The 64,208-nt window shown below is 48.5% G+C and overlaps 1 long non-coding RNA gene across 1 annotated transcript; it reads left to right on the top strand.

The window, feature by feature from the left end:
• Positions 1-13,767: 13,767 nt before the first annotated feature.
• LOC147094555 (uncharacterized) lies at positions 13,768-35,381 on the top strand. The gene is made up of 3 exons (XR_015074622.1): positions 13,768-14,113; positions 14,191-14,355; positions 34,850-35,381. It is a non-coding gene; the product is annotated as an uncharacterized LOC147094555 (long non-coding RNA).
• The last annotated feature ends 28,827 nt before the right edge of the window (positions 35,382-64,208 follow it).

The following is a 64,208-nucleotide window of genomic DNA, read 5'->3' as shown; positions in this document are numbered from 1 at the left end:
GGGGTGGTAAGGTATGTGGAATTTCTGTTTGATTCCCATCAATTTGCAAATGGTTTTTACCACTGTTCCAGTAAAGTGCGTTCCTTGATCAGAATCTATTTGCAATGGTACTCCCCACCTTGGGATAACTTCTTCTGCCAAAAGACGCGCAACTGTTAATGCGGTACAATTTCGGGTAGGAAAAGCCTCTACCCACCTTGTAAACTGATCAATTATTACTAAACAATATATTTTTCCATGTGATGATGGCAGGGGGCCAGTAAAGTCAATTTGTAAGTGTTCCCAAGGTCCCCTAGGTTGAGGCTGATGTGCCATTCTAATTTTTACAGGCCTGCCTGGATTATATTGGTGTGGAGATGCCGGAGTTGGACTGGGGTGGACAAATGTAAGAAGTCACACAACACCAGGTTATAGTCCAACAGCTTTATTTGAAATCACAAGCTTTCAGAGCGCTGCCCCTTCACCTGAAGAAGGAGCAGCGCTCCGAAAGCTTGTGATTTCAAATAAAGCTGTTGGACTATAACCTGGTGTTGTGTGACTTCTTACATTGGATTATATTGTGCACACGTCACACACCGGTGTCAGTGTTTTGCTATATCTCTTCCCATTCCAGGCCACCACCAATCTCTTGAGAGAGCTTCCTGCATGGCATCTCGTCCTGAATGCGTCAGGCCATGATGCAGATCCAGTAACGTTAACCTTACACACTCTGGTGCTAATACTTTAGTATCCTTCCTCCAGTTTCCATCTGATCCTTGTACTGGCCCTTTCTGTTTCCATTCATCCTTTTCTACTGGCGGGGTATCTTTCTGCAATTTCTGTATTTCAATTTCTTCCATTTGTACGCTCCCTACGGGATAACTGTCTTCCTCTTCCTCTAATTCTAGAGCTGCCTTGGCCGCCAAATCGGCCGCCTGATTACCCTGTTGCTTTAGCCAGTCAGGGTTACCCTGTTCTGGGGCCTTCTGGTGTGCCTTTATTTTTATAACGGCTACCTTACTTGGTTTTGCCGCCGCATCTAATAAGGCTCTTATTCATTGTTGATGTTTAATAGGTTCCCCAGTAGTGGTTACAAATCCACGTCTTCCCCAGGCTGTCATATAGTCATGTACTACCCCAAAGGCGTACCGGCTATCTGTATAAATATTGACAGTTTTTCCTTCTGCTAATTCAAGGGCTTTGGTTAGGGCGACTATCTCCGCAACCTGTGCAGATAGTCCTCCTTCTAATCACCCGGATTTTACTGTTTTAAGAGGATTGTCCACTATTGCCCAGCCTGTTCTAGGTAAGCCGTTAATATGTTTGCGGGATCCATCTACATAGAAGACCTCTTCTGTCTGTTCCAAAGCTTCTTCCTTAATCCAACTTTCCTCAGCTTCCTCATCTATATCCCCACACTTATGTGGTTCTCCTTCGTTTAACATTCCTGCGGCTGGGTTAACTCCGGTGTCCCGAATTATTCGTACTGATTTATCCACTGGTACTAATACGGCTTCCCATCTTGCCCTCCTCATATTTGAAACTGACCTTAATCTTCCGGTATTTAACATTTCTACCAAGGTGTGTTTGGTATGGAGGATAATTTCTCCTGTCATTACGATGGGCTCACTAACCTTTACCGCCCATGCTGCACAATCCAGGGCAGCTACACACCGCGAAAGTCCGGCTGCTGCCGGACATCGTGGTGTGGAATAATAGGCTACCGGTCTATTATCACCCCCGTGGTCTTGAGTGACTACCGCAGCGTAGAAGCCTCCTTCATTTTCACAATAGATGTGAAATGGCTTACCTATATTGGGTAATCCTCATCCTGGAGCTAATGTTAAGGCAGTTTTTAGTTCGGTATACGCATTTTCTTGTTCCGATCCCCATTCTATCTGATCGAGGGCCGCTTTCCCTCCTTTTAATAATCTTTGTATTGGCTCCGCTATTTTAGCAAAGTTGGGGATGAAGTTCCTACTATAGTTAAAGAGTCCTAATACTTTCCTAACTCCTCTAACTGTACTGGGTCTGGGCATAGCCCGTATAGCCGCTTTTCTATCTTCTGGCATTGTTTTAGTTCCTTGCGAAATTTTATGGCCCAAATAGGTTACTTCTGATTTCCCAACTTGCGCTTTTTTGGGGTTCACTTTAAACCCTTTACTATTTAGTGCTCATAACAGCAAATCGAGTGCACAATTGTGGTCTTCCTCCTTCTCTGAAGCAATGAGGAGGTTGTAGTGTCCGTGTGTAGATAAAGACACTGAAGACAGGAGTTGGTTCATAGGTATTTACTAAGCAAGTCTGGGGGGGGTTCTAAAGGATATACACAATACACAGGCTTATATAGCCCAAGTGGCAATTACCGGCATTACGCACACCTGGGGCTCTTAAAGGCACATACATCACAATTGCTCTTAAAGGCACATACACCACAATTCCTCCCCTTCTAGCTAACTAGTACATCATATTTTAAGTAATTATTAATTACATGTTATATGCAAAATAATATACATTGCTGTATTAATTAATTATAAGTTAGTCTCTCAGGAGGCTTCCTGACTCGGTCCGGATAACGCCTCGGGGGTGTAGTAGTTTCTGGTGGTGTAGTAGGTTCTTCTGGGAAGGCTGATTCGGCTTGAAGGCCAGTGTCGGGTTCATCGGGTTCCAGTATCACCGGATCGGAGGTAGATATGGGTATCTCTACTTCATCGTTAGATGTATAGCGTGGTGGTGTAGGTTGTCCCTTTTCGGATGACTTGATGATTTGGTCAGCATGGCGCCTTATTATGCTTTCTCTGATGTCCACGGTATACATCAGTGGTCCTAGTCGTGTGCAGGTAGTTCCAGGCTGCCATTTCTCGGTACGGTAGTCCCGGGCCAAAACCGGTTGGCCTATCTGGAAGGCCCTAGTTGGCCTTTCATTCATGCCCTGAAACTGCCGGTTCTCCACGTCCCTTCGGATGTTGGGCTTGACCAAATCCAGCCGGCATCTTAGGTTTCTATTGTAGAACATCATGGCGGGAGTTTGGTTTGTAACCATATGTGTTGCATTCCTATATGCAAATAAGAAGTTATCCACCTTGTGCTGAAGTTTTATGTCTTCATTACCCATGGCCTTTATGGCCTTCTTGAAGGTCTGGACAAACCTTTCAGCCAATCCATTGGTGGCGGGATGGTATGGGGCGGACGTGTAGTGCTTTACCCCATTGTTCTTTAAGAACTTTCTGAATTCTTCGGACACAAATTGCGGTCCATTATCAGAACATATCTGTTCCGGCAGCCCATTCCTGGCAAATATGGTCCTTAATACTGTGATGGTTTTTTCCGTGGTGGTGGAGGACATCTTTATTACCTCCGGCCACTTGGAGTGTGCATCAACTGCGATTAAGAACATTGAGTCCATAAATGGACCAGCAAAGTCGATGTGCACCCTTTGCCAGGGAGATGAGGGCCACTCCCATGGATGTAGAGGGGCCTGTGGCGGAGCATTTTGGACCTTCTGGCATCCTAGGCAGCTCTTGGTCATGTCTTCGATGTCTCCATCGATACCTGGCCACCATACAAACGCCCTAGCTAGGTTCTTCATTTTCACTCCACCCAGATGCCCCTCGTGAAGCTCCTTTAGCACTTTATCCTGGAGTTTGGGTGGAATCACCACTCTGGATCCACACATCAAGGTTCCTCGGCACACTGACAGCTGTTCTCTTCTTTGTGAGAATGCTGGCAACAGTGGTTCGCCATGTGCTGGCCATCCCTTCACTGTTAAATCGTAGACCCGTGAGAGAGTAGGGTCATTTCTTGTCTCCCTTTCAATGGCAGAATTTGTCACCGGTAGACATTCCACTATGGTAGAGTGGAATATCTCTACTGGGTCTACTGTAGGTGCCTCTTCTATCGTTGGCAACGGCAGGCGTGATAAACCATCAGCATTCCCATGCTGTTTTGACCCTTTGTATTCAATGTTGTATTGGTGTGCCCCTAGAAAAAGGGACCACCTCTGTAGTCTTTGTGCCGTCATAATGGGGACACCTTCCTTAGGGTTGAATATGGAGATGAGGGGTTGATGGTCAGTCAGCAAGGTAAATTTTTGTCCGTGTAGGTAATGGTTGAATTTCTTCACTCCCCATACCAGGCTGAGTGATTCCCTGTCTATCTGGGAATAGTTACGCTCAGCTGAGTTCAATGAGCGTGACGCAAAAGCTATCGGCCGTTCCGAGCCATCAGGGAATCTATGGGACAATACCGCTCCTATGCCGTAAGGGGATGCATCGCACGCCAGTCTGATTGGTAGTGATGGGTTGTAATGAGCCAAAACTTTCTCGGATGTGATTAAGTCTTTACATTTATGGAAGGCACGTTTACAGTCTTCGTTCCATTTCCAAATCACTCCTGTGTGTAGAAGATCATTAAGAGGGTGTAGAATAGTTGATAAGTTCGGTAAAAATTTATGATAGTAATTTATTAATCCCAAGAATGACCTCAATTGTGAAACATTTTCAGGTGCTGGGGCTTTTATAACTGCTTCAATTTTTTCAGGTGACTTATGCAACCCTTCCTTATTAATTATGTGGCCACAATATGATATCTGATTTTGGAAAAATTCGCACTTGGGGCGATTTGCTCGTAGGCCCCGTTCTTTCAGTCTAGTGAGCACCTGCTCCAAATTGGCAAGGTGCTCGTTGTCGTTTTCGCCTGCTATAAGGATGTCGTCTAGGTAGCATTGAGTCCCTGGAATCCCTTGCAGGACTTGCTCCATAGCTCTTTGCCAGATAGCTGGAGCTGATGCTACTCCAAAAACCAGTCGATTGTACTGGTACAGGCCTTTGTGTGTGTTTATTGCGAGATACTTTTTAGAGGTCTCCTCAACCTCCATTTGTAGATATGCCTGTGCCAAGTCAATTTTTGTGAAACGTTTCCCTCCGGATAGTGAGGCGAAAATATCTTCTATCCTCGGAAGAGGATACTGTACCGTGTGAAGGACCGGGTTTACAGTCACCTTAAAGTCCCCACAGATGCGAATTTTTCTCTGTTCCTCAAAGTTATTTTTCAATGCTTTTTTCATGACTGGAACGATGGGTGTTGCCCATTCGCTCCAATCTATTTTGGATAATACGCCTGACTTTTCCAAATTCTCCAGCTCTGCTTCGACTGCCGGACGTATTGCGTATGGCACTGGCCTTGCCTTAAAAATTTTTGGAATTGCTGCATCTTCCAATTTTATTGAGGCGGTGATGCCTTTCAAGGTTCCTAGTTTCTCTTGAAACACTTCTTTGGCGTTGGCCAAGATGTCTTTTAATCGTTCAGGTATGATGTCATCATTGTTTTTTTCCTTATTGGTCACCGTCAGTGCCTGAATGGAGTGCCAGTCTAAACGTATCTTCCTTATCCATTCACGTCCCAACAACGGTGGACCACCATCTTGTAGAATGTATAAATACAACTTTTGTATTTCTTTGCCGTTTTATACCACAGGCACCTTTATTTTTCCTTTGGGGTATACTTTCTGCCCCGTATATGTTTTTAAGATAATGGATGTGTCTTTTAGAGGTATATGCGAAAATAGCCTCTCGTAATCTCGTCGATTTATTACGGTTAGAGCTGATCCTGTATCTAGCTCCATTTTAACTGGGGACCCTGCTATTATGAGGGTAACCCAAATGGTCTGGTAATCTTCATTGGCAATTACATTATGTAATTTGAGAGAGCTTAGTCTCTTGTTCCCGGAGTCGCTATCGCTCTTCTGGTCTTTGGAGCTACTGTCCGTCATCATTTGTACCTTTCTGTGCTTTTCCTTATTGATTCTTTTCCCGTTAGTGGATTTTTTATTTTCAGATCGGCATACACATGGAATGTGTCCCATCTTTCCGCATCGCCTGCATGCTTTTTCTTTGAACCAGCAATCCCTCTGGTCATGGTTGGATCTGCCGCAGCGATAACATCTCTCGAAACCGCGTGTCATTTCATGGGTGCCGAAGTCCTGTGGCCTTTGCTGTATCTTTGCCGCTCCTATTGTACTGAAAGCCTTGTCCAGTGTTAAATCTTTTCCAGAAGATACCTTTTTTTGTGTTTCTACACTTAGGGGATCGCAGATGAATTTGTCTTGCAGAGAATCTGCCAGTCCTGCCTCGAATTGGCAGTGTAGGGTATCAACAATCTCTTCAAAATTCTTGTCCATCGGTTCGGCTGGAGTGATTAAGTTGCGTAACAGCTTGTATGTTTCTGCGCCCATTAGATCCAGAAGCACTGAAGCTTTTTTTTCATCTTCTATTCCATTTGCGGTGCAAAACACCTCCACTCTTTCTACATATGTGGTCCAATCCTCTATCTTGTTATCAAAAACATCAATATTGCCAAAGTTAGGCTCTGTTTCCTTATCAAAAGCATCAATATTGCCAGACTTAGGCATTTCAAAAAAAAGATATGGCGCTTCCCGCGCTTTTTTTTTCTTCTCTGTAGCAACGATATGGCGCTTCCTGCGCTTTCCCGCCGCTGCTACCGATAACAACGATGTTTCACTGTGGTTTCCGTTTATTCACTGTTGGAGACTCGTTCCCGACGGAGGTCTAAACGCTGACCTGCTTGCCGCGCCGGCCGTCTCCCGAGTGCACCCTCCCAGTCCGTTATTGCTTGCCTCCGATTTCGCTGCCTGTCTCAGCTGTAGAGCCCGCCGCTGGAGCCCCAGCCTGACGCCCAGGAAGGATTAGCGCAGTACCTGCCACCAGCTTGGCCAGCTGGTGAAACCACAGTTTCTATTACTTCTTTGAGTCTTCTGGACGCTGGAGGAATCGATGTCCTTGAGGTGCTGCCGAATTGCAGGTAAGTCCGTTTCCACTTCGTCGCCACTGTAGTGTCCGTGTGTAGATAAAGACACTGAAGACAGGAGTTGGTTCATAGGTATTTACTAAGCAAGTCTGGGGGGGGTTCTAAAGTATATACACAATACACAGGCTTATATAGCCCAAGTGGCAATTACCGGCATTACGCACACCTGGGGCTCTTAAAGGCACATACACCACAATTGCTCTTAAAGGCACATACACCACAGAGGTCATCCACATATTGTAGAATAGTACTTCCCTTCGGGAGGTCAACTGTCTCCAGTAGAGACTGCATGACTCTATGGAATATAGCCGGACTGTTATGGAACCCTTGTGGCAAGCGGGTCCATGTGTATTGCGTATCTCCTATAGTGAACGCAAATTTCTCCTGGGATTCTGGGTCCAAAGGTAATGACCAGAATCCATTTGCAATATCTAATACTGTGAAAACTTTATGTTCTGCGCTTAACCCATTTAATATTGTCGCTGGACTTGCTACAATAGGTTGTAACTTTGGTGTTACTTTATTTAAAGCGGTATAGTCAATAGTTAATCTCCAAGTTCCATCGGGTTTTCCTACCGGCCAGGTAGGGGAATTGGTTGTGCTTTCCGTTTTACGCACTACTCCCTGTTCTTCCAATGTTTTAATTATTTCCGTAATTGCTTTCTTAGCTTCGGGTTTTATTGGGCATTGTCTATGCGGTTTATGCTCTGGTCCAGGGATTTTAATTGGTTCCATTCTTACTTTTCCGGTATCTAATTTATCCTCTGCCCATAGGCCTTTTACGGCATTACATATTGTTCCAAAATTACCAGTTTCTCATTTCCAATCCCGGGAAAGAGGTTTAGCAGTTGCTATTTTAGTGCAATTTGCAGCATATTGGTTTACTTCAGTTTTACTTCCATCCTGTCTAGGCCAGATCAATTTTCCTTTATGACAGTCAATCAGGATTTTATATTCCCTCATAAGGTCATTTCCCATTATAGTTCCTTCATTATTTTTACACACATAAAATCTCATCGGGATCAAATGGCCATCTAATTCGACCACTTGTACTGTACTTAAAAAGGCGGGGGTCTTTGTTCCCCCTAATCCGGTCAAATAAATGTTAGTTTATGTGATGGGTAAAGGTAAATCGGTTATAGACATCGATGCGCCAGTGTCCACTAGCATGTTACACTGTCGGCCCCCTACTAGTGCGGACACATAAATTCTACTATCTCCCTTATCTTTAATTACGGGGGCCGCTGCATGTCAGTGCCCTCCGTCCCGAGCATCCCTAAAGGCTTGGAGTTCTCGGTATTCATCACTGGTCATTTTTCCCGGTTCTGGATTTAATCTACTATAACATTTGTCCCATGTGTGACCTCTCTTTTTACAAAATGAGCATTCCTGTCGCGGGGCTCTACATTCTTTAGCAAAGTGTCCTTGTTTCCCACCATTCTCTTTGTGCTCCCAATGTCTGACTCGTATCCCATCCATCTCTCCGCATTTTTTTAATTAGGGTTCTCCTATCAGCCATATACTGATTACTAAGGGAGCCCGAAGGCCCCCATGTTTGACCCTTACCTGTGATCTTGTAAATCCTCTTCTTACCCTGTGTTGTCAGAGGTACGTCCTCCTCACGAAGAGAAGCAAGCGTACATGCAACCTATATATCGGTGGTTCCCCGGGACCTTCTGCCGGTCCAACCCCGAAGGTAGTAAGCGACATCTACGAGTTTTACCTTATGATCCTTATAAATGCTCTACGAGATACAAACAAACAAAGAATACCACAAACTTTCGGTTAACTGTGAATTCTCACCTCTCGTCAAACCCCTTTCTTGTTCTTTTGATCAGTCGGTGCTCCGGTGTCACCCGTCGAGCGTCGCTAATTGATGGATGGTCAAAAATTTGACTACTCGCCCGAGATCACCTCTGGGTGCTCCGGCGCCCTCCGAGCTGATCCTGCCGACTACGTCAATTTGTTAGGGTCTAATTGGAGCCTGAGCGGGCCAAGTGATATACCAGGTCGACGCGGTACCCAACTTAGACTTATGTGAATAAACTCACACAACCAAATAGTTTGAGAGAAGTAAAAATGCACAGTTTAATGTACAGAGCACTCTAGGAGAAGAACAGTAGACCCCGCGGTCTCAGCTGCCAGCTTCTCGGTTTTACAATAGTAGCCGAGCTTCTTTTATACAGTTTAAAAACAGGAAAGGTACCATATCAGCAGTTATTACATTAATTCCTTGGCCAATCTGGTACTTTAGCATCCTTCAACTTTGGCCAATCCGATACCTTAGCAACCCTTAATCACATTCTGTCAAAAACAAGTTAATTATATTATTATACCGTTAGCTAGCTTCTTTCACAAACAACTTAATTATATTACTGTTAGCTAGCTTCTTTCATGTGACATGTTGGTATTTCGCAACCCTATTCTCACAGTGATACCTGTGTCCTGCCAGTTGTGTAACCCCGCCCTTAAACACCCTTTACCTCCCTTGTTCTTCCTAAACATAATTTTTCGCTCTTACACTTTTACCCCAACAGTTGACTAGCCGTTCCTGTCTTACATCTGTACAAGTGATATCACAAGTTGGTGCAAGCAGATCAAGTCAGCTGTCTGTTATGCCAGTCTCTGCAAAATGTCAATAAATGTCAAGTATTTCAGCAGGCACTACGGTGCCATTTTAAATTTTCCTCCAACAGACACGATGGGCCGAATCACCTCCTTCTGTGCTGTTAGATTCTATGATCAGTGTGAAGTCGCTGGTGTGTCAGCAGGTTGGATGACTGAGTGAATCCCTTCCCGCACACGGAGCAGGTGAACGGTCTCTCCCCAGTGTGAACTCGCCGATGTAACAGCAGGCGGGATGACTGAGTGAATCCCTTCCCACACACGGAGCAGGTGAACGGTCTCTCCCCAGTGTGAAGTCGCTGATGTACCAGCACGTAGGATGACCGAGTGAATCCCTTCCCACACACGGAGCAGGTGAACGGCCTCTCCCCAGTGTGTAGGTGTTGGTGTCTCTTGAGCTCCCGGGAGCTTTTAAAACTATTCCCACACTCAGAACATTTAAAGGGTCTCTCGTTAGTGTGAACTCGCTGGTGCCCCTTCAGCTCCCCGGAGCTTTTAAAGCTCTTCCCACAGTCAGAACATTTAAAGGGCCTCTCGTCAGTGTGAACTCGCTGATGTGTCAGCAGGTTGGGTAACTGAGTGAATCCCTTCCCACACACAGAGCAGGTGAACTGTCTCTCCCCAGTGTGAACTCGTTGGTGTACCCTCAGGTCCCTGGAGCTTTTAAAGCTCTTCCCACAGTCAGAACATTTAAAGGGCCTCTCGTCAGTGTGGACTCGCTGATGTGTCAGCAGGTTGGATAAATGCGTGAATCTCTTCCCACACACAGAGCAGGTGAACAGCGTCTCCCCAGTGTGACCTCGCTGATGTACCAGCAGGTTGGATGAATCAGTGAATCCCTTCCCACACACAGAGCAGCTGAACGGCCTCTCCCCAGTGTGTAGGTGTTGGTGTTTCTTGAGCTCCCTGGAGCTTTTAAAACTCTTCCCACAGTCAGAACATTTAAAGGGCCTCTCGTCAGTGTGAACTCCCTGGTGTCCCTTCAGCTCCCCGGAGCTTTTAAAGCTCTTCCCACAGTCAGAACATTTAAAGGGCCTCTCGTCAGTGTGAACTCGCTGATGATTCAGCAGGTTGGATGACTGAGTGAATCCCTTCCCACACACAGAGCAGGTGAACGGCCTCTCCCCAGTGTGAACTCGCTGATGTTCCAGCAGGTTGGATGACCGAGCAAATCCCTTCCCACACACGGAGCAGTTGAACGGCCTCTCCCCAGTGTGTAGGAACCAGTGTTTCTTCAGCTCCCGGGGGCTTTTAAAGCTCTTCCCACAGTCAGAACATTGAAATGGTCTCTCATCAGTGTGAACAAGCTGGTGTCCCTTCAGATACTGAGTGCTTTTAAAGCTCTTCCCACAGTCAGGACACTGAAATGGTCTCTCCCCAGTGTGAACTCCCTGGTGTGTTTGCAGGTGGGATGAACAAACAAATCCCTTTCCACACACGGAGCAGGTGAACAGACTGTCCCTGGTGTGACTGCGCCGTTGAACTTTCAATGCAGACGGGGAACTGAAGCCCTTCTCGCCGTCCCCACCTTTACCCGGTTTCTCCCCGGTGTGACGGTGCAGGTGTCTCACCAGGTCAGGCGATCGGCTGAATCCACGTCCACACACTGAACACGTGTGCAGTTTGTCTGCGTTGCGATCCCTGCTCTCTCCTTCCATGTGCAAAGGTCGATGATATTCAGGTCCTGTTGAATCCAGCGACTCTGTCAGATCTTGACGTGATGTTTGGTCTGAGCTTCCCGCCTGTAACTGCTCCACTTCTATAACCCTGTAAATTGAGATCAGAAAAGGATCAGAGGCAAACTGTTGTTTAATTTTCCCCTTTCCGAACCTAGGGGCGGTGAAGCTGATTTTCAGGCCCCAGCTGCTGCACAGGTTGGTTGAAAGGATCAGCAGTAATGGCGGCTGTAATACCCACAAGCCCCCGCGCTCCAGAAAGCACTCTGTTGACTCTGAGTCCCGTGCATGTGCTCATGGCCCCCGCGCTCTCCTTCCTGCTCTACAATCGCCCGTCCCGATCGGTCCGCAACACGCATGCTCAGCACACAAAACCCCGCGGTTGGAACATCGGGCGTGCATGCGGAGCCGCAACATCTGGTACGCGTGAGCGGCTCAGGTGGGGGCGATTCGGTGTTTCGCCTCAGCCGCCAGGGAGGTGCGCATGTGCAGGACGACCCAACATTCTTCCCGTCAGCAATCACTCCCTCGTTTCTTTAACAAAAACAGAAAATGCTGGAAATACTCAGCAGGTCAGGCAGCATCTGTGAAGAGAGAAACAGAGTTAACGTTTCAGGTCGATGACCATTTGTCAGAGCTGCTTGCTCTTTAGTGTCAGCCAGTGGCTCAGTGGGTAGCACTCTCGCCTCTGAGTCAGAAAGTTGTGGGTTCATAGTCCCACTCCAGAGACTTGAGCACAAAAATCCAGGCTGACACTCCAGTGCAGTGCTGAGGGAGTGCGGCACTGTCGGAGATGCCGTCTTTCGGATGAGATGTTAAATTGAGGCCCTGTTTGCTCTCTCAGGTGGATGTAAAAGATCCCATGGCATTATTTCAGGAAAGAAAGACTTGCATTTATATAGTGCCACCAGATATCCTAAAGTGCTTTACAGCCAATGAAGTACTACAATGAAGTAGTCACTGTTGCAATGTGGGAAAGAGCAGGGGAATTATCCCCAGTGTCCGGGCCAATGTTTATCCCTCAATCAACATAAAAAATGATAGGTTATCTGGTCATTATCACAGTGCTGTTTGTGGGAGCTTGCTGTGCGCTAATTGACTGCCGCATTTCCTACATTGCAACAGTGACTACACTGCAAAAGTACTTCATTGGCTGTAAAGTACTTTAGGACGTCCGGTGGTGGTGAAAGGCGCTATATAAATGCAAGTCTTTCTTCCTTCACTGGTCTCAGCAGCGACCTCTTCTGGCGGTTGGTTGATTGACAGACGAGAGCCCGCGCATGCGCACAGGGAGCGGCGGTTTGGGCCGGGTCCGGCACAGCGACACCTCCCGGTCACCAAGGGTAATGACCGCGCATGCCCAGAGGAAACCAGCCCGCCTCCCCCCACTCGGAGCTGCGCCTGCGCACTCGGATTCTGCCGGACGGAGTCGGCGCGGGGCCATTCCAGGGAAAGGCCTTGGTGTCGGTTCCAGAGTCGCGATCGGTGACGCGAATTGAGTTTTCTCCGCTCCGATTGGGCGGAGAATGGCGCGGGGTGGATCGGGAGAGAATCGAGAGAAATAGAAAAACCTCAGAGTCCGTGAGGCCCCGGACCGAGCAGCGGCAGTTGGACGGTAACGTGATCTCATCGGGGACACGTGACCCGGGCCCGCGGCCTGATTGACGGGAGCTTTCGACCAATAGGGTGCGAGCGGGGCGGGGCTGGAGGAGCGAGCCGGCGGCGGGTCCTCCAAGCAATCGAGGAGACTGAGGGGCGGGGCTGGAGGAGCGAGCCGGCGGCGGGTCCTCCAACCAATCGGGGAGCCCGAGGGGCGGGACTAGCGGCACCCAGTGGGCGGGGCTGGAGGTGCGAGCCGGCGGCGGGTCCTCCAACCAATCGGGGAGCCCGAGGGGCGGGACTAGCGCCGGCTGATTGTCTGATCCGCAGGGCAGCGAGTTTCTCCAGTCCCTTGTTCAGGGCCCGGGGAGGCTGTGGGCCTTTATTCCCCGCATTGGACACAAGGCTCTTTGTCTCAGGCATATGGTGACGTCGAACTGAAACTTTCCTTCCTCCTTTACAAAGATGGCTGCCGGTAACCTGGGCCTGTATATTTTCCGATGTAGTCCTCCCACCACTGGGAGCGACAGTGATCCGTACGTGCGACATAGCTGTACCGCGCAGGCGTAGTACCGCTCCCTTTCCTCTCTCTCGCACTCTCTCTCTCTCTCCCGCGCAGGCGCAGTGTCGCTCCCCTGCCCTCCGGCGCAGGCGCAGTACCGCTCCCTTACACCCCGCGCAGGCGCAGTGCCGCTCCCTTGCTCCCTCCCGCGCAGGTGCAGTGCCGCGCCCCTGCCCTCCGGCGCAGGCGTAGTGGCGCTCCCTTTCTTCCTCTCCCGCGCAGGCGCAGTGCCGCTCCCCTGCCCTCCGGCGCAGGCGCAGTGCCGCTCCCTTTCTTCCACTCCCGCGCAGGTGCAGTGCCGCTCCTCTGCCCTCCGGCGCAGGCGCAGTGCCGCTCCCTTGCTTCCTCTCCCGCGCAGGCGCAGTGCCGCTCCCCTGCCCTCCGGCGCAGGCGCAGTGCCGCTCCCCTGCACTCCTGCGCAGGCGCAGTGCCGCACCCCAGCACTCCGGCGCAGGCGCAGTGCCGCTCCCCTGCCCTCCGGCGCAGGCGCAGTGTCGCTCCCCTGCTGTGTGCCGGGCCGGGCGGCGCGGGTTGATCGGTGCGTGAGGGTCAGACACAGGCTGGTTGCCCGGGTTACAGGGCCCGTTCTGTGACTGAGGGAACTCGGCCCGACAGCGGCTACTCAGCCCCGAGTTTAGATCACAGCGAGGGAGGGTCACCGCTCCGGGCAGCAACTCCGCACAGAAAATGGCGCATTTCCGCCTAGAGCAGTGAGAATGGGGGAGTCTCAGGAGGCTGGAAATTTACTGTGAGCAAAATCTCCAAACTAAACACACAGCCCCGCAACTGGGGATCTGAGCAAAGGCACAAATTCAAACAAATACTCCGCCTTCACATTGGATTATTAGTAAGCAGATTAAAAGTCTACATTACATTATTTCACGCTTTCAATATTGTTCTTATTTTCTGCTTTGCCACAATTAGATCTCCCGGTGAATGATGGTGTGATTGACGAAGGTGCTCAGCTCGAAGTAAACAGGGATTGTCGACTGAGGAACAACAGCCGGTTAACCAGCACAGGATTGTGAGCACCAACCGGAGAGAACCCTTCCGATTCAAAGAGCTTTCAGAGATTGACTGTGGAACAAGGTAAGAGAGAGTCCCATTGACTCAGATACACACTGGTCCTGGAGATAGACTGGGGAGAAAGGTCAGAGAAAGTCCCATTGACTCAGATACACACTGGTCCTGGAGATAGACTGGGGAGAAAGGTCAGAGAGAGTCCCATTGACTCAGATACACACTGGTCCTGGAGATGGAACGGGGACAAAGGTCAGAGAGAGTCCCATTGACTCAGGTACACACTGGTCCTGGAGATGGACTGGGGAGAAAGGTCAGAGAGTCCCATTGACTCAGATACACACTGGTCCTGGTGATGGACTGGGGAGAAAGGTCAGAGAGAGTCCCATTGACTCAGATACACACTGGTCCTGGAGATGGACTGGGGAGAAAGGTCAGAGAGAGTCCTATTAAGAACATAAGAAGCAGGAGTAGGCCATACGGCCCCTCGGGCCTGCTCCGCCATTCAATAGGATCATGGCTGATCTGAACCTAGACTCACGTCCACTTCCCTGCCCTCTCCCCGTAACCTCTAATTCCCTTATCTGCTAGGAAAATGTCTATCTCCGTTTTAAATTTATTTAATGTCGCAGCTTCCACAGCTCTCTGAGGTAGCAAATTCTATAGATTTACTACCCTCTCAGTGAAGGAGTTTCTCCTCATCTCAGTTTTGAAAGGGCAGCCCCTTATTCTAAGATTATGCCCCCTAGTTCTAGTCTCACCCATCAGTGGAAACATCCTCACTGCATCCACCCGATCAAGCCCCCTCACAATCTTAGATGTTTCGATAAGTTCGCCTCTCATTCTTCTGAACTCCAATGAGTAGAGGCCCAACCTACTCAACCTTTCCTCATAAGTCAACCCCCTCATCTCCGGAATCAACCGAGTGAACCTTCTCTGAACCGCCTCAAGGGCAAGTATATATTTTCTTAAATATGGAAACCAAAACTGCACGCAGTATTCCAGGTGTGGCCTCACCAATACCCTGTATAACTGCAGCAAGACTTCCCTGTTTTTATACTCCATCCCCCTTGCAATAAAAGCCAAGATTCCATTGGCCTTCCTGATCATCTGCTGCACCTGCATACTAACTTTTTGTGTTTCATGCACCAGGACCCCCAGATCCCTTTGTACTGTAGTACTTTGCAGTTTCTCTCCATTTAGATAATAACTTGCTCTTTGATTTTTTCTGCCAAAGTGCATAACCTCACACTTTCCAACATTATATTGCATCTGCCAAATCTCTGCCCACTCACTTAGCCTGTCTATGTCCTTTTGCAGGTTTTTTATGTCCGCCTCACTCACTGCTTTCCCTCCCATCTTTGTATTGTCGGCAAACTTGGATATGTTGCACTCGGTCCCTTCCTCCAAATCGTTAATATAGATTGTAAAGAGTTGGGGTCCCAGCACTGACCCCTGCGCAACACCACTAGTTACTGATTGCCAGCCCGAGAACGAACCATTTATCCCAACTCTTTGTTTTCTGTTAGATAGCCAATCTTCCACCCATGCCAGTATATTACCCCCAATCCCGTGATTTTTTATCTTGATCAGTAATCTTTTGTGTGGAACCTTGTCAAATGCCTTTTGGAAGTCCAAATACACTACATCCGCTGGTTCCCCTTTATCCACCCTGTATGTTACATCCTCAAAGAATTCGAGCAAATTTGTCAAACATGACTTCCCCTTCGTAAAACCATGCTGACTCTGTCCTATTAAATTATGTTTATCCAAATGCTCTGTTACTGTTTCCTTAATAATGGACTCCAACATTTTGCCAACCACAGATGTTAGGCTAACTGGTCTATAGTTTCCAGCTTTTTGTCTACTTCCCTTCTTGAATAAGGGTGTTACATTAGCAGTTTTCCAATCTGCCGGGACCTTTCCTGAGTCCAGGGAGTTCTGGAAAATGATCACCAATGCATCCACAATCCCTACCGCCACTTCTCTCAAGACCCTAGGATGTAGGCCATCAGGTCCGGGGGATTTATCCGCCTTAAGTCCCATTATTTTACTGAGTACCATCTCCTTAGTGATTTTAATCGTGTTTAGTTCCTGCCCCCCATTGCCCCCTGTTTGTCCAGTGTTGGGATATTTTTAGTGTCCTCTACTGTTAAGACTGATACAAAATATTTGTTTAGTGTCTTTGCCATCTCCATGTTCCCCATCACTAGTTTCCCGGTCCCATCCTCTAAGGGACCAACGTTCACTTTAGCCACCCTTTTTCTTTTTATATAGCTGTAGAAACTCTTGCTATCTGTTTTTATATTTTTTGCTAGTTTACTTTCATAATCTATCTTCCCTTTCTTAATTAATCTTCTAGTTATTGTTTGCTGGCTTTTAAATGCTTCCCAATCTTCTATCCTCCCACTAGATTTGGCTACTTTATATGCCCTTGTTTTCAGTCGGATACTATCCTTTATTACTTTACTAAGCCACGGATGGCTGTCTTTTCTTTTACTCCCCTTTTTCCTCAGTGGAATATATTTATCTTGAAAGATGTGAAATGTCTCCTTGAATGTAGACCACTGCTCTTGTGCCGTCTTACACTTTAATCTGTTTTCCCAGTCCACTTTAGTCAATTCTACTCTCATACCTTCATAGTCTCCTTTATTTAAGCTTAGCACGCTGGTTTGAGTTCCAACTCTCTCACCCTCAAACTGAATTTGGAATTCAACCATATTATGGTCACTCAGTCCAAGGGGATCCTTTACTAGGACATTTTTTATTAATCCTGTCTCATTACACAGGACCCGATCTAAGATTGCCTGCCCCCTGGTTGGTTCAGTTACATACTGCTCAAGGAACCCGTCCCTAATACACTCTATGAACTCTTCCTCAATGCTGCCATGCCCAATTTGATTAGTCCAGTCAATATGAAAGTTAAAATCCCCCATGATTATAGCTGTTCCCTTATTACAAGCCCCAACTATTTCCTGATTTATACTCCGACCAGCAGAGTTGCAACTGTTAGGAGGCCTATAGACTACGCCCACTAGTGACTTTTTCCTCTTATTATTCCTTATCTCCACCCAAACTGTTTCACTATCCTGATCCTTTGACCCAATATCATTTCTGACTATTGCAGTGATTCCATCCTTGATTAACATAGCAACCCCACCTCCCTTTCCTTCCTGTCTGTCCTTCCTAATTGTCAAATACCCTTGTATGTTTAGTTCCCAGTCATGATTATCTTGCAGCCATGTTTCCGTAATGGCCACCAGATCATACCCATGTGTAGTTATTTGCACCGTCAACTCATCAATTTTGTTACGAATGCTGCGTGCATTCAGATAAAGAACTTTCAAATATGTTTTCTGACAATTTATTCCTGCTTTTACCCCTTTTACTACTTTACCTTTATCATTATTCATTCTGTACCTTCCTGACATGCTCTGGTTTTTAATTCCCCCACTGCTACCTTGCTCTATTGCCTTCTCCGCTGTCATTTTTATTTTTCGCTCTCTTGAAACCTCCCCCCCACTAATTAGTTTAAAGCCCTCTCTACAGCCCTAGTTATTCGATTCGCCAGGATTCTAGTCCCAGCACTGGCCAAGTGAAGTCCATCCCAACGGAACAGCTGTCTCCTGTCCCAGTACTGATGCCAGTGTCCCAGGAAGCAAAACCCATTTCTCCCACACCAGTCTTTGAGCCACGCATTTAACTCTCTACTTTTATTTACCCTAGCCAAATTTGCACGTGGCTCAGGTAGTAATCCAGAGATTATTACCCTTGTGGTTCTGCTTTTTAATTTGGCCCCTAGCTGCTCAAACTCCCTCAGCAGAACCTCCTTCCTTGTCCTATCTATGTCGTTGGTGCCAACATGGACCACGACAACTGGATCCTCCCCCCTCCCACTCCAAGTTTCTCTCTAGCCCAGAGGAGATGTCCTTAACCCTGGCACCGGGCAGGCAACACAGCCTTCAGGACTCTCGCTCTCGGCTGCAAAGAACTCTATCTATCCCCCTAACGATACTATCCCCTACCACTACAACATTTCTTTTAACTCCCCCCACTTGAATGGCCCCCGGCTCCACGGTGCTGTGGCCAGGTTGCTCATCCTCCCCGCAGTCCCTGTTCCCATCCTCACAGGGAGTAAGAGCCTCAAACCTGTTGGACAAGAGCAAGGGCTGCGGCTCCTCCAACACTACCTCCTGGATCCCCGTACCTGCCTCACTTCTAGTCCCTGGCCACGGACTACATCTGAATTAATTAATCTAATTGATGTGACTACCTCCTGATACACAGAGTCCAGGTAACTCTCCCCCTCCCTGATGTGTCTCAATGTTTGAAGCTCGGACTCCAGCTCTTCAACACGGAGCCGGAATTCCTCGAGCAGCCAACACTTACTGCAAATGTGATCACCGTGAGCATCAATGGTGTCCACCAGCTCCCACATATTGCAGCAGCAACACATCACCTGATCTCCCATTCTATGTAATTAATTACGTTTATTAATATTATTTTTAAATACCCTCTGCTCTGATTCTAGATGATGAATATCGCACCTTAGAAACTATAAATCAGAGTTTAAGCTTAAAAAAAAAGAGAAATACCGACCAACCAATCACTTACCCGCTTTCTGATGACGTCACACTTGGATTAATTTTTACCTCTCTCCTTCCCTCCGAGTTCGGAGACTGGTTGGCCTTACCTGGTCTCTGGGGCCTTTTATAGCCCCGCTCTGCCGCTCGAGATTCCCGCCGATGCTGTGAGGCCTTACCTGGTCTCTGGGGCCTTTTATAGCCCCGCTCTGCCGCTCAAGATTCCCGCCGACACTGTGAGGCCTCACCTGGTCTCTGGGGCCTTTTATAGCCCCGCTCTGCCGCTCGAGATTCCCGCCGACACTGTGAGGCCTTACCTGGTCTCTGGGGCCTTTTATAGCCCCGCTCTGCCGCTCGAGATTCCCGCCGACGCTGTGAGGCCTTACCTGGTTGTTAAAACCGGGTTTTCCTGGTATTCGTCTTGAGTTCCGTAGTACGAAGAATGATTTCAGGCTCGAGGGTTCGGAGAGTTAAAACAACATTTTATTACTTCCAACTGTTCGCAGTGGTCACACAGTATATTGAGGTCTTTTACAGTACATTCATGTCCCGAGAGTCACACCGGGTTAGGCACGTGTTGCCAGCATTTACGTCCCCGGGAGGTGTCTGACTCTCTTGATGATCCACACGTCTTCTGGCTAAGAGCGAATACCGGTAGGGAAGCCCCTTTTATAGAGTGGGACAAGGGTCATTACATCACTTCCCTGGCAACAAGCGTTCTCCAATGGGGATCACTTAAGCCCTTTCAGTTTGGCCATGATCTGGTCTTCAGTCTGGTGGGCAAGTCCTGACTTGTCTCACTGCTGCATATGCCTTCCTGAAGTACCGGATCGTGATTGGGCACCGCACAATAGCTAGTCAGTCATCTTCTAGCTAGCAGTTAAGCCCTTTCAGTGACCTTTATTGCTCGTTAACACTTGGCCGCAGGCTGGGGCAGGTGTCTCTCTTTTCTGCTAGCTTTGCACTTTGCAAAGCTGGGGCTGCTCTTTAATCTAATCTAGACTTTCCTTGTGCGAAGCCATTTTTGTAAGCCAATTCATCGTCCATTTTATTCACATTTCCACATGGTCTCTGGGGCCTTTTATAGCCCCGCTCTGCCGCTCGAGATTCCCGCTGACGCTGTGAGGCCTTACCTGGGTCTCTGGGGCCTTTTATAGCCCCGCTCTGCCGCTCAATTTCCCGCCGACGCTGTGAGGCTTTACCTGGTCTCTGGGGCCTTTTATAGCCCCGCTCTGCCGCTCGAGTTTCCCGCCGACGCTGTGATATACACTGGTCCTGGAGATGGACTGGGGAGAAAGGTCAGAGAGAGTCCCATTGACTCAGATACACACTGGTCCTGGAGATGAACTGGGGAGAAAGGTCAGAGAGAGTCCCATTGACTCAGATACGCACTGGTCCTGGAGATGGACTGGGGAGAAAGGTCAGAGAGAGTCCCATTGACTCAGATACACACTGGTCCTGGAGATGGACCGGGGAGAAAGGTCAGAGAGAGTCCCATTGACTCAGATACACACTGGTCCTGGAGATGGACTGGGGAGAAAGGTCAGAGAGAGTCCCATTGACTCAGATACACACTGGTCCTGGAGATGGACTGGGGAGAAAGGTCAGAGAGAGTCCCATTGACTCAGATACACACTGGTCCTGGAGATGGACTGGGGAGAAAGGTCAGAGAGACCCATTGACTCAGATACACACTGGTCCTGGAGATGGACTGGGGAGAAAGTTCAGAGAGGGTCCCATTGACTCAGATACACACTGGTCCTGGAGATGGACTAGGGAGAAAGGTCAGAGAGAGACCCATTGACTCAGATACACACTGGTCCTGGAGATGGACTGGGGAGAAAGGTCAGAGAGAGTCCCATTGACTCAGATACACACTGGTCCTGGAGATGGACTGGGGAGAAAGGTCAGAGATAGTCCCATTGACTCAGATACACACTGGTCCTGGAGATGGACTGGGGAGAAAGTTCAGAGAGGGTCCCATTGACTCAGATACACACTGGTCCTGGAGATGGACTAGGGAGAAAGGTCAGAGAGAGTCCCATTGACTCAGATACACACTGGTCCTGGAGATGGACTGGGGAGAAAGTTCAGAGAGGGTCCCATTGACTCAGATACACACTGGTCCTGGAGATGGACTGGGGAGAAAGTTCAGAGAGGGTCCCATTGACTCAGATACACACTGGTCCTGGAGATGGACTGGGGAGAAAGGTCAGAGAGTCCCATTGACTCAGATACACACTGGTCCTGGAGATGGACTGGGGAGGAAGGTCAGAGAGAGTCCCATTGACTCAGATACACACTGGTCCTGGAGATGGACTGGGGAGAAAGGTCAGAGAGAGTCCCATTGACTCAGATACACACTGGTCCTGGAGATGGACTGGGGAGGAAGGTCAGAGAGAGTCCCATTGACTCAGATACACACTGGTCCTGGAGATGGACTGGGGAGGAAGGTCAGAGAGAGTCCCATTGACTCAGATACACACTGGTCCTGGAGATGGACTGGGGAGAAAGGTCAGAGAGAGTCCCATTGACTCAGATACACACTGGTCCTGGAGATGGACTGGGGAGAATGGTCAGAGAGAGTCCCATTGACTCAGATACACACTGGTCCTGGAGATGGACTGGGGAGAAAGGTCAGAGAGTCCCATTGACTCAGATACACACTGGTCCTGGAGATGGACTGGGGAGAAAGGTCAGAGAGTCCCATTGACTCAGATACACACTGGTCCTGGAGATGGATTGGGGAGAAAGGTCCGAGAGTCCCATTGACTCAGATACACACTGGTCCTGTAGATGGACTGGGGAGGAAGGTCAGAGAGAGACCCATTGTCTCAGACACACACTGGTCCTGGAGATGGACTGGGGAGGAAGGTCAGAGAGAGTCCCATTGACTCAGACACACACTGGTCCTGGAGATGGACTGGGGAGAAAGGTCAGAGAGTCCCATTGACTCAGATACACACTGGTCCTGGAGATGGACTGGGGAGAAAGGTCAGAGAGAGTCCCATTGACTCAGATACACACTGGTCCTGGAGATGGACTGGGGAGAAAGGTCAGAGAGTCCCATTGACTCAGATACACACTGGTCCTGGAGATGGACTGGGGAGAAAGGTCAGAGAGAGTCCCATTGACTCAGATACTGGGATAGTCAGAGTCTGAAAGGCTTAGAGGGTGCAGTATTCTTAAAGTGCATCCAGGAGAGCTTTTTGAGCCAGCATGTAAAAAGTCCTACAAGAGAGGGGGCGGTACTGGATCTAATTCTAGGGAATGTGGCCGGCCAAGTGGCAGAAGTGTTAGTAGGTGAGCACTTTGGTGACAGTGACCATAATTCAGTGAGATTTAAGGTAGTCATGGAAAAGGACAGAGATGGACCGGAAATAAAGGTTCTAAATTGGGGGAAGGCCGATTTTAATAGGATAAGGCAGGATCTGGCCAAAGTGGACTGGGATCAGCTACTTGTAGGAAAATCCGCATCGGAGCAATGGGAGTCTTTCAGAAGGGAAATTGAGATCGTACAATGGCAACATGTTCCCGTAAAGGTCAAGGGTGGGCCCAAAAACCCCAGGGAACCTTGGATGTCAAGGGATATACGAGAATGGATTCGGAAAAAAAGGAGGGCTTTTGGCAGATACAAAAGGCTAAAGACAGAGGAAGCCCTAGAGGAGTATAAAAAGTGCAGGGGGATACTTAAAAAAGAAATTAGGAGAGCGAGGAGGGGCCATGAAATAACACTGGCGAGCAAAATCAAGGAAAATCCTAAGGTGTTTTATAAGTATATTAAGGGTAAGAGGATAACTAGGGAAAGAGTAGGGCCCATTAGGGACCAAAGTGGCAATCTGTGTGTGGAGCCGGAAGATGTAGGTGGGGTTCTAAATGAATTTTTTGCATCTGTTTTCACTATGGAGAAGGACGATGTAAACATAGATATAGGGCAGGGGGACTGTGATATACTCGAACATATTAGCATCGAGAAGGAGGAGGTATTGGCGGTTTTAGCAGGCTTAAAAGTGGATAAATCCCCAGGCCCGGACGAGATGTATCTCAGGCTGCTGTGTGAGGCAAAAGAGGAGATTGCAGGGGCTCTAACACAAATTTTCAGAACCTCTCTGGCCACAGGGGATGTGCCGGAGGACTGGAGAACAGCTAATGTAGTACCATTATTCAAGAAGGGTAGTAGGAATAAACCAGGGAACTACAGGCCAGTGAGCCTAACATCAGTGGTAGGGAAATTATTGGAAAAAATTCTGAGGGACAAAACGAGTCTCCACTTGGAGAGGCAAGGATTAATCAGGGATAGTCAGCATAGCTTTGTCAAGGGAAGATCATGTCTGACTAATTTGATTGAATTTTTTGAAGGGGTGACTAGGTGTGTGGATGAGGGTAGTGCAGTGGATGTGGTATACATGGATTTCAGTAAGGCTTTCGATAAAGTCCCGCATAGGAGACTGGTCAAGAAGGTAAGAGCCCATGGAATCCAGGGTGCCTTGGCACATTGGATACAAAACTGGCTGAGTGGCAGAAGGCAGAGGGTGATGGTCGAAGGTTGTTTTTGTGACTGGAAGCCTGTGTCCAGTGGGGTACCGCAGGGATCGGTGCTGGGTCCCTTGCTGTTTGTGGTCTACATTAATCATTTAGATGTGAATGTAAAAGGTATGATCAGTAAGTTCGCAGATGACACGAAAATTGGTGGGGTGGTAAATAGCGAGGAGGGTAGCCTCAGTCTGCAGGACGATATAAATGGGTTGGTCAGATGGGCGGAACAGTGGCAAATGGAATTTAACCCTGAAAAGTGTGAGGTGATGCACTTTGGAGGGACTAACAAGGTAAGGGAATACACAATGAATGGTAAGCCCCTAGGTAAGACGGAGGGTCAGAGGGTCAAGGATATCACTGAACGGCTGCAGGGCATTCTGAAGGGGGAGGGTGAACAGGCAGAGGTCGTGGTTCACATTGGGACCAATGACATGGGTAGGAAGAGGGATGAGGTCCTGCAGCAAGAATTTAGGGAGCTAGGTAGCAGATTAAAGAGCAGGACCTCAAAGGTTGTAATCTCTGGATTACTCCTGGTGCCACGTGCTAGTGAGTATAGGAATAGGAGGATAGAGCAGATGAATGCGTGGCTAAAGAGTTGGTGCAGGAGGGAGGGCTTTAGTTTCCTGGATCACTGGCTCTGCTTCTGGGGAAGGTGGGACTTGTACAAGTCGGACGGGTTGCACCTGAACCAGAGCGGGACAAATATCCTTGCGGGGAGGTTTGCTAGCACTGTTGTGGGGGGTTTAAACTAACCTGGCAGGGGGATGGGATACAGAGTGGAGCTACAATAGGGGGTGATGTACAGCCAAATATAGAGGAAAAAACAAGTCAGCTTGGAAGGAAGGGCAAATATGTAACGGCACAAGGGAGTAGGGCAAGGCTGGATGGCATTTATTTTAATGCAAGGAGTCTTGTGAATAAGGTGGATGAACTGAAGGTGTTGATTAACACATGGGAGTATGATATTGTTGCTATCACGGAGACATGGTTGAGGGAGGGGCAAGACTGGCAGCTCAATATTCCGGGGTATAGAATCTTCAGGCGAGACAGAGGGGGTGGTAAAAGAGGAGGGGGTGTCGCAATATTAATTAAGGAGTCAATTACTGCTATAAGGAGGGATGATATATTAGCAGGTTCCTCTAATGAGGCCATATGGGTGGAACTTAAAAACAAAAAGGGGGCAAGCACTTTGCTGGGAGTGTACTATAGGCCCCCAAACAGTCAGGGGGAAATAGAGGAACAGATATGTAGGCAAATCTCAGAGAAATGTGCAAATAATAGGGTAATAATAGTGGGGGATTTCAACTTCCCCAATATTAACTGGGATAGTCAGAGTGTGAAAGGCTTAGAGGGTGCAGAATTCTTAAAGTGCATCCAAGAGAGCTTTTTGAGCCAGCATGTAGAAAGTCCGATAGCAAAATACTGCAGATGTTGGAAATCCGAAATAACAACAGAAAATGCTGGAAAAACTCAGCAGGTCAGGCAACATCCGTGGAGAGAAATTTGAGTTGACGTTTCGGGTTGGACCCTTCTTCAAAACTGGAAAGAAAAGAAACTAGATCGAAGGCAGGGCTGCGATCGGACAAAAGAATAAAAGAAACAAAAGAAGTAAAAGAGATTAGAAGCTAGATGAGATGGTAATAGGCTGGGATTAGGTGTAAAGTGTACTGGCAGGGCAAAAGATAGCTGCCAGGTGTGAGAGAGAAACAAAAGGAAAGGGGGTGGGGGGGAAAGGAGTGGAACAATTACAAGAGAAAATGAAATGGGGGCCGAGCTTATGATCTGAAATTGTTGAACTCGATATTGAGTCCGGAAGGCTGCAGACTGCCTAATCGGAAGATGAGGTGCTGTTCCTCTACATTGGGGAGACCAAACGCAGATTGGGTGACCGCTTTGCGGAACACCTCCGTTCAGTCCGTAAGGGTGACCCCGGGCTTCCGGTCGCCTGTCATTTTAATTCACCGCTCCATTCCCACTCGGACCTCACCGTCCTTGGCCTCTTGTATTGTTCCACGGAAGCTCAACGTAAACTCGAGGAACAGCATTTCATCTTCCGATTAGGCAGTCTGCAGCCTTCCGGACTCAATATCGAGTTCAACAATTTCAGATCATAAGCTCGGCCCCCATTTCATTTTCTCTTGTAATTGTTGCACTCCTTTCCCCCCCACCCCCTTTCCTTTTGTTTCTCTCTCACACCTGGCAGCTATCTTTTGCCCTGCCAGTACACTTTACACCTAATCCCAGCCTATTACCATCTCATCTAGCTTCTAATCTCTTTTACTTCTTTTGTTTCTTTTATTCTTTTGTCCGATCGCAGCCCTGCCTTCGATCTAGTTTCTTTTCTTTCCAGTTTTGAAGAAGGGTCCAACCCGAAACGTCAACTCAAATTTCTCTCCACGGATGTTGCCTGACCTGCTGAGTTTTTCCAGCATTTTCTGTTGTTATGTAGAAAGTCCTACAAGAGAGGGGGCAGTACTGGACCTAATTCTAGGGAATGTGGCCGGCCAAGTGGAAGAAGTGTTAGTAGGAGAGCACTTTGGTGACAGTGACCATAATTCGGTGAGATTTAAGGTAGTCATGGAAAAGGACAGAGATGGACCGGAAATAAAGGTTCTAAATTGGGGGAAGGCCGATTTTAATAGGATAAGGCAGGATCTGGCCAAAGTGGACTGGGATCAGCTACTTGTAGGAAAATCCGCATCGAAGCAATGGGAGTCTTTCAGAAGGGAAATTGAGATCGTACAATGGCAACATGTTCCTGTAAAGGTCAAGGGCGGGTCCAAAAACCCCAGGGAACCTTGGATGTCAAGGGATATACGGGAATGGATTAGGGAAAAAAGGAGGGCTTTTGGCAGAGACAAAGGACTAAAGACAGAGGAAGCCCTAGAGGAGTATAAAAAGTGCAGGGGGATACTTAAAAAAGAAATTAGGAGAGCGAGGAGGGGCCATGAAATAACACTGGCGAGCAAAATCAAGGAAAATCCTAAGGTGTTTTATGTATATTAAGGGTAAGAGGATAACTAGGGAAAGAGTAGGGCCCATTAGGGACCAAAGTGGCAATCTGTGTGTGGAGCCGGAAGATGTAGGTGGGGTTCTAAATGAATTTTTTGCATCTGTTTTCACTATGGAGAAGGACGATGTAAACATAGAAATAGGGCAGGGGGACTGTGATATACTCGAACATATTAGCATCGAGAGGGAGGAGGTATTGGCGGTTCTAGCAGGCTTAAAAGTGGATAAATCCCCAGGCCCGGATGAGATGTATCCCAGGCTGCTGTGTGAGGCAAAAGAGGAGATTGCAGGGGCTCTAACACAAATTTTCAGAACCTCTCTGGCCACAGGGGATGTGCCGGAGGACTGGAGAACAGCTAATCTAGTACCATTATTCAAGAAGGGTAGTAGGGATAAACCAGTGAACTACAGGCCAGTGAGCCTAACATCAGTGGTAGGGAAATTATTGGAAAAAATTCTGAGGGACAAAATTAGTCTCCACTTGGAGAGGCAAGAATTAATCAGGGATAGTCAGCATGGCTTTGTCAATGGAAGATCATGTCTGACTAATTTGATTGAATTTTTTTGAGGGGGTGACTAGGTGTGTGGATGAGGGTAGTGCAGTGGATGTGGCAGAAGGCAGAGGGTGATGGTCGAAGGTTGTTTTTGTGACTGGAAGCCTGTGTCCAGTGGGGTACCGCAGGGATCGGTGCTGGGTCCTGTAGTGTATGTACCCGTCTACCTTTAAGAGAACTATTGTATGTAACCGTTCACCTTTAAGAGAACTACTTTAGGTGTGGCACTACTTGTTTGGCTTCTGTATACTGTAATACCGACAGTGACCACACCAGGTGGTTGGAGTCTGGAACTCACTGCCTGAAAGGGTTGTGGAGGCAGAAACCCTCACAACATTTAAGAAGCATTTGGATGTGCACTTGAAATGCCATAGCATACAAGGCTACGGGCCAAATGCTGGAATATGGGATTAGATTAGACAGGGCTTGATGGCCGGCACGGACACGATGGGCCGAAGGGCCTCTATCCGTGCTGTATTACTCTATGACTCTATAAGTGCTGTGGCAGGTTTTATTGGGCAGATTCGCCCTGACCTTCGAATAGTAAAGTCCTGTTGTATGTTACTCCTGGAGTCTGTGTCGTAATTAACTGCACAAACCACAGACTTTACAGTGGCGACGAGTCCGATCGTACCCTGCGGCAACAATACTTCCAAAGCAACTAAAGAGCGTCGAAAAGAGGCAACCGCCCTCGTCGTTCTGCTGGGAGAAAACCTCGAGGCTGCAGCAATAGAAAGGAGGAAGACTTTAGCGACAAAAACTTCCATCAGCAACAGGCACTGACTGTCCCTTCTGCCAAGGTGCGGAGTGAGCCGATCAGCAAGAAGCAAGGCGGCCACGGTGACTGTGAGTAAGGGAAAGTGAAAAGAATAGCCGGAGGATAAGGGCTGTGCACTCGACCACGGTCGAGGGGGGAAGGAGCCGGACAATAAAAAAAAAGTCGGGTCCAACGGCGTCGTGAGACAGCTAGTCCGCGACCGGCGGGGAAAAGCCGGGCAGTGACCGAAGCCACGAAGCGCTGCGACCGGGAGCGTAGGCGCGGGAAGAGAGAAACTCAGCCGCAGCCGGGGAGGGAAGCACCGGACTGCGAGAGGGCTGGGAGGCGCGATTGGGAGCCGAGCAAGCGGGAGAGGCAGAGCCGACCAAGAGAGACAGCGCGAGAGCCAGTCCAGCGGCTGAACTGTCCTCCGTCAACAGGGTGTACCCAGCGCCGGTAGAGCCGAGCGAGCGGGAGAGAGACAGAGCCGAGCAAGGGGAACTGTGCGAGAGCCAGCCCAGCGGCTGAACCTGTTCGCCGTCAACGGGGTACCCAGAGCCGGTTGCCCTGCCAGGAAAAAAAAAAGGGGAAAGCCTTGAAGCCGACGCGCAGGCTGTGAACCTGAAAGCCAGCGGCCGTCGCCCGTGGGGAAAGTGTACCCCTCCCGCCAGGGAAGAAATGCGGGAAGCCGCCATTAGGCGGGGAAGAAGACAGAAGCGGGAAACCGCCATTGAAGTGGGCGGGGAGAGGAAATAAGAGCGGGAAACCGCCATCTTAGAAAAAAAAAATAATAATTTAAAGAAATACTTGTATTGTTCCCAAGGAGAGGAAGATGCCTAAGCGTGGTAACATCAACGATTTTAATTCTGAGATAGAAGACTGGGCCACGTACGTGGAACGCATTGAGATACATTGTAAGGCTAATAAAATAGCAAATGATGAAAAAGCTTTAACCTTACTTAACACAATGGGTGCGAACACATTCGGGTTATTGAAGCATCTTCTATCACCAGCTAAACCGGCGGATCAGTCTTTCACGAATATTGTTGCTGTCCTGAAGGATCATTTTAACCCCGAACCACTGATGTTAGTGGAACGATCAAAATTTTATGCGAGAACGCAACGGAAAGAGGAAAGCAACGCGGAGTACCTGATTGAACTGCGCAGGCTAGCGAAAGACTGTCAGTTTAGGGACAACCTGGAAGAGGCACTGAGAGACAAATTCGTGTGCGGAATGTTGAAGGAAGAAACACAAAAACGACTGCTCGAAGAGAACGATCTTACACTTGATAAGGCTGTCCTTATTGCAGCATCGAACGAAGCCGCAGTGAAAGGAACTGCGGAAATGCAGCTAAAGGCAGCGGCACTCAGGGTGCAACAAATTACTTCGGGTACAACGAAATGCTATCGTTGTGGGAAGACAACACACGACCAGAACCAATGCTGGTTTAAAAACCAAGAATGTAGGAAATGTGGCAAGCTCGGTCACATAGCTAAGGTATGCCGGTCAGGAAAGAAGACCAACAATAATGAGTCACCACAAAAGTGGTACAGAAAGGTACAGGAGGTGACTAGGAAGAGTCCGGAGGAACAGAAGTCGGACTCACACTCCAACTGCAAAGGACTGGATAGTCTGAGAATTCACAATGTGAGTAACGAAGCTGACCGACAAACTATCTGGATCACACGACAGATTGCAAAAGTCCAAGTGAAAATGGAAGTGGACACCGGATCGGCGCTGACGGTCATGAATAAGCATGACTATAAAAAGTTATTCAAGCATATTCCCCTACGGGATACGGAACTAGTACTGCAGATATACACGGGGCACAAAGTATTCCCCATCGGAAAGATAGAAGTCAAGGTGAGATACAAGGACAAAGAGCACCAAAGGATGGACCTGTATGTGTTGCCTGAGGGAGGTCCACCACTTCTGAGACGGGAGTGGATCCGGAAAATAAAGATAGACTGGCATTCACTAAACACCATGACGGTGGATTCCGGAAAGGAAGAGGTCAAACCTGAACGGTTGTCCAGAATATTGGACGAAGCTAAAGAGGTATTCCAGCAAGGACTGGGAACACTGCGAGGAATTAAAGCAAAGGTTAAGATTGCAGAACATGCAAGCCCAAAATTTTTCAAAGCCAGATCGGTCCCTTACACCATACGACCAGCTGTGGAGGCAGAACTGGAAGAACTTGAACGATCAGGGGTACTGTCAAAAGTGGACTGGTGTGAGTGGGCCACGCCCATTGTTCCCGTCATGAAGTCTTCAAGTAATAAGCCAGGGGGACCAGGGAAGGTCCGCATCTGCGGAGACTTCAAGATCACAGTGAATCTGGTGCTGCACACGGTACAATACCCGCTTCCGCGGATTGAAGATATCTTTGCTTCGTTAGCTGGAGGGAAACACTTCACCAAGATAGACCTGGCTCAGGCATACTTACAAATGGAAGTCGAGGAAGAGTCACGCCAGTACCTCACCATCAACACACACAGAGGCTTGTATCGTTATAATAGACTGGTTTTTGGGGTAGCTTCGGCTCCAGCAATTTGGCAAAGGGCCATGGAGCAGGTATTACAAGGAATTCCAAGCACGCAGTGCTACTTAGACGATATCCTGATTACGGGAGAAGACGAGGAAGAACACCTCACAAATTTGAAACTGGTGCTCACCAGGTTGAAGGAATATGGCCTTCGAGTCAATCGCAAGAAGTGTGAGTTTCTCCAAAAACGGATCTCGTACTGCGGCCATGTCATTGACTGAGAGGGGCTGCACAAGTCACCTGACAAGATAGAAGCTGTCGTGAAGGCCCCCGCTCCAGAAAACGTATCACAGTTAAGATCATTCTTGGGGTTGATGAATTATTATCACAAGTTTCTGCCAAATCTATCCACGGTGCTGCATCCGCTGAATGCTCTGTTGCGGAAAGAAATACCATGGAAGTGGAGTGAGGAATGTAAAAAGGCTTTTCGCAGAAGCAAGGAGTTGATTACCTCTGAAGAAGTGTTGGCTCATTTCAACCCAACGTTACCCCTTCGTCTAGCTTGTGATGCTTCCCCTTATGGAATTGGAGCAGTACTTTCACACAAGTTACCAAATGGCTCGGAAAGGCCAGTGGCATTCGCGTCCCGATCATTGACCTCCGCGGAGCGAAATTATGCTCAAATAGATAGGGAGGCCCTCAGCCTTGTGTGGGGCGTGAAGAAATTCAATCATTACCTGCAAGGTAAGAAGTTCACATTACTGACAGACCACCAGCCGTTGGTGTCCATATTCAACCCAAACAAGGCCGTTTCCACCATGACAGCACAAAGGTTACAAAGGTGGTCCGTGTTACTTGGGGCACACCAATATGACATCGAATACAAAAGGTCCAAACAGCATGGAAATGCTGATGGGTTATCGCGCTTGCCATTGCCGATAGTAGAAGAAGCGACTACATTGGACCCGGTAGAGATGTTCCACTCATCCATAGTGGAGTGTCTACCAATAACAAATTCGATGATCGAAAATGAAACAAGAAATGACCCGACTCTTTCACGAGTCTATGATTTAACGGTGGAGGGATGGCCAGCACAGGGCGAATCAACGCTGCAAGCATTTTCACAGAGGAAAGAACAGCTGTCAGTGTGTCGAGGAACCCTGATGTGTGGATCTAGAGTGGTGATTCCACCCAAACTTCAAAAGAAGGTGTTAAAGGAGCTGCACGAGGGACATCTGGGTGGAGTGAAGATGAAGAACCTAGCAAGAGCGTTTGTATGGTGGCCAGGCATTGATGGAGACATCGAAGAAATCACTAAGAACTGCCTAGGATGTCAGAAGGTTCAGAACGCGCCACCACAGGCTCCTCTGCATCCATGGGAGTGGCCCTCATCTCCTTGGCAAAGGGTACACATCGACTTTGCTGGTCCATTTATGGACTCAATGTTCCTAATAGCGGTGGATGCACACTCCAAGTGGCCAGAGGTAATAAAGATGACCACCACCACCACAGAAAAAACCATCACAGTGTTAAGGACTATGTTTGCTAGGAATGGCCTGCCGGAACAGATCTGTTCTGATAATGGACCGCAATTTGTGTCCGAAGAATTCAAGAAATTCTTAAAGAGCAATGGGGTTAAGCACTACACGTCAGCCCCATACCATCCCGCCTCCAATGGATTGGCTGAAAGGTTTGTCCAGACCTTCAAGAAGGCCATGAAGGCCATGGGTAATGAAGACATTAACTTACAACATAAGGTGGATAGCTTCTTGTTGGCGTACAGGAATGCAACACATGTGGTCACAAATCAAACTCCCGCCATGATGTTTTTTAATAGACGACTAAGATGCCGGCTGGATTTGCTCAAGCCAAACGTCAGAAGGGACGTAGAGAACCGGCAATTCCAGGGCATGAATGAAAGGGCCACTAGATCTTTTCAGATAGGTCAACAAGTTTTGGCCCGGGACTACCGTACCGAGAAATGGCAGCCTGGAACTATTGGAAAAAGGCTAGGCCCGTTGATGTATACGGTGGACCTTGGGGACAGTATAATAAGGCGCCATGTTGACCAGATCATAGGGTCAGCCACAAATGGCCAACCTACTCCACCACCTTACCCGGTTACTGTTGAAACAGAGATACCCAGAACACCTACCTCCGATCTGGTAATACTGGATTCAGAGGAACCTGACACTGTCTTTCAAGCCGAATCGACTTTGCCAGAAGCACCTACTACCCCGCCGGGAATGACGACACCACTGAGGCGTTATCCGGACAGAGTCCGGAAACCTCCAGAGAGACTGAATCTGTGAACTGTCTTGCATAAAGTTGTATATATGTTATAATGTATGTTTAATGGGAAATCCGTATGTTGTAAGCTAAAAAGGGAGGATTGTAGTGTATGTACCCGTCTACCTTTAAGAGAACTATTGTATGTAACCGTTCACCTTTAAGAGAACTACTTTAGGTGTGGCACTACTTGTTTGGCTTCTGTATACTGTAATACTGACAGTGACCACACCGGTGCTGTGGCAGGTTTTATTGGGCAGATTCGCCCTGACCTTCGAATAGTAAAGTCCTGTTGTATGTTACTCCTGAAGTCTGTGTCGTAATTAACTGCACAAACCACAGACTTTACAGGTCCCTTGCTGTTTGTGGTCTACATTAATGATTTGGATGTGAATGTAAAAGGTATGATAAGTAAGTTTGCAGATGACACGAAAATTGGTGGGGTGGTAAACCACTGTTTGTATTCCACTGTGTACATGCCTGTACATGCCTCGGCTGACTCCTCCCACAAATCCTGGTGTAAAGGTGACTGCTCCGCAGCCCCTTTGTATTCTGGACCGGTCGACCACTCGAGGCACACCTTCATTCTCTTGTTAATAAAAGCCTGTTAATTACTCGCTTAATCTCAGTCTTTTGAGTTATTGATAGCGCATCAGGTGCTAAATAGCGAGGAGGGTAGTCTCAGTCTGCAGGACGATATAGATGGGTTGGTCAGATGGGCGGAACAGTGGCAAATGGAATTTAACCCGGAAAAGTGCGAGGTGATGCACTTTGGAGGGACTAACAAGGCAAGGGAATACACAATGAATGTTAAGACCCTAGGTAAGGCGGAGGGTCAGAGGGACCTTGGTGTGCATGTACATAGATCCCTGAAGGCAGCAGAACAGGTGGATAAGGTGGTTAAAAAGGCATATGGGATACTTGCCTTCATTAGCCGAGGCATAGAATATAAGAGCAGGGAGGTTATGATGGAGCTGTATAAAACGCTAGTTAGGCCACAGCTGGAATACTGTGTGCAGTTCTGGTCGCCACACTATAGGAAGGATGTGATTGCTTTGGAGAGGGTGCAGAGGAGATTCACCAGGATGTTACCTGGGCTGGAGCGCTTCAGCTATGAAGAGAGACTGGACAGGCTGGGTTTGTTTTCCTTGGAGCAGAGAAGGCTGAGGGGGGACCTGATTGAGGTGTACAAAATTATGAGGGGCATAGATAGGGTAGATAGAAAGGAGCTTTTTCCCTTAGTAGAGGGGTCAATAACAAGGGGGCATAGATTCAAGGTAAGGGGCAGGAGGTTTAGAGGGGATTTGAGGAAGAAATTTTTCACCCAGAGGGTGGTTGGAATCTGGAACTCACTGTCTGAAAGGATGGTAGAGGCAGAAACCCTCGCAACATTCAAGAAGCATTTGGATGAGCACTTGAAATGCCAGAGCATACAAGGCTACGGACCAAACGCTGGAAAATGGGATTAGGTTAGACAGGGCTTGATGGCCGGCACCGACGCGATGGGCCGAAGGGCCTCTTTCCGTGCTGTATAACTCTATGACTCTATGACTACAGTTAATTCTATGACACCCACAAGTCGTGTACTCAAACGGATCAAGCTTGGGGTTTGATGTGGTAGAAGGCGAATGAGATGAGAATGGAAATAATCTCGAGTAAGAAAAGGCCCAAAAATTAAACAGTCTGGAACAGAACATCAATTCGTCTTCTCTTATCATGGAGAAATCAAATATTTGACACTTTGTGTTTGAAACAAAGCTTATTTATTCACTGAAATAACAACAGAAAATGCTGGAAATACTCAGCAGGCCAGGCAGGATCTGTGGAGAGAGAAACAGAGTTAACGTTTCAGGTCTGGGACCCTTCATCAGAACTGGAAAAAGCTGGAGATGTAACAGATATTACTAAGGTAAGAGGCAGGAAAGTTATCCTGGGTGGATCTGAAACACGAAGGGTGGAAGTTCAGTTGGAATCCACGTGGAATAAGTTGGAACCGGAGACAGTTGCTGAGGAAAGAGATGTGGCTGTGAAACCGAGTCTTGGAAAATGTTGCAAATGGGGATGGCAAAATCATACTGCATGAAAAATGGGAGTAAGGGTTAAAGTCTGAAATTGTTGAACTCAATGTTGAGTCCAGAAGGCTGTAAAGTGCCTAATCGAAAGATGAGGTGCTGTTCCTCGAGCTTTATTTATTCACTATTTAAACAGAATATTAATCTCCAGCGCAGATACAGGGGTTATTAAGATCAGCAGAAACAAACCATGACTACTAGAATGAACATGGTTCAGTCCTCAATCTGATCACAGTAAATCATGTTCCATTCACTAATCTGGTCTTTTACCCAGCATTCCCTGCAGTGGACCACGTGCCGCACCCAGACTACAAGAGCCCAGCGCGCAGGCGCAGGGGGGGCTGGTATATTGAGCATGCGCAGTGCGTTACTGGAGATGGAGAGGAGCTGAAGCCGGGAGGGCGATGGTGCAGCGGGTAAGAATCGCGACGGAGGGAGTAATGGACCGGTAGGTGGGTGGGGAGGCTTCATAAACAACTCGTGCAGGAGGCAAGCCCCCGAATAATAACCTGAAGATCCCGTGTTTGCAGTTGCGGGGATTTCTTCCCCTTACAGGCCCAGGTTAACGGCAGCCATCTTTGTAAAGGAGGACGGAAAGTTTCAGTGCGACGTCACCCTGTGCCTGAGACAAAGAGCCATCTTTGTAAAGGAGAGTGGAAAGTTCCAGTGCGACGTCACCCTGTGCCTGAGACAAAGAGCCATCTTTGTAAAGGAGAGCGGAAAGTTCCAGTGCGACGTCACCCTATGCCTGAGACAATAAGCCATCTTTGTAAAGGAGGGCGGAAAGTTTCAGTGCGACGTCACCCTGTGCCTGAGACAAAGAGCCATCTTTGTAAAGGAGAGCGGAAAGTTTCAGTGCGACGTCACCCTGTGCCTGAGCCAAAGAGCCTTGTGTCCAATGCGGGGAATAAAGGCCCACAGCCTCCCCTGGCCCCGGGCCCTGAACAAGGGACTGGAGAAACTCGCTGCCCTGCGGATCAGACAATCAGCCGGCGCTAGTCCCGCCCCTCGGACTCCCCGATTGGTTGGAGGACACGCCGCCGGCTCGCTCCTCCAGCCCCGCCCCGCTCGCTCCCTATTGGTGGGAAGCTGCCGTCAATCAGGCCGCGGGCCCGGGTGACGTGTCCCCGAGGAGATCACGTGCACCGTCCAAGTGCCGCCGCTCGGTCCGGGGCCTCGCAGACTCTCAGGTTTTTCTATTTCTCTCGATTCTCTCCCGATCCACCCCGCGCCATTCTCCACCCAATCGGAGCGGAGAAAACTCACTTCGCGTCACCGATCGCGACTCTGGAACCGACACCAAGGCCTTTCCCCGAAATGGCCCCGCGCCGACTCCGTCCGGCAGGATCCGAGTGCGCAGGTGCAGCTCCGAGTGGGGGACGGGGGTTGGTCTCCTCTGGGCATGCGCGGTTGTTACCCTTGGTGACCGGGAGGGGTCGCTGTGCCGGACTCGGCCCAAACTGCTGCTCCCTGTGCGCATGCGCGGACTCTCGGCTGTCAATCCAGCAACCGCCAGAAGAGGTCGCTGGTGAGACCAGTGAAGGAAGAAAGACTTGCATTTATATAGCGCCTTTCACCACCACTGGACGTCCCAAAGTACTTTACAGCTAATGAAGTACTTTTGCAGTGTAGTCACTGTTGTAATGTAGGAAATGTGGCAGTAAATTAGCGCAGAGCAAGATCCCACAAACAGCAATGTGATAATGACCAGATAATCTATCTTTTTTTATGTTGATTGAGGGATAAACATTGGCTCGGACACTGGGGATAATTCCCCTGCTCTTTCCCACATTACAACAGTGACTACTTCATTGTAGTACTTCATTGGCTGTAAAGCACTTCAGGATATCTGGTGCCACTATATAAATGCAAGTCTTTCTTTCCTGAAATAATGCCATGGGATATTTTACATCCACCTGAGAGAGCAAACAGGGCCTCAATTTAACATCTCATCCGAAAGACGGCACCTCCGACAGTGCCGCACTCCCTCAGCACTGCACTGGAGTGTCAGCCTGGATTTTTGTGCTCAAGTCTCTGGAGTGGGACTATGAACCCACAACTTTCTGACTCAGAGGCGCGAGTGCTACCCACTGAGCCACTGGCTGACACTAAAGAGCAAGCAGTTCTGACGAAAGGTCATCGACCTGAAACGTTAACTCTGTTTCTCTCTCCACAGATGCTGCCTGACCTGCTGAGTATTTCCAGCATTTTCTGTTTTTATTAAAGAAATGAGGGAGTGATTGCTGACGGGAAGAATGTTGGGTCGTCCTGCGCATACGCACCTCCCTGTGGCTGAGGCGAAACACCGACTCGCCCCCACCTGAGCCGCTCACGCGTACCAGATGTTGCGGCTCCGCATGCACGCCCGATGTTCCAACCGCGGCGTTTTGTGTGCTGAGCATGCGTGTTGCGGACCGATCGGGACGGGCGATTGTAGAGCAGGAAGGAGAGCACGGGGGCCATGAGCACATGCGCGGGACTCAGAGTCAACAGAGTGCTTTCTGGAGCGCGGGGGCTTGTGTGTATTACAGCCGCCTTTACTGCTGATCCTTTCAACCAACCTGGGGCCTGAAAATCAGCTTCACTGCCCCTAGGTTCGGAAAGGGGAAAATTAAACAACAGTTTGCCTCTGATCCTTTTCTGATCTCAATTTACAGGGTTATAGAAGTGGAGCAGTTACAGGCGGGAAGCTCAGACCAAACATCACGTCAAGATCTGACAGAGTCGCTGGATTCATCAGGACCTGAATATCATCAGCCTTTGCACATGGAAGGAGAGAGCAGGGATCGCAACGCAGACAAACCGCACACGTGTTCAGTGTGTGGACGCGGATTCAGCCGATCGCTTGACCTGGTGAGACATGTGCACCGTCACACCAGGGAGAAACCGGGTAAAGGTGGGGACGGCAGGAAGGGCTTCAGTTCCCCGTCAGCATTGGAAGTTCAACGGCACAGTCACACCAGGGACAGTCTGTTCACCTGCTCCGTGTGTGGAAAGGGATTTGTTTGTTCATCCCACCTGCAAACACACCAGGGAGTTCACACTGGGGAGAGACCATTTCAGTGTCCTGACTGTGGGAAGAGCTTTAAAAACCCCGGGGAACTAAAGCAACACCAACTTGTCCACACTGATGAGAGACCATTTCAATGTTCTGACTGTGGGAAGAGCTTTAAAAGCGCTCAGTATCTGAAGAGACACTGGCTCCTACACACTGGGGAGAGGCCGTTCACCTGCTCTGTGTGTGGGAAGGGATTCGCTCATTCATCCCACCTGCTGCTACATCAGCGAGTTCACACTGGGGAGAGTCCATTCACCTGCTCCGTGTGTGGGAAGGGATTCGCTCATTCATCCCACCTGCTGCTACATCAGCGAGTTCACACTGGGGAGAGACCGTTCACCTGCTCCGTGTGTGGGAAGGGATTCACTCAGTCATCCAACCTGCTGATACATCAGCGAGTTCACACTGACGAGAGGCCCTTTAAATGTTCTGACTGTGGGAAGAGCTTTAAAAGCTCCGGGGAGCTGAAGGGACACCAGCGAGTTCACACTGGGGAGAGACTCTTTCAATGTTCTGAGTGTGGGAAGAGTTTTAAAAGCTCCGGGGAGCTCAAGAGACACCAACACCTACACACTGGGGAGAGGCCGTTCACCTGCTCCGTGTGTGGGAAGGGATTCGCAAATTCATCCCACCTGCTGCTACATCAGCGAGTTCACACTGGGGAGAGACCGTTCACCTGCTCCGTGTGTGGGAAGGTATTCGCTCGGCCCTCCAACCTGCTGACACATCAGCGAGTTCACACTGGGGAGAGACCGTTCACCTGCTCCGTGTGTGGGAAGGGATTCACTCAGTCATCCAACCTGCTGACACACCAGCGACTTCACACTGATCATAGAATCTAACAGCACAGAAGGAGGTGATTCGGCCCATCGTGTCTGTACCCATCGTGTCTTTGGAAGAGCTGTCCAATTTAGTCCCAAACCCCAGCTTTATCACCAGAACTCTGCAAACTAGTCCTCTTCAAGGACTCATCCAATTACTGTTTGAAAATTCCTGTGGAACCTGATTCCAGCATCCTTTCAGATGGTGCGTTCCAGATCTGAACAACCCTCTGTACGAAAACAATTCTCCTCATTTCACCTATAGTTCTTTTAGTAACTATTTTAAATCTGTGACCTTTGGTTACCAACCCACTTGCCAGAGTGAACAGTTTCTCCCTACTTGCTCGATCAAAACCCCTCATCATTTTGAACACCTCTATTAGGTCTCTTAACCTTCTGCTCTAAGGGGAACAATCCCAGCTTCTCCAGTCTCTCCACATAACTGAAGTCCCTCATCCCTGGTACCATCCTGGTCAACCTCCTCTGCACCCTCTCCAAGGCCTTGACATCCTTCCTAAAGTGTGGTGCCCAGAACTGTACACAAGACTCCAGCTGAGGCCAAAACACTACAGCTGTACAAAACCCGGGTTAGACCACACCTGGAGCACTGTGAGCAGTTCTGGGCATCACACCTTCGGAAGAATATATTGGCCTTGGAGGGAGTGCAGCGTAGGTTTACCAGAATGATACCTGGACTTCAAGGGTTAAGTTACGAGGAGGGATTACACAAATTAGGGTTGTATTCCCTGGAATTTAGAAAGTTAAGGGGTGATCTGATCGAAGTTTTCAGGATATTAAGGGGAACAGATAGGGTAGATAGAGAGAAACTATTTCTGCTGGTTGGGGATTCTAGGACTGGGGGCATAGTCTAAAAATTAGAGCCAGACCTTTCAGGAGTGAAATTAGGAAACACTTCTACACACAAAGGGTGGTAGAAGTTTGGAACTCTCTTCCGCAAACAGCAATTGATGCTTGATCAATTGTTAATTTTAAATCTGAGATTGATAGGTTTTTGTTAACCAAAGGTATTAAGGGATATGGGCCAAAGGCGGGTGTATGGAGTTAGGTCACAGATCAGCCATGATCTCATAGAATGGTGGAACAGGCTCGAGGGGCTGAATGGCCTCCTCCTGTCCTATGTTCCTCACTAGTGATTTGTAAAGGTTTAGTGTAACTTCCTTGTTTTTGTATTCAATGGCACTATTTACAAAGCCAAGTATCCCATACGCTTTCTGAACCGCCTCACCAACTTGCCGCGGCACTTTCAAAGATTTGTGAATATGGGCCCCCAGGTCCCTCTGCTCTTGCACCCCCTCAAAATAGTCCCATTTAGATTATACGGCCTCTCCCTGTTGTTTCTCCCAAAGTGCATCACTTCACACTTATCCTCATTTAATTTCATCTGCCTTGTGTCTGCTCATTTCACAGTCTGTCTCTGTCCTTCTGAAGTCTGCTACTACTACACTCACAAAACTTGGCAACATAGTAAATAGTATCATCCGTAAACTTTGAAATTGTTCACCTATACCCAAGTCCAGGTCATTTATATATAACAAGAAAAGCAATGGTCCTAATTCCGACCCCTGGTGGAGCCCACTGCATACTTCCCTCCAGTCAGAAAAACATCCCTCAGCACTGCTCACTGCCTCCTCTCCCTTAGCCAAATATATACCTAAATTACCATTAGCCCTTTAATTCCCTCTGCTGCTATTTTCAGAGTAAGTCTCTTATATGGTATTTTATCAAATGCCTTTTGAAAGTCCATATATACAACATCTGCTGCACTACCTTCATCAACCCTCTGTTACTTCATCAGAGAACTCAATCAGGTTAATCAGACACGATTTACCTTTAACAGATCCATACTGGCTGCCCCTTATTAATCCATGCTTCTCCAAGTGAGAATTAAATTTGTCCTTGACAATGGTCTCTAGTCGTTCACCCACCACTGTAGGGGTCGCAAAATCCCCTCAGCCCCCGAAGATCGGGAAATATTAATCCACATCGTGGACGAAGACTTGTGTGATTTAAATTGTCTCTGGGTTGGACAATGTTTTAAAACAGACCCAGAACCGCAAAAGGCTGCGTTAAAAAGCTCGTAAGCTAGGCAGCACTTGGACACTGGAATCAAAGAACTTTGTGAAAATCGCACACTTTAAGATTGTACATTTTATTAAAAGATGTACTCTTGAGTTTTGGACTGTTTAAATTGCCCAGGGCATAAAAATGGCTGAACAGACCTCATGGAAACAGAATTTTAAAAGGCAGCAGAAAAGGACAGACAGGCTGTTAGCATATGAAAAGCTCAGCGCTGCCCTGTAGTAAGTTTGAATGGAGCCCGAGCTGTCAGTCACCCTGTGGTATTGGGCGGATCCGGTAACCTAATAGCCGCTTGTTTACACTGGGGAGTAGCCCATTTGAATCAGCCAATCATCGGACGGCAAGCAAAATGGGTTGTTAACACACATCCATTCACTGAAATTGACTCTACTATGTGATGTCTCCATGTATGAATGGAGGAAGTTAAAAGCCCTTCTCTTGTGTATTCAGACTTTTCGGCACGAAATTGCGCATGGACCTTTTCGGCGCGAAAACAGCAGGGACTCCCAGGGTATAAAGATTAAGCCCAGGAAGTCCTCTGCTCCCTTTTTTGTCTCTTTTACTCTTTGGACTGCAGATGAGCAAGGCTTCTGACCCACTAGCAAGACAATCTAGTGAGAAGTAAAGGGGTGGTAATTTAAGGGAAATGTTGCTAAGATTGTAAGGTTAACATTGTAGCCATTTATCCCTCATTTTTGCCGTCTGCCTTCCCCTGTTAAGCAATTTTACCGTGATTACTTTGATCGTGTGGTGTAGTTTCTTTAGTTTTAATAAAATTTGACTTTCTTGCATCCAGACTATTTGTCCGTTTTTAATATATCATTAATTATAAGTTCCTCCAGTCAGAACTGGAGGCGGGGGGGGGGCGGGTTTAGCGATTCAAAACCACTGATTGGAATTGGTCACCGTGCAGTGACAAAGGCTGCCTGACCAGGTAAATTACCGTAAACCAGGTAAAGGATGCCCACCTACACCACTGACATTAGACTGATTGGCCTGTAGTTACCAGGTTTATCCCTCTTCCCTTTTTTTAAACAGGGTGTAACATTTGCAATTCTCCAGTCATCTGGCACCACTCCCATATATCTGAGGGAGATTTAAAGATTGTGGTCGCAGCTTCTGCTATCTCCACCCTAGCTTCCCTCTGCAATCTAGGATGCATCCACCTGGACTGGGTGACTTGTTAACTTTGAGTGATGACAACCTATTTAGCACCTCCTTTCTATCCATTTTTATCCAATTTCTCTACTCCCCCCTCCTCTACTGCGACATTAACTTCATCCTCTTCTTTTGTGAAGACAGATGCTATGTACTCATTCAGTACCTCAGTCATGCCCTCTGCCTCCGTATGATGAGCTCCTATTTGGTCCCTAATCGGCCCCACCATTCCTTTAACTATCCTTTTACTTTTCATATGTTTATCAAAGATTTTTGGGCTCCCTTGTACTCTCTCCCTTGTGTCAGCTGTGGCTCAGTGGGTCGCACTCTCTAGGTGCGAGGGGCTAGGAGTGAGCCAGGTGTGGCTGGTTGCCTAATTGCAGCTGGGTTTTGGAGGAAGTTTTGTAAAAAGTTGGTGGAGGGTTTTGGGGTGTTGTTTTCAGGTTTTAGGGCCTTTTTGGCCCACAAAAAACAGCCAGATGGCTGCTGAGGGGTCCGGAGTGCCGGGCCCCTCAGAGGACAATATTCCCGAGAGGAATTTTATTAGGGAAAAAACTGTGGTGGGAAGGGGGAAAAAAAGGTCCAAAGATTTGGGCCGGGACCTCAGGAGGTTTGGTAAAGAAAATACGGTGGTGGTGCAATGTGAAGATAAGATTCAAGCCTGGGATATAATCCAGGCGGTTCATGAGGACTGTGGTGAGGGAAGCTGTTTTGCCTGCCGACCAAAACCAAATGTGGGATTTGAGGTGACGGTCAGTGGCCATGAGGAGGTGGAAAAACTGCTGCTCAGTCTGAAAGTTGGGGAGAAATTTTTGGAGGTGACTCTGCTATATTCAAAGGAGGTGGTGGTTTCATTTTTGAACTTGCCTGTGTACATCGAGGACGAAGTGCTGAGCAAAAAGTTGGAGTTGTGGGACATTAAAATCTGTTCCGAAATAAAGAGGAGGTACTATCCGGGAACACGGGTAGCAGACAGAACCCAGTATGTAAAGGTGCGGTTTCCAGAGGGGGTGAGGTCTTTGCCTTACAGTATTAAGTTCGAGACACTGGAAGGAGTACAGTACTTTCGTGTGCTGCACGATAACCAAGTAAAGGTGTGTTACTATCGTCTGGGACATGACCATCTCGTGAGAAACTGTCCTGATTTGTATTGTTACAATTTCGGTGAGTCGGGACATATCGCGCGGAGCTGCAAGGCGGAGAGCTGTGGGGTGTGTTGTAAAGGCCCCGCCCGCTGTGAGTGTGTGGCAGAAGGGAGCGAAATGAGTGATGAGATGGGAGAAGGAGCAGGAGAGGAGTGTGGAACGGCCGGAGGTGCGGCGCAGTCGGAGGACACAGCTGGTAAAATGAAGGAAAAAGGAGCACAGGAAGAGGCAGAGGTTGGCGGAGCGGAGATCGAGATGGAGATGGCGGAAAACATTGCGAGTGCTATGGAGGGGAACAAAGACAGCAGTGGGCAGCAAGGGTCAAGTGCAGACTCGAGCCTTAGTGTAGTTCGGCTCCCCCTGGGAAGTCTGGTGTCTGCGGGGGGAGAGGAGGCAGGAGTGGGGTGTGTGGTGGAAGTGAGAGCTCCGGGGAAAGGCGGGGAGTCGGATATTTTGGTGAGCGGGAGGGGGCAGGGCGGGGAGAGGGTGCAAGAGGCAGGAGCCTTAAAGGGACAGCAGAATGGGATCGGCGAGATAGAGACATCAGAAGGGAACAATTTAGGTGTGCCATTGTCCCATGGAGTGAGGGAACAAGGTGCAAGGGTCAGAGGTAGAGATGTGGTCGAAGGGGGCGGCACAGTGGGAGAAACTGCGATAGCAGGAAGACTCTCTGGGAGAAGAAGTATCTGACTGGGAGCAGGATTATGTATCTGACGGGGAGCAGGCACAGGGGGTTGCAGAAGAGCTTGAGTGTGAGGAAGTAGAGGGTGACAGAGACATGGAAGTCGGGGATGGGGTGGCATCATGTGGAAAGGGAAAGGTTAGTGAGGGGCAGAAGGAGGGAGAAAGGGCAGCTCCTGGGCCCAAAGTTAAGGCAAGGAAGAGGCTGAAACAGCAGGGAGGGGTCAAACAGGAGGGGAAAAAGAGCCGGAGGCTGCAGGAAAAAGCAACAGCTGCCCGAAAAGTTGAGAAGGAACATGAGAGGAGGGAAGAGCCAGAGATTAAATGATGGGGAGATTATCAGGCATACTTCCCTTCTTTGGAGCCATGATTACATTGGTCTCGATCAATGTGAATGGTCTGAGGGGTGAGAAGAAATTGCAGCAGTTGTTGCAGGGTTTTAAAGGCACGGACTTGTTGTGCCTGCAAGAAACCTTTTGGGATGAGGATATTCTAGAAAGAGTTCAGAAGGTTTGGAAGGGAGAGGTGTTTGCAAGTTGTGCAAACAATAACCATAGAGGGGTGGCTGTTTTGGTGAGTCCGTCCATAGAAGAGAACGTTGCCTTGGTGGACAAGGACACTGAGGGGAGATTTTTACGGCTAAGGGTAAAATTGGAGGGATTTAATTGCGATCTTTTTAATATCTATGCACCGAACGACCATTGCAAGCGTCGCAAGTTTTTTCGGGGGTTAGTCACTGAAGTGGCAGAGGTGGAAAATCCTTGTATAGTGGGGGATTTTAATGTATTTTTATCTTGGATGGACATTTCAGCCCAGATGACCGTTAAAGAGGATAACTCCAGAGGGATGATTATAAAAATGATGGCAAATTTAAATTTGAGAGACTTATGGAGGGACCGGAACCCCATAAAAAGGGAGTTCTCCAGAGCAGGTTGGGTGGGTGATGTTTTAAAACAGAGCCGAATAGATTTTGTATTAATGCGGGAAGGGTTAAGTTCGGAGGTGATGGAGATTTATTATAAAAAAGTATTTTTTAGTGATCACTCGGCTTTGGTTCTTAGAATTAGGAACAGCAGAGTTAAGATCGGTTCAGGGGTGTGGATTTTAAACAATCAATACCTGAAGGAATGTGCTTATAAAGAAGGGATTATAAATATAATAAAGAATGCTCAGAAGGAACTTTTGTTCTTGAAAGAAAGAAGAGTTTGGTGGGATAATTTCAAATATGAGGTAAAAGTTTTTTCGGTACGTTATGGGAAAAAGAGGGCGGCAGCTAACTGGCATCGAGAAGAGAATATAAACAAAAGGTTTACGGATGTCTGTAAAGCAGTTGACGGAGGGGATAAGGGAGCTGAGACTAAGTTCCAGGTGCTAAAGGAAGAGTGGGAATTATTGCAAGCTGAAAAATGTAAGGGGGCCATTCTCCGTGCAAAGGCTAGAGATGCATCGGAGGGCGAAAGATGCACTAGATATTTTCTAGAGCAAGAGAAGCTGCGACAGAGATTATCGTTAATTGAGGAGTTGAAGGTTGGGGAGAAGATCATTCATGAAAGTGAGGAGATTTTGGAGGCGGCTAGCAGCTGAGCTATATACAAAAGAAGACATTTCCAATTTGGAGATGGAGAAGGTTACTGCTTTTATTGAAAAGGGTTTAAAGGAGGATGAGAGAAGCATGTGTGATAAAGAAGTAGGATTAGCGGAAATAAAAATAGCAATAAGTGGAATGAAGGGAGGGAAAAGCCCAGGGTCCGATGGACTAAGTGCAGAATTTTATAAGGAATTTTTCGAGATTTTAAGTCCATTGCTCTTAGAAGTTTTTAAGGAAATTAAAATTGAGGGAAGCCTGGCCCCATCTATGAGGAGAAGTATCATAAGCTTAGCTTATAAAAATAAAGGGGATAGACGGGATCTGAAGAATTGGAGGCCCATCACACTATTAAATGTGAATTATAAGATCTTGGCGAGGGTTATGGCAAATCGTTTGAAGGAGGTGTTACCGGAGATAGTTTGGCCCTCTCAGTCCGATGGAGTCATAGGCCAGGACATCGCAGACTCTGTGGTCTCAATCCGAGATGCGATAAAGCTCATGGAAGAGAGTGGGAGGGAGGCTTATGTATTAAAGATAGATCAAGAGAAGGCCTTTGATAGGGTCTCTCATGAGTTTTTATTGAAGGTTTTGGAAGCATTTGGTTTCAAGGAAAATTTCATTCAGCGGATAAGGATTTTTTATTCAAACATATTTAGCTGTGTTAAATGTAATGGTTTTTTATCTAAGTATTTTCCGATACAGAGATCAGTGAGACAGGGTTGTCCCCTGTCCCCATTGTTGTACACATTGGTAGCAGAACCATTAGGTTACATGATGCGAAAGAAACAAGGTTTAGTTGGGATTGTGGTCCCCAGTTCTGGGCTGGTGTCGGTGATACACCAATATGCAGATGACACAACCTTAACATTGAGAAATTGGGAGTCAGTGAGGAAAGCTATGGAGGTAGTGGAGGAATATTGTAGAGCTTCAGGTGCCAGAGTGAATTATAGTAAGTGCCAATGCCTGGTTGCAGGGAGGGGTAGGGGGGAATGGTTGGGGGAATGTCCCTTTAAGGTGGTGGAGGTTTTGGAAGTTCTGGGGGTGTATATGGGGTGCAAGAAAGACAGGGATGAAGTGGATCGATTAAATTGGGAACCGAAGTTTATGAAAATTAAAAAGATTTTGGGAAGATGGGAAAGAAGGTGGTTGAAAGTGCAAGGAAGAGCGACAGTGGTGTCTGCTCTCCTGCTATCTAAGCTATGGTACTGATTGACGGTGGAGGATATTCCTGAGTGGGCAGAAAAGTCCATCCGAGAGGCTTGTGTGAGGTTTTTACGGGAAGGGAAACCAGCCTTGGTGAATTACAATGCCATCATTGGACGGAGAAATCAGGGAGGACTCAACTTCCCAGATATTGATTTGAAGAAAAAATCCTTTAGAATCAAATGGGTGAAGAGATTTCTTCAGAAGTCAAATTCAAGTTTTTGGAAGAGTTGTTTTGAGCATTTTTTTAAACGAAGTGGGATAGGAGGGCAGGGGATATTGTATATGGAATACAATAATATGTTTTTGAAATCGATTAAGCTTCTCCCTAGGTTTTATAAGGGGGTTGTAGAGACTTGGGCCCAATTTTTAAAAAGTGTGCAGTTTATGCCCAAGGGGGCTGAGGAATTTTTAGAACAGCCCTTATTTTTGAACAGGTGGGTCAACATCGAAGGAGAGGTTTTATTTAATCAAGCTTTTATAAAAGCTGGGATTATATCGGTGAAAGATGTATTATATGAGGCGATTCCAGGTTGGTTGCCGGAAGCGATAATGAGGGACATGGTGTGGGAGGGGGATCAGGAGGTAGAAGGAAAAGCAATAGGAATCATGTATGAGAAGATTGTGAGGGCAATGCCACAGGATTGGATGGAAGAAATAAATGCGGAAATCTCCAAAGGAAGTAAAATGCGTCCTGCTTTTCCAAGCTTTGTACTGGAGAAAGGGGGAGAGTTGGTCAAATTTGACAACTGTAATACTTGAGATTTCTATGAGGTATTCAGAGAATGGAGATTCAAGACACCTGCTGGTCAGGAGTTTTGGCAGAGTATATACCCACAGCTGGACTTCAACAGGATTTGGAAGGGAGTGTGGGCGAATTTTAAATATCCAGAATGGATTGAACTGGATTTCAAATTGGCTCATAACCGGATTTTTACCATGACGGTCTTGTGCAAGATTGGGCGAGTGGAGGCGGCAACTTGCCCAATGTGTGGGACATGGGATGAGACTCTGTCCCATTTACTGGTGTTATGTCTGCAGTTAAATGACTTTAAGTACTATGTTCGACAGTTGTGTGAAGCTTTTTTGCTGGGTGGGGACTGAACAGTGAGAATGGGAATCCCGTGGGACTCAATTTTGAGATGGGGATTGCAGGAGAGTCTGCCAGAGTCTAGCGGAGCGGCAATTAATTTAATGTTCAGTTTGACTAGATTCGTGATTGTGCAAAGAAGGAATGCTCTGTTTTTTAAGGGGAGGAGAATCAATCTAAAAGAGTATTTTAAATATAAGCTAAAAGACCATTATAAGGCTCTGTGGATGTTTTATTCAGAAAGGAATTTAAGGACAGTATTTTACAACCAATTTTTAAAGTACAATCGATTAATATGTGTTACAGGAGACAAATTAAACTTCAGGTTTTGATGTTAAAATGTGGTGGCGGAATGGCTGTGCAGAGCGGCGGAATTGATTTGTATCATACAATGAAATGATCAAGATGTTGTAAATCTTCTTAATGTTCAATAAAGTATATTCATAAAAAAAAAGTGGGTATCACTCTGGCCTCTGAGTCAGAAGGTTGTGGGTTCAAGTCCCACTCCAGAGACTTGAGCACCAAAATCCAGGCTGACACTCCAGTCAGTGCTGTGGGAGTGCGGCACTGTCGGAGGTGCCGTCTTTCGGATGAGACATTAAACTGAGGTCCCGTCTGCTCTCTCAGGTGGATGTAAAAGATACCACGGCACTATTTCAAGAAAGAAACATAGAAACATAGAAGATAGGAGCAGGAGTCGGCCATTCGGCCCCTCGAGCCCGCTCCGCCATTCAATGCGGTCATGGCTGATCATCCAAATTCAGTACCCTGTCCCTGCCTTTTCCCCAGATCCCTTTAGCCTTAAGAAATATATCCAACTCTTTCTTGAATATATTTAATGAACTGGCCTCCACCGCCTTCTGTGGTAGAGAGTTCCACAGGTTCACCACTCTCTGGGTGAAGAAATTCCTCCTCATTTCAGTCCTAAATGGCTTACCCCTTATCCTTAGACTATGACCCCTGGTTCTGGACTCCCCGGCCATCAGAAACATCCTTCCTGCATCTAGTCTGTCTAGTTCTGTTAGAATTTTATAAGTTTCAATGAGATCCCCTCTCATTCTTCTAAACTCCTGTGAGTATAAGCCCAATCGACACAAACTCTCCTCATATGTCATTCCTGCCATCCCAGGTATCAGCCTGGTGAATCTTCGCTGCACTCCTTCCATGGCAAGAATGTCCTTCCTCAGATAAGGCAACCAAAACTGCACACAATACTCAAGGTGCGGTCTCACCAAGGCCCTGTACAACTGTAGCAAGACATCCTTGTTCCTGTACTCGAACCCTCTCGCTACGAAGGCCAACATACCATTTGCCTTCTTAACCGCCTGCTGCACCTGCATGCTTACCTTCAGCGACTGGTGCACAAGAACACCCAGGTCTCTTTGCACTTCCCCTTCTCCCAATCTATTGCCAATCAAAAAATAATCTGCCTTCCTGTTTTTGCCACCAAAGTGGATAACCTCACATTTATCCACATTATAGTGCATTTGCCATGTTTCTGCCCAATCACCCAACCTGTCCAAATCGTACTGGAGTTTCCCGACATCCTCCTCACAGCATACCCTCCCACCCAGCTTTGTGTCGTCTGCAAATTTGGAGATATTACATCCAATTCCCTCGTCCAGATCATTAATATATATTGTGAACAGCTGGGGTCCTAGGACCGATCCTTGCGCTACCCCACGAGTCACTGCCTGCCACTCGGAAAACAACCCATTTATTCCAACTCTGCTTTCTATCAGACAGCCTTGGTCACTCTGCAAAAAAAACTTTAACAATTCATCATAACTCCCCTGCTTTAGGAGAGGCTTAGAGTGCAAAAACAAGGAAGTTATGATGAAACTGTGTAAAAGACTGGAGTCAGCTGTAGCTCAGTGGATAGCAGAGTCAGAAGGTTGTGGGTTCAAATCCCGCTCCAGGGACTTGAGCACATAAAGCAAGGCTGAGGGAGCGCCGTACTGTTGGAGTGTCAGTACTGAGGGAGCGCTGCACTGTCGGAGGGTCGGCACTGAGGGAGCGCCGCACTGTCGGAGGGGCAGTACTGAGGGAGCGCTGCACTGTCGGAGGGTCAGTACTGAGGGAGCGCCGCACTGTCGGAGGGTCAGTACTGAGGGAGCGCCGCACTGTCGGAGGGTCAGTACTGAGGGAGCGCCGCACTGTCGGAGGGTCAGTACTGAGGGAGCGCCACACTGTCGGAGGGTCAGTACTGAGGGAGCGCCGCAATGTCGGAGGGGCAGTACTAAAGGGAGCGCCGCACTGTCGGAGGGGCAGTACTGAGGGAGCCCCGCACTGTCGGAGGGTCAGTACTGAGGGAGCACCGCACTGTCGGAGGGTCAGTACTGAGGGAGCGCCGCACTGTCGGAGGGTCAGTACTGAGGGAGCCCCGCACTGTCGGAGGGTCAGTACTGAGGGAGCACCGCACTGTCGGAGGGTCAGTACTGAGGGAGCGCCGCACTGTCGGAGGGGCAGTACTGAGGGAGCGCCGCACTGTCGGAGGGTCAGTACTGAGGGAGCACCGCACTGTCGGAGGGTCAGTACTGAGGGAGCGCCGCACTGTCAGAGGGTCAGTACTGAGGGAGCCCCGCACTGTCGGAGGGTCAGTACTGAGGGAGCACCGCACTGTCGGAGGGTCAGTACTGAGGGAGCCCCGCACTGTCGGAGGGTCAGTACTGAGGGAGCACCGCACTGTCGGAGGGTCAGTACTGAGGGAGCGCCGCACTGTCGGAGGGGCAGTACTGAGGGAGCGCCGCACTGTCGGAGGGTCAGTACTGAGGGAGCACCGCACTGTCGGAGGGTCAGTACTGAGGGAGCGCCGCACTGTCGGAGGGTCAGTACTGAGGGAGCGCCGCACTGTCGGAGGGTCAGTACTGAGGGAGTGCCACACTGTCAGAGGGTCAGTACTGAGGGAGCGCCGCACTGTCGGAGGGTCAGTACTGAGGGAGCCCCGCACTGTCGGAGGGTCAGTACTGAGGGAGCGCCGCACTGTCGGAGGGTCAGTACTGAGGGAGCCCCGCACTGTCGGAGGGTCAGTACTGAGGGAGCACCGCACTGTCGGAGGGTCAGTACTGAGGGAGCGCCGCACTGTCGGAGGGGCAGTACTGAGGGAGCGCCGCACTGTCGGAGGGTCAGTACTGAGGGAGCACCGCACTGTCGGAGGGTCAGTACTGAGGGAGCGCCGCACTGTCGGAGGGTCAGTACTGAGGGAGCCCCGCACTGTCGGAGGGTCAGTACTGAGGGAGCACCGCACTGTCGGAGGGTCAGTACTGAGGGAGCCCCGCACTGTCGGAGGGTCAGTACTGAGGGAGCACCGCACTGTCGGAGGGTCAGTACTGAGGGAGCGCCGCACTGTCGGAGGGGCAGTACTGAGGGAGCGCCGCACTGTCGGAGGGTCAGTACTGAGGGAGCACCGCACTGTCGGAGGGTCAGTACTGAGGGAGCGCCGCACTGTCGGAGGGTCAGTACTGAGGGAGCGCCGCACTGTCGGAGGGTCAGTACTGAGGGAGTGCCACACTGTCAGAGGGTCAGTACTGAGGGAGCGCCGCACTGTCGGAGGGTCAGTACTGAGGGAGCCCCGCACTGTCGGAGGGTCAGTACTGAGGGAGCGCCGCACTGTCGGAGGGTCAGTACTGAGGGAGCCCCGCACTGTCGGAGGGTCAGTACTGAGGGAGCACCGCACTGTCGGAGGGTCAGTACTGAGGGAGCGCCGCACTGTCGGAGGGGCAGTACTGAGGGAGCGCCGCACTGTCGGAGGGTCAGTACTGAGGGAGCACCGCACTGTCGGAGGGTCAGTACTGAGGGAGCGCCGCACTGTCGGAGGGTCAGTACTGAGGGAGCGCCGCACTGTCGGAGGGTCAGTACTGAGGGAGTGCCACACTGTCAGAGGGTCAGTACTGAGGGAGCGCCGCACAGTCGGGTCAGTACTGAGGGAGCGCTGCACTGTTGGTGGGGCAGTACTGAGGGAGCGTCGCACTGTCGGAGGGGCAGTACTGCGGGAGCGCCGCACTGTCGGGGGAAGCAATGCTGTGGGAGAGCCGCACTGTCGGAGGGGCAGTAATGAAGGAGCGCTGCAGTGTCGGAGATGCTGTCTTACGGATGAGACGTTAAACCGAGGCCCCCGTCTGCCCCCTCAGGTGGACATAAAAGATCCTGTGGTGCTATTTCGAAGACGTTATCCCTGGTGTTTTGAGCCCAATATTTATCCCTCAATCAAAATGATGAAAAAACAGATTATCTGGCCATTATCACATTGCTGTTTGTGGGAGCTTGCTGTGCGCAATTTGGCTGCCGCGTTTCCCACATTACAACAGTGACTACACTTCAAAAGTACTTCATTGGCTGTAAAGCACTTTGGGACGTCTGGTGGTCGTGAAAGGCAGTTAAGAAGGCAAATGGTATGCTGGCCTTCATTACAAGAAGATTTGAGTACAGGAGTAAAGAAGTCTTACTCCAATTATATCTTCTTCTTAGGCAGTCCCTCGGAACCGTGGATGACTTGCTTACACATTAAAAATGAGTTCTCAGGTGACTGATGAGTTCACACAGGTGGGGCAGACAGTAGTTGAAGCGGCGGGTTGGTGGGGTGCTTGGGTTGACGTGCGCTCCTTGCGCTTGGCTTCTGCTTGCTCCCGGCAAAGAGACTCGAGGTGTTCGGCGCCTTCCCGGATGCTTCTTCTCCACATTGTGCGGTCTTTGGCCAGGGATTCCCAGGTGTCGGTGGGGAAATTGCACCTTTTCAAGGAGGCTTTGAGGGTGTCCTTGAAGCGTTTCCTCTGCCCACCTGGGGCTCTCTTGCCTTGCCGGAGCTCCAAGTAGAGCACTTGTTTTGGGAGTCTCGTATCGGGCATGCGGACAATGTGACCTGTCCATCGGAGCTGATCGAGCGTGGTCAAAGCTTTGATGCTGGGGATGTTGGCCTGAGTCAGAACACCGACGTTGGTGCATCTATCCTGCCAATGAATTTGCAGGATCTTGCAGAGGCAGCGTTGGTGGTACCTCTCCAGTGCACCTCAAATCACTGGAGAGGTACCACCAATGCTTCCTCCAATTATATAGGGCCTTGGTGAGACCACACCTGGAGTACTGGGTACAATTTTGGTCTCCTTACCTAAGGAAGGATATACTTGCCATAGAGGGAGTGCAGCGAAGGTTCACGAGATTGATTCCTGGGATGGCGGGACTGTCGTATTAGAAGAGATTGAGTAAACTAGACCTGTATTCTCTTGAATTCAGAAGAATGAGAGGGGATCTCATTGAAGCAGACACAATTATACATTAATTTGGGCTAACCAAATTAGTAACAATATTGTGGAGGAGGAATTCCTGGAGTGTTTACGGGATGGTTTCCTGGACCAATATGTCGAGGAACCAACCAGAGATCAGGTCATCTTAGACTGGGTATTATGTAACGAGAAAGGATTAATTAACAGTCTTGTTATACGAGGCACCTTGGGTCAGATCGATCATAATATGATAGAATTCTTCATTAAGATGGAGAATTAAGTTGTTGAATCAGAGACTAGGGTCCTAAATTTAAATAAAGGAAATTACGATGGTCTGAGGCGCGAGTTGGGTAGAATTGATTGGGGAATGTCACTCAAAGTGTTGACGGTGGATAGGCAATGGCAAACATTCAAAGACTGCGTGGATGAACTACAGAATTTGTTCATCCCAGTTTGGCATAAAAATAAAACAAAAAAGGTGACTCAACCGTGGCTAACGAGGGTAATTAGGGATAGCATAAGATCCAAGGAGAGGACATATAAATTGGCCAGAAAAAGCAGTAATCCTGAGGATTGGGAGCAGTTTAGGATTCAACAAAGGAGGACAAAGTGATTAATTAAGAAAGGGAAAATAGAATATGAGAGTTAGCTTGCAGAGAACATAAAAACTGACTGTAAAAGCTTTTATAGATATGTGAAGAGAAAAAGATTGGTGAAGTCAAGCGTAGGTCCCTTGCAGTCAGAATCAGGGGAATTTATAATGGGGAACAAAGAAATGGCAGCCCAACTAAATGCATATTTTGCTTCTGTCTTCACAAAGGAGGACACAAATAACCTCCCAGAGATGCTGGGGAACATAGGGTCTTATGAAAGAGAGGAACTGAAAGAAATCAGTATTTGTAGGGAAGTGGTGTTAGGGAAATTGATGGGATTGAAGGCCGATAAATCCCCAGGGCCTGATAATCTACATCCTAGGGTACTTAAGGAAGTGGCCCTAGAAATAGTAGATGCATTGCTGATCATCTTCCAACATTCGATGGAATCTGGAACAGTACCCATGGATTGGAGGGTAGCTAATGTTACCCCACTATTCAAAAAAGATGGTAGAGAGAAAACGGGGAATTACAGACCGGTAAGCCTGACATCTGTAGTGGGGAAAATGCTAGAGTCCATTATAAAAGATGTAATAGCAGAGCACTTGGAAAACAGTGACAGGATCGGACAAAGTCAACATGGATTCACAAAAGGAAAATCGTGCTTGACTAATCTACTGGAATTTTTTGAGGATGTAACTGGTGAAATAGATAAGGGAGAACAAGTGGATGTGGTGTATCTGGACTTTCAGAAGGCCCTCGATAAGGTCCCGCATAAGAGATTAGCGTGTAAAGTTAAGGCACATGGGATTAGGGGTAAGGTATTGACTTGGATAGAGAACTGGTTGGCAGACAGAAAGCAGAGTTGGAATAAATGGATCCTTTTCCAAGTGGCAGGCAGTGACTAGTGGGCTACCGCAGGGATCGGTCCCTGGACCCCAGCTATTCACAATAGACAAGGGAACTAGATGTAATATCTCCAAATTTGCAGACGACACAAAGCTGGGTGGGCGTGTGTGCTGTGAGGAGGATGCCGAGAAACTCCAGGATGATTTGGACATGTTGGGTGATTGGGCAGAAACATGGCAGATGCAATATAACGTGGATAAATGTGAGGTTATCCACTTTGGTGGCAAAAACAGGAAGGCAGTTTATTATCTAAATGGCAATAGATTGGGAGAAGGGGAAGTGCAACGAGACCTGGGTGTCTTTGTGTACCAGTCGCTGAAGGTAAGCATGCAGGTGCAGCAGGCGGTTAAGAAGGCAAATGGTATGTTGGCCTTCGTATCGAGAGGGTTTGAGTACAGGAACAAGAATATCTTGCTGCAGTTGTACAGGGCCTTGGTGAGACCACACCTTGAGTATTGTGTGCAGTTTTGGTCGCCTTATCTGAGGAAGGAGGTTCTTGCCATGGAAGGAGTTCAGCGAAGATTCACCAGGCTGATACCTGGGATGGCAGGAATGACATATGAGGAGAGATTGGGTCGATTGGACTTGTACTCGCTAGTGTTTAGAAGATTGAGAGGGGATCTCATTGAAACATATAAAATTCTGACAGGACTGGACAGACTAGATGCAGGAAGGATGTTCCCGATGGTCGGGGAGTCCAAAACCAGGGGACACAGTCTAAGGTAAAGGTTAGGCCATTTAGGACAGAAATGAGGAGTTTCTTCACCCAGAGAGTGGTGAACCTGTGGAACTCTCTACCACAGAAGGCGGTGGAGGCCAGTTCATTAAATATATTCAAGAAGGAGTTGGATATATTTCTTAAGGCTAAAGGGATCAAGGGATATGGGGAGAAAGCAGGGACCGGGTACTGAATTTGGATGATCAGCCATGATTGCACTGAATGGCGGAGCAGGCTCGAGGGGCCGAATGGCCTACTCCTGCTCCTACTTTCTATGTTTCTATGTTTACAGGGCTTGATAGGGTGGATGCTGGGAGAATGTTTCCCTTGGCTGGGGAGTCTAGGACCAGGGGCCACAGCCTCAGGGTAAAGGGTCGGCCATTCAGGACTGAGATGAGAAGAAATTTCTTCACACAGAGGGTGGTAAATCTTTGGAATTCTCTACCCCAGAGGGCTGTGGAGGCTCAGTCATTGGGTATATTCAAAACAGAAGTCGATAGATTTCTGACTAGTAAGGGCATCAAGGGATATGGCGATAGGGCCGGTGAATGGAGTTGAGGTAGAAGATCAGCCATGATCTCAGTGAATGGCGGAGCAGGCTCGAAGGGCCGAATGGCTGACTCCTGCTCCCATTTCTTATGTTCTTATAAATGCAAGTCTATCTTTCTTTCTTATTGTGTCCAATTCTGGGCACCACATTTTAGGAAGAATGTGAAGGCATTAGAGAGGCTGCAGAAAAGATTTACCAGGGCAGCACGGTGGCATAGTGGTTAGCACAGTTGCCTCACAGCGCCAGAGACCCGGGTTCGAATCCGGCCTCGGGTGACTGTCTGTGTGGAGTTTGCACATTCTCCCCGTGTTTGCGTGGGTTTTCACCGGGTGCTCCGGTTTCCTCCCACAGTCCAAAGATGTGTGGGTTAGGTTGATTGGCTATGATAAATTGACCCTTAGTGTTAGGGGGATTAAATGCGTGGGGTTACGGGGATAGGGTGGGATATGTGTTGGTGTAGGGGTTACGGGGATCGGGTGGGATATGTGTCGGTGCAGGCTCGATGGGCCGAAATGGCCTCTATCTGCACTGTGGGGTTTCTGTGATTTCTGTGATTTCTGAATGGTACCAGGAATGAGGGACTTCAGTGATGTGGAGAGACTGGAGAAGCTGGGGTTGTTCTCCTTAGAGCAGAGAAGGTTAAGGGGAGATTGACCAGAATGATTCCAGGGATGAGGGACTTCAGTTATGTGGAGAGACTGGAGAAGCTGGGGTTGTTCTCCTTAGAGCAGAGAAGATTAAGTGGTGATTGACCACAATGGTACCAGGGATGAGGGACTTCAGTTATGTGGAGAGACTGGAGAAGCTGGGGTTGTTCTCCTTGGAGCAGAGAAGGTTGAGAGGAGATTTGATGGAGGTGTTCAAAATTGTGAGGGGATCTGGACAGAGCAGATAGACAGAAACTGTTCCCATTGACGGAAGACTTGAGAACCAGAGGACACAGATTTAAGGTGATTGGCAGAAGGTCCAAAGGCGACATATAGAAACATAGAAGATAGGAGCAGGAGTAGGCCATTCGGCCCCTCGAGCCTGCTCCGCCATTCAATGAGATCATGGCTGACCATCCAAATTCAGTACCCTGTTCCTGCTTTCTCCCCATATCCCTTGATCCCTTTTGTAAAGTCCGCGCCTCAATAATACACGGACTTCGGGAGAACAGTTTAACAGGTACTTTACTTGAACAGGAGGCAACGTCAGACTGAAATACAGAAGCCTGCTAGGGCCTTTTATACAGGGGTAGTCACTGCCGGTATTGCAGTCTAAAACCAGTTCTTCCCTTAAAGGTACATACACAACAATTCCTCCCCTTTTAGATAAACAGTACATAACATTCATTTAACAACTAAATAATAACTAATTACAATTACAATTTTCTCGGTACTATATACATCAACTGAAATAGTCATTTATCAGTTCAGTCTTTGAGGAGGCTTCCTGATCCGGACTGGATAGCGCCTTTCTCGAGTATCCTGTTCTTGCGGTGGAGTCAATTCTGGCTCATTGTCATTGGCTGGTTTGTCAGCTTCCAATACCCCTGATTCTGAGGTAGACGCAATCTGTACTTCGGGCTCATTACCAGGTGCACCTGCTTGTGGTATAGATTTGGCTTGTTCCTGTGACTCTAGAATCTGGTCAGCATGGCGTCTCACGATGCTCTCTCCAATGTCCACTGTGTACATTAGTGGTCCCTGCTGTGTGCATATTGTTCCTGGCTGCCATTTTTCTGTTCGGTATTCACGGGCCAAGACTGGTTGCCCTACCTTGAAGCTCCTGGTTGGCCTCTCGTTGATGTGCTGGAACTGCTTATCCTCAACATCTCGTCTTATGTTTGGTTTGAGCAAATCCAGGTGACATCTTAGTCTCCGGTTGAAAAACAGTACAAGTTTGGTTGGTTACTAATGTGTTGCATTCCGGTAAGCAAACAAGAAATTATCCACCTTGTGTTGTAGTGGTATGTCGTCATTATACATTGCCTTTATGGCCTTTTTAAAGGTCTGAACAAACCTCTCAGCCAATCCATTTGTGGCTGGATGATATGGGGCAGATGTGTAATGTTTCACCCCATTATTCTTCAGGAACCTCCGGAAATCCTCAGACTCAAACTGTGGGCCATTGTCGGAGCAAATCTGTTCTGGCAACCCATTCCTGGCGAAGATGGTCCTTAGGACTGCAATAGTTTTCTCCGTGGTGGTGGAGGACATTTTAATGACCTCTGGCTTTTTCGAATGGGCGTCCACAGCGATTAGAAACATTGAGTCCATAAATGGACCAGCAAAATCAATGTGTACCCGTTGCCATGGAGATGAGGGCCACTCCCATGGATGTAGCGGGGCCTGTGGTGGAGCGTTTTGGACCTTCTGGCATCCTATGCATCTCTTGGTCATATCCTCGATTTCTTTATCGATTCCCGGCCACCACACAAACGCCCTGGCTAGGCTCTTCATTTTTACCCCTCCCAGATGACTCTCATGAAGCTCATTGAGCACTCTATCTCTCAACTTGGGTGGAATTACCACTCAGGATCCACACATCAAGGTTCCCCCGGCACACTGACAGCTGTTCTCTCCTTGGCGAGAATGCTGGCAACAGTGAGTCGCCATATGCTGGCCATCCCTTCACCGTCAAATCATAGACCCGAGATTGTGTCGGGTCATTTCGGGTTTCCTTCTCAATACTTGCGTTTGTAACAGGTAAACATTCGACTATGGTCGTATGGAATATCTCCACAGGGTCCACTGCAGGTGCTTCTTCTGCCGTAGGCAATGGTAGGCGTGACAGCCCATCAGCGTTTCCATGCTGTTTCGTACCTTTGTACTCTATGTCGTACTGATGTGCCCCTAGAAAAAGTGACCATCTTTGCAGCCATTGCGCCATCATCACCGGAACGCCCTTCTTTGGGTTAAATATTGAGACCAGGGGTTGATGATCAGTTAGTAGGGTGAATTTCTGCCCGTGCAGATAGTGATTGAACTTCTTCACCCCCCACACCAGGCTGAGGGCCTCCCTGTCAATCTGGGCATAGTTACGCTCGGCTGAGGTTAGCGAGCGCGATGCAAAGGCTATTGGCCTCTCTGAACCATCACGGAATTTGTGTGACAGCACCGCTCCAATGCCGTAAGGTGACGCATCACATGCCAAACGAATCGGTCGTGTTGGGTTGTAGTGGGCCAATACTTCTTTTGAAGTGATTAGGCATTTACATTCCTGAAAGGCATGCTTACACTCATCACTCCATTTCCATGTTACACCAGTTTGAAGCAGGGCGTTCAGTGGGTGCAGAATTGTAGATAAATTCGGCAAGAACTTATGGTAGTGGTTCACCAACCCAAGGAACGACCTCAGTTGCCACACATTTTGCGGTGCTGGAGCCTTGACTACAGCCTCAATCTTGTCCGGCGACTTATGCAACCCTTCCTCATCAATCATGTGGCCACAATACGAGATTTGTCTCCTGAAGAACTCGCATTTGGGGCGGTTGGCTCGTAGCCCATATTCCTGCAATCTCGCGAGCACCTGTTCCAGGTTGGCAAGGTGTTCATTGTCATTTTTGCCCGTAACCAGGATGTCGTCCAAATAACACTGGGTCCCCGGGATCCCTTGCAGGAATTGTTCCATTGCCCTCTGCCAAATAGCCGGGGCCATTGCTACCCCGAATACCAGTCGATTGTACTGGTAAAGGCCTTTGTGAGTGTTTATCGTGAGGTATTTCCTAGATGCTTCTTCCACCTCCATTTGTAGATACGCTTGAGCCAGATCAATCTTTGTAAAACGTTTCCCTCCAGATAGTGAGGCGAAAATATCTTCTATCCGCGGAAGTGGATACTGTACTGTGTGCAGGACTGGGTTCACAGTCACCTTGAAGTCCCCACAGATGCGAACCTTCCTTGGCTCCCCAGGCGTGCTGCTCAATGCTTTCTTCATTACAGGAATGATGGGTGTGGCCCACTCACTCCAGTCCACCTTAGACAGCACACCCGAATGCTCCAGACTCTCCAGTTCAGCTTCAATGGCTGGGCGGATCGCGTATAGCACCGGTCTGGCCTTGAAAAATTTTGGTGTTGCGTTATCCTCAATCTTTATGGTTGCCTTTACTCCTTTTAGAGTCCCAAGTCCTTGCTGGAACACCTCTTCCGCGTCAGATAGAATTTGTGACAGACGTCCAGGTGCGACGTCATCATCCTTTTTGTCAGTCACATTTAGTGCCAGAATGGAATGCCAATCCAATTGTATTTTTCGGATCCATTCACGTCCCAATAATGGTGGTCCTCCATCTCGTAGTATATACATGTATAGTTTCTGTGTTTCCTTTCCGTTATATTCAACTGGCACCCTTATTTTTCCTCTGGGGTAGACCTTTTGCCCCGTGTATGTCTTCAATACAATGGACGTGTCCTTTAAGGGTATGTGTGAGAATAGCCGCTCATAGTCTCGTCGATTCATGACAGTTAGGGCTGATCCTGTGTCCAATTCCATCTTTACTGGGGACCCTGCTATCATGAGGGTGACCCAAATGGTTCGGTGATCTTCCTTTGCGATCACGTTGTGTAACTTTAAACAACTTAGTCTCCTGCTCCTGGAGTCCTTATCACTCTCCGGATCTTCTGAACTACTGTCTGTCAGTTTCTTTACTTTCCTGTACTGTTCCTTAGCAGTTCTTGTCATGTTGGTTTTCTTTCCCGACCTGCAGACTCTTGTTATATGTCACATTTTTCCGCATTGCCTGCATCTTTTGTCTTTAAACCAGCAGTCCTTCTGCTCGTGAGTTGTTCTGCCGCAGCAATAGCACTTTTCTGCTTCATACGCCATTTCGTTAGTGCTGTATTCTTGTGGTTTCTGTTGTATTTCCGCAGCTCCCCATGCTGCTGCTTCGTAGGATACTGCCACGCTGAAAGCCTGTTCTAGCGTCAGGTCTTTTTTGACAGTAGTCGTTTCTGGGTTCCTTCACTCTGGAGCCCGCAGACAAACTTATCCCGTAAGGTGTCTGCCAGTCCTGCTCCGAACTGGCAGTGCTTCGATAACTTGCGTAGTTCCGTCAGGTAGTCAGCATTGCTCTCATCTTTGTGCTGGTTTCTTTTATGGAACTTGAATCTTTCTGCTATCAGCAGCGGTGTAGGGTTTAGGTGTTCCTGTAAGATATGAACAATCTCCTCAATACTTTTCTCCATTGGTTTAGCTGGGGTAATTAAATTCCGCAATAGGCCGTACGTACTCGCACCCATCAGATTTAATAATACCGACGCCCTCTTTCCATCGGCCACCTCATTTGCCTTGCAGTACACTTCAATTCTTTCCACATACGTGGTCCAGTCTTCTACCTCGTTGTCGAAAGCAGTGATACTGCCATTTTTCGGCATCTTGGGTGATTTAAAATGGCGCCTCCCGCGCTTTTGCTTCTTCCCCAATGGGATAAAATGGCGCCTCCCGCACTTTTGCTTCTTCCCCTTGCTGCCACGCTGCTCCTAGCGTTCTACGGGGTAATGGTGGTGACCCGCAGCTTCGGCGCGTCTCGCTTTCCTTCCCCCCATTTAGTTTCTCTCCGCTGCCCTGTTCTTGAGCACCGACCACGCCCTGTGCGCTCCACCCTCTCTCTCTCTTGTTTTCTTTTCCCTGCGACACTGCGTGGCCTGTTTTGTAGAGCCGCTCGATCGAGCTTGAGCCGCCGCAGTCCGGAAGGGTCAGCGCGCTACCTGCTACCAGCACGATTTGCTGGAACACCTTAACTGGGGAGCCAAGCACAGCTCTCCACAGTCTCTCCCGCAATTCTCCGAACACCGATGAATTCTTTGGGCGGTTGCCCTCGGTCGACGCCCGTTGCTCAGACTACGACCTTCCAGAACCCTACTCTCAGGGCGAGATCCCCGTGAGATGATGCCACACTGCAGGTGAGTTCGAACTTACTCGTCGCCACTGTAAAGTCCGCGCCTCAATAATACACTGACTTCGGGAGAACAGTTTAACAGGTACTTTACCAAACAGGAGGGCAACGTCAGACTGAAATACAGAAGCCTGCTAGGGCCTTTTATACAGGGGTGGTCACTGCCGGTACTGCAGTCTAAAACCAGTTCTTCCCTTAAAGGTACATACACAACACCTTCAGCCTGAAGAAATATATCCAACTCCTTCTTGAATATATTTAATGAATTGGCCTCAACTGCCTTCTTTGGTAGAGAATTCCACAGGATCACCACTCTCTGGGTGAAGAAATTCCTCCTCATTTCTGTCTTAAAAGACCTATCCCTTATCCTTAGACTGTGATCCCTGGTTCTGGACTCCCCGGCCATCGGGAACATTCTTCCTGCATCTAGTCTGTCCAGTCCTGTCAGAATTTTATAAGTTTCAGTGAGATCCCCTCTCATTCTTCTAAACTCCAGCGAGTCCAAGCCCAATCGTCCCAATCTCTCCTCATACATCATTCCTGCCATCCCAGGTATCAGCCTGGTGAATCTTCGCTGAACTCCTTCCATGGCAAGAACATCCTTCCTCAGATAAGGCGACCAAAACTGCACACAATACTGAAGATGTGGTCTCACCAAGGCCCTGTACAACTGCTGCAAGACATCCTTGTTCCTGTACTCAAACCCTCTCGCTACGAAGGCCAACATACCATTTGCCTTCTTAACTGCCTGCTGCACCTGCATGCTTACCTTCAGCGGCTGGTGCACAAGGACACTCAGGTCTCGTTGCACTTCCCCTTCTCCCAATCTAATGCCATTCAGATAGTAACCTGTCTTCCTGTTTTCGCCACCAAAGTGGATAACCTCGCATTTATCCACATTATACTGCATCTGCCATGCATCTGCCCAATCACCCAACCTGTCCAAATCATACTGGAGTTTCTCTGAATCCTCCTCACAGCACACACGCCCACCCAGCTTTGTGTCATCTGCAAACTTGGAGATATTACATCTAGTTCCCTCGTCTAGATCATTTATATATATTGTGAATAGCTGGGGTCCTGGCACCAATCCCTGTGGTACCCCACTAGTCACTGCCTGCCACTCGGAAAAAGACCCGTTTATTCCAACTCTTTGCTTCCTGTCTGCCAACCAGTTCTCTATCCAAGTCAGTACCTTACCCCCAATCCCGTGGGCTTTTACTTTGCACGCTACTCTCTTATGCGGGACGTTATCGAAAGCCTTCTGAGAGTCCAAATACACCACATCCACTGGTTCTCCCTTATCTATTCTACCAGTTACATCCTCAAAAAATTCCAGTAGATTAGTCAAGCACGTTTTACCTTTTGTAAATCCATGTTGACTTTGTCCGATCCTGTCACTGTTTTCCAAGTGCTCTGCTATTACATCTTTTATAATGGACTGTAGCATTTTCCCCACTACCGATGTCAGGCTTACCGGTCTATAATTCCCCATTTTCTCTCTACCACCTTTTTTGAATAGTGGGGTTACATTAGCTACCCTCCAATCCATGGGAACTGTTCCAGAGTCTATAAAATTTTGGAAGACGACCAGCAATGCATCTACTATTTGTAGGGCCACTTCCTTAAGTACCCTAGGATGTAGATTATCAGGCCCTGGGGATTTATCGGCCTTCAATGCCGTCAATTTCCCTAACACCATTTCCCTACAAATACTGATTTCATTCAATTCCTCCCGCTCATTAGACCCTATGTTCCCCGACATCTCTGGGAGGTTATTTGTGTCCTCCTTTTTAAGACAGAACCAAAGTATGTATTTAATTGGTCTTCCATTTCTTTGTTCCCCATATTAAATTCCCCTGATTCTGACTGCAAGGGACCTTCAACCACCGTCTGAGCCACCTGTGACAGAGACTGTAGATCCCGCATTGGACTCATCAGTCACCTGTGAACTCATTTTTAATGTGGAATCAAGTCATCGTCGGTTCCGAGGGACTGCCTAAGAGAAGAGAGAGGCTCTGGAGGTCTTTCACATCCTTGCTAAAGTGCGGTGGCTGCGGGAATTCTCACCGTCCCTTTAATCAGAAGGACACTCGAGAGGGGGGAGGGACTCCCTTTAAATGTGGAGGGGGGTGTCCCTTTAAATGTGGAGGGGGGGTGGGTGTCCCTTTAAATGTGGAAGGGGTGGGTGTCCCTTTAAATGAGGCTGACACTCCAGTGCAGTGCTGAGGGAGTGCTGCACGATCAGAGGGTCAGTACTGAGGGAGCGCCACACTGTCGGAGGGGCAGTACTGAGGGAGCACCGCACTGTCAGAGGGGCAGTGCTGAGGGAGTGCCGCACTGTCGGAGGGACAGTACTGAGCCAGCGCCGCACTGTCAGAGGGGCAGTACTGAGGGAGCACCGCACTGTCGGAGGAGCAGTACTGAGGGCGACCCGCACTGTCAGAGGGGCAGTACTGAGGGAGCACCGCACTGTTGGAGGGGCAGTACTGAGGGAGCGCTGCACTGTCGGAGGGGCAGTACTGAGGGAGCACTGCACTGTCGGAGGGGCAGTACTGAGGGAGCGCCGCACTGTCGGAGGGGCAGTGCTGAGGGAGCGCCGCACTGTCGGAGGGGCAGTACTGAGGGAGGGCCGCACTGTCGGAAGGGCAGTACTGAGGCAGCGCCGCAGTGTCGGAGGGGCAGTACTGAGGGAGCACCGCACTGTCGGAGGGGCAGTGCTGAGGGAGCGCCGCACTGTTGGAGGAGCAGTACTGAGGGAGCGCCGCACTGTCGGAGAGGCAGTGCTGAGGGAGGGCCGCACTGTCGGAGGAGCAGTACTGAGGGAGCGCTGCAATGTTGGAGGGACAGTGTTGCGGGAGCACCGCACTGTCAGAGGGACAGTACCGAGGGAGCACCGCACTGTCGGAGGGGCAGAGCTGAGGG

Source organism: Somniosus microcephalus, unplaced genomic scaffold, assembly GCF_052327205.1.
Source record: "Somniosus microcephalus isolate GS21.2 unplaced genomic scaffold, FLI_Smic_1.0 unresolved_chr1, whole genome shotgun sequence".
NCBI lineage: Eukaryota > Metazoa > Chordata > Chondrichthyes > Squaliformes > Somniosidae > Somniosus > Somniosus microcephalus.
Note: the sequence above shows the minus strand (reverse complement) of the source record. Positions and strands in the feature narration are given on the sequence as shown.